Source organism: Jatropha curcas, unplaced genomic scaffold (genome assembly GCF_041381405.1).
Source record: "Jatropha curcas cultivar XTBG-Jc1 unplaced genomic scaffold, XTBG_Jcur_1.0 HiC_scaffold_102_pilon, whole genome shotgun sequence".
NCBI classification, from domain to species: domain Eukaryota; kingdom Viridiplantae; phylum Streptophyta; class Magnoliopsida; order Malpighiales; family Euphorbiaceae; genus Jatropha; species Jatropha curcas.
Window position 1 is genome coordinate 1 of NW_028322357.1, and position 61,607 is coordinate 61,607.

A 61,607-nucleotide genomic window follows, 5' to 3' on the forward strand; every position below is an offset into this window, starting at 1 on the left:
AGAGCACAGCACATCCCTGAAACCTCCAATTAACTATAAGCAATAAAGGACTCCAAATATCATTTTACAAGAAACTAAAGGAAAGTCTTAATCAGGATGCTGCATAGCACAACCATATCCTTAAAACACCAACTTTTATTTGATTACTAGAATATTAGGTTTTCTGTCACTCTACATATCCATGATCAGACTGAGCCTCTAAGTAGTGATACTTTTACCATAAACATATTTTTGAGACAGACCATATGAGTGAGTTACACATGATTGTAAATTCAACAGTACCAGGTGCGAACCTGCAATTCAACCCGATTAGCTTATTTCATTATACCAAATTTATCCTAAATGTTTAACTCTAAATTCGCTTCTGTTCAACAAAAATTTAAAATCCATCTTGTTTATTTGTCTATACCTACATCAGATGTCAATAAAAAAAATATATATAAAAAAAAAAAAAAAAAAAAAAAAACCCAGCTAAACACAGCGACATAAGTTCCTTATATAAGTAATAAACAAGCTCCAAATTCAAACAGACCATTCTTGAGTTATCAATATTCAGAAGAACTTGAAAGTGATTAATAAATAATCGCATTCAATAGAATCTTCACCCATTTGCAACCAAAACATATCATTGCTAATGCAACCTACACCACACATTCAAATTTTCTTATCATGGTCCCAGGATAATAAATATGATTTTGACTATGATTAGGCCCTAGATTACATCAGAGCTTGAACACTTAAAAACACCAGATATAGGTGCGTTAAAGCAACTAATGTGGCGTTTGGCATAACATATGATAAAGTGGCACATCTTACATCGTGGGGGATCTTACAATGGGAAACAAAAATAATAATAATGCATAGTGAATTGCATAATCAGCCCAACAGAATCAAAATATAAAGAAAGCGATATTTTACTGGTTTAATTGCGACTTGTACATCTTTGCCAGCACAGTTGGACATAAAACAAATATAAAATGTTTCACCAAGCAAACGCCATTTTCTCAAGCCTGGATATTCGGATGATAATAAAAATGCTCTACAGGAACATCAATACTAGTACAGGCATGAACGTTTTCAGAATTCTTTGGCAAGCACAAAAATATTCAGTTATTTTCCATTTTAAGCTTCATTGCAAAAAGCAAGTAAACTACTAACTCAAAATTAAAATTCACATCCGCATAAACCATAGATGCATGCTTTTAATAGCAATTGATAAAATTACCAAACAGAAAAACAATTAGAACGATTATTCCAGAATAAATAAATCAACTGATTTTGCCAAGATTATTAAAAAAAAGAGAAACTGAATTATTTTATTACTTAATAAAAAAAAGAAATAAATAGTGTTTTAAAAGATATCTACTAACTATGGTCTAGGAAAGATCCAAATAGGAGGAGGCTGACTCTTGCCCAGCTCAAAGGATAACCAGGTGAGATGCTATGATCTTCTAGACTAAAAACCCCAGTGTCACAACCCCCATAAGGCTTTCCAATATACCTATAGTAAGCGGGCGGATCATTACTGAAGTAGATACAATTTGGCCTCAATCCAGGATAGTCTTCAGCTGATACAGAAAATGACTCATTGGCGCCAAGAAAGACGACAGCATCACCTAAACAATCCACGGGTTCTAGAGTTTGCTTTTCAAAATCTATCTTTCCAAGATCAAACCATACAGTCTTCGAAGGAAAAGCGATCGCGGAGATCAAAAGATTCGGGAGAAAACAAGGACCCATCTTCTCGAATACTAGATTGATATCTAATCACTGTAAGAATATCTCCTTGTGGCAATTCAACCAAGTATCGGCAGCGAGAAAACTTCACTCTTGAAATTTCTTTCGGGGGCTCTAATGAACCTTGGCTGTAAGTATATTTGATTTCCTTACTTATTGGAAAAGATGGGTTTTTGAGATCCCATGCTTGAACATAGCCAACACCATTAATGGCGTAAAACAATTGATGTTTCTTAGAATATATAATATCGTCAGAAGATATAACAAATTGATTACCTAAACAAGTCCAAGAGGAGTCTCCAATTCTACAAAAGGCAAGTTCGTTATTATGATTACAGATAATCATAATGGTGCATTTGCCATCCTTAGAAGGCGATGAAATAGCCATCTTATGAACAACCAGTGGGATCTCAAGTTCTTTATCTGTATTAAAATGCTGCTTCAATTTTCTATTGAAATTTTGGTTCCATTTTCTGTTGAAAATAAACCTCTGGTAATGCTCCAACGTTTCGAAACGCATCAGACGTGGTTCCTTTCGGACAGATGGGAGTGGTACGATTTCAGGAACAACGTTGGAAGAGAGAATGTTGGCTAAAAAAAATTCAGGATACCTATGATTGTCAAAACCCAACCAGCTGCGGGAAGAAACTATACATCGCGCTTTAGAATTTCCTTTGGCAGCCTTCGTTTCATTGGCTTCAGAAATTTATTCTCCGCCGGATTAAAGAGAAGGAAAGTCACCGAATATTGATTTACAGCAGTGTCTCTTTTGACAGAATTCTCAGGAGTAAGCAGTAATAAAGGTGATGGCAACGAAATTTCTGAAGTTGAAAAGCTTCTGTATGCAAGTGGTGGTGGTGATTTTGGGTTTAAAAGGCAAGAAAAGTTTAAATCTTTTTTAAGGTTTCGAAGAATCATACTGATATGGACCGGTGAGAAAAGTGGCAGCATCATCTTGGCCGTTTTGGAAGAAAACAATGTGTTTGTTGGAAGAACGCAACCTTTTTAACTCTATGTGCGTAGAGAGACCAGTGAGAAAGTTTTAATCTTGTTTGTTATATAGGGCACGGAGAAACTCAGAACCCGTGATGGTTAGTAGTTGTATCATAAATTACAACATGTCCGAGTCCTAATAGGAGTACGACTAGTACTACTAATATCTATAAATTAACTCTATGATAAATTCCCTTCACTCCCTACTTTGCAAGGCAACTTATCGATCTCTTTAGCCCCAGTATATTTGACACAATCCTCGGCCTGCGACTGCAAATCAAACTCCATTGCTCTCTTCAATCCCTTGCATCCGGGCTTGACGCACTTGCGAGATCTTGGCCCGCAGCAGAACTCAACAAATAGCACAGAAAAGAGAAATAGAGCCAAGAAGCCGCAAATGTAGGAAATGGAAGGGACATTGATGGCAAGGTGAAAGGAAGAGTTAGAGAGGAGGATTGATAGGGAGCAAAAGATATAAGAAAAGTAAGAAGTTAGAAGAGATATCCCTGAGAAGAAGACGAGAATCAAGATTAGAATGTCAAGGGTGGCTGATGGAGAGTGTTTACAAAGAAGAGCAGAAGAAGAAGAAGAGGAAGAAGAAGAAGTTGGATTAGGGTTAGGGTTTGATGAAGAATAAGAAGATAACTTGAGGGGTTTTGAAGAGGAAGAGGGAGAGGGCATGGTGTAAAGGAGTTGGTGCATGTTAAACACAGAAATGATGGAAAAATAGGGAGGGTTTTTTTCACAGAGACTGCTCCTTATGCATATGTGTCTTTTTTTTTTTTTTTTTTTTGACCTTTTTCTATTTTTCATATTTTTCTCATGACAGGAAGAGCGTGGTGGTGGGATGAGGCGCATGGTGCCTGCGTCGGTGGGTGACTAACACGTGCTGAGGATGAGAGTGGAAAAGTGGAGGCTTTTCTTGAAGAAGATAGAATTACTTCCTTTGTTTAATGTAATAGACAAAGAAATGTTAGGTATACGATAAAAAAAAGAAATTTAAAGTTAGATTTTATTATTATTTTTGTAGTATTGAGATAGAAGAATTTTACTGCAAGATTGTGCTAAAATATTTATAATTTTATTTTAATCAACCAATTATGAAGCATCAATTTTGTAATATTAGAATAAATTTTCTGATGAGTTGGTCCAGCCTGAAAGAAGCATTGCAGAATACATGCTGGCCAAGGCAAATATCAGGTGAAAGAATGTATATGAATAACTCACAGGCCGTGCCTCTTTTTCCTTCTTATCTTTGCCTTCTTCCAACTGTTCTTCAAGAAGAGGTTTCTTTGCATCTGGAACAGAAGATTAGCAACATTTGGATTCAACTGCAAGGTTTAATTTTCTAAATATAGTAAAGAATATTTGCTTTGCAGATAAAGGAACCATATATTGACTTGGTGATGCTATATTCGAAGACATCTTTGGACCCGTTGAAGAAATAAAAAGCCTATAATTATTCACCAGACAACTCCAAATTTCGATGTGATCAATAGACAAATGGCTTTAACATTTCTATGGTGGCATCAGCAGAAGTAGGCAAGCTCCACAGTTTACTTTTGGGGTATTGAGCAAAAACTACAGGAGGCAGCAGGAAAAATCAATGGTGACAACTCATAGGCAGCATAGTTGCTTGCCTGGGGGCTAAGTCTGACTTCAAATCAAAGGAGGAATTTTTTTTTTAATACATTTTCTCATCATAGTGCATAAAAAAGGTTGCATCAAGGATTCTTTTCACCAGTTATAAAGATTACCAGATGACTTAGGTGAAGACGGTGGTGACAGAAATGCCGTTGAAGCCCAGCACGAACAGCAGAATATAGGACCGAGAGAATGTTGTAAGCATCCCAAGCACAAGCGTGCTTGTAGAGACTGCTTTTGTACTTTTGTGGAGACCATTGCATGCATAATCGCGTGGTTCACTAGACAGACCGGTATAGCAAACATAAGCACAACACACTGATATCACTGAAGCAGGTAATAGGCTTCCATTAACCTAATTGAAATTCCAGCCACAATGATATTGCAAGTTAAACAAATGTTACTTCCATAAATGTTAGAATGTAATGCAAATCAGATAGTTAAAGCCATAAGATAACACTTTTGTGGAAAATCAATGAAATATAGAAAAAATAATCTTATCCTCACCGTAGGATGTAATGCTATTATAGCAAATACAAATGCCAGAATCATGGTCATGACAATGAAGAAGACATTGAGGCCGCAGTCCTGGCCAGACGGCTTGAACCACAAAAATAAAATGCCAGAGAATGTGAATGCTGCAAGATAGCACACGATTGACACAACAGGTAACGCAATATACCTAAAAACAAGCAATTCAATTTCAAGGATTAGAAATAAAACAGTAATGATGAGAAAGAATACTTAGAAGACACATAAATTTGAGGGCAACCATTTCTGTTCATCTTTCTCAACCCATGCATCATTCCACAAGTGCGTAAAGTCTACCAATATAATCACTTGAAACAACAAAAATAGGCCTGCTCCAAATTTTGATGCAATTCCTGCTAGCAAGTTTCACATACATCGGTCAACTATGACGTTCAGCATCAAATATCAGGAAAGGTCAAAACAACAATTCATTACAAAATGTTACCAACAAAGGCAATACTATAGGCCAAGGGAAGTGTCATCATTGAAGGAAAGGGACATAAATGAACAAAAGATTATCTCAACTTTGAAAAAGCAATAGTCATTTTTCCGTGCTTTCATGCAGAGCTAACCAGATTTAAACTATGAAAGAACCCTTGGGGGGGGAGGTATTTGATAGAGGATTCCTGGAAAACCAATATATTCCCAAAGAAGTTGCACTTTGCACAGGCCATAAAGTTTAGGTCCATGTCAATAGAACTATTCTTGCGAACGAATGGATTGGATCGAATTGGAAAATGGAAATTCGAAGTATTAAGAAAACCATAAAATTCCTCGTTTAAATAGAAACTATTGTATCATTAGAAACAATAATATTCTTTTTAGACATACAATTATATCAATTCAAGGACCACACATTCCTCAGCTATCCCGGGTCTATGTTGCACGAAATGGAAACTCAGAAATGTGGAAACAATACAGGGAAATGAGTAATTTTACACAGGAGAACAATATTTTATACGGGAAAACACATGCAGAAACGTTTCCAGAACGCATATCCTAGTTGAGAGTTTCCTGCATCATAGTCCCCGGTTAAGGAAAATCAGCTAAATATGATGACTGTACTAAATAAATGTTCCAGGGAGCTTAACTGACCATCAATTGAGATGATAACATTGGGCATGAAGAACATGAGGTCGACAAGCAAAAGCCAGATCATCATCTTTGCAATCCTTCCACCATGATGCCATGAGTCAAGCTTATCATTTTCGTCTTTCACGCCAATCATAATTAGAGCAAATATTGCAAAGAACAAGAAATTCGCTAAGCTAACGTGAATTACTGCTTGTATTTGTAACCATTCCTCGGAGTGCGTATCAGAAGAGTTTATCCCTGAACCATGTATCATATGAGATTCTTATAACTGAATTATAAGTCTCGTTTCACTGATTTCAAAACATTATGTGTGTAACCAGAAATCATTGCGCTCCAGGAAAAACATCTCTCTCAGGCATCTCATTGAACAATTGCCTTGCCTGATCAATCGTGCGATTTCGTATAAATCCTGCAATAAGGGCATTCCAAGAAGCAACGTTGTCCTTGCTGCCAATTCCAAATTGCAAACAAGCCTCATTCATCCTACCACAAGCTGCATAAAAATGGATAAGTGTTGCCTGTATAAAGCCCTATGAATCAAAACTCATCTTTACAGCAATACTGTGAAATTGCTGACCCTAGCCTATTGTCATTGTTCTCCCACATGCAGAAATCAAATCGACCATCGTAACATCATTAGGTACCAACCCAATGGATACCACGGACCGATACATCATGAAAGCTTCATTTAACTTTTCTACTCTAACATAACCATCAATTATAGTACTCCATGAAACCACATCTTTAGATGGGATCTCCTCAAACACCTCTTTAGCCAAATCAATGAAACCTGCTTTCGCGTACCCATTTAACATTACATTCCATGAGACTATATTCCTCTCAGGCATCTCATCAAACAAAGATCTTGCCTCAACTAAACTTGAACAAACACAATACATATGCAACAAATTGGTTGAAATAAGAACAAACGCATCAAACGTCATCTTGATGGTCAGTCCATGAAGCATTCTACAACCCCAAATCCCTCCTAGATGAGAACAAGCAGAGATAACAGTTGCCAGAGTCACTTCATTAGGAGCCACACCTGCACTTCTCATCTCCTTAAAAAGCTCAATCGCATTACTCAAACAATCATTTTGGGCAAAACCCATGATTATAGTAGTATAGGACACACAACCTTTTGCAGGCATTACCTCAAACAACTTGCGGGCATCTTTTAAGTTTCCGGACTTGACATACCCAGCAATCATTATGTTATAAGACACAGGATCTGAACTGGGACATAAATCAAACATGGACTTAGCATCAGCTAAAAGCCCACATTTTGCGTACATGTTAATCAAGCTGTTGTGTATGAAAGTGTTCGAATCAAGGCCGGATTTGAAAACAACGCAATGAATTTGTTGGCCTTGACAGATAGCCGAATGGATTGAGCAAGATTTTAGAGCCGAGACCAAAGCCTGCCCGTAGTTGGAGTCCTTTTGGTCTGATCTGGGATTGACGAGATCGTGGAGATGGAGAAGTAGTTTTTCCTGTTGCTGGGTAAAATGAAGGTTTTTGAATGATTTGGTAGATACCCATTTGAAACTGAATACCGACGGGATTAAAGGAGAGGTGACAAATCGGAGAAGGAATTCGGATTTGGAAGACAGTATCATCAGACGAGACCATGAGAACCTTTTTGCAATTTCAAAGTGGAAAAACAGAGGCAACTGATTTTGGAGGGAACCACACGGCAGCGTTTGATAATATTATTATTCAAACAAAACGAAAAAAAAATATTAAGGATAGATGATAATAATATTGTTATTTTATTTATGACTTTTGAAACAATATTAATCGTATCCTTAATTTTATTAAATATTAAAAAAGAAACTGAATGATTTTATTCCTTAATAAAAAAAAGAAATAGATAGTGTTTAAAACATTAATGATTTTTGTAATATTAGTTAACACAGCACAACTAAACACTGGTTTTGTAATCAGACGAATGCAGCTCTGTTAATAGAAAAGAGAAAGCAGTGATTGTCTGTCTGGGGAAATTTTCGTAAAAAAGATTCATGGCATTGGCTACAAAATCAAATCATTCAATCAATATATATATATATATATATATATATGGTTGAGAGTTAAAAGATAACTACTAACTATTGTCTGGGAAAGACCCAAATAGGAGGAGACAGACTCTCGTGGAGCTCAAAAGGATGACCAGGCAAGATGCTATGATCTTTAGACTAAAAACAACAATGTCAAAACCCCCCATAAGGCTTTTCAATATACCTATAGGAAGCGGGCGGATCATTATTGAAGTAGATACAATTTGGTATTAATTCATGATAGTCTCTAGTTGATACAGAAAATGACTCGTTAGCGCCAAGGAAGACCACAGCATCACCTAAACAATCCACGGGTTCTAGAGGCTGCTTTTCAAAGTCTATCTTTCCAAGATCAAAACATACAGTCTTCGAAGGAAAGCGATCAAGGAGATTAAAAGATTCAGGAAAAAATAAGGATCTATCTTCTCGAATACTGGATTGATATCTAATCACTATAAGAATATCTCCTTGTGGCAATTCAACCAAGTATCGGCAGCGAGAAAACTTCACTCTTCAAATTTCTTTCGGGGGCTCTAATGAACATTGGCTGTAAGTATATTCGATTACCTTACTAATTGGAAAAGATTGGTTTTTGAGATCCCATGTTTGAACATAGCGAGCATCATTAATGGCGTAAACAATTGATGTTTCTTAGAATATATGATATCGGCAAAAGATATAACAAATTGATCACCTAAACAAGTCCAAGAGGAGTCTCCAATTCTACAAATGGCAAGTTCATTATCCTGATTATAGATAATCATAACGGTGCAATTGCCATCGTCGGGGGGCAATGAAATAGCAATCTCGTGCACAACGAGTGGGATCAGAAGTTCTTTTTATGCATTAAAATGCTGCTTCAATTTCCAATTGAAATATCGCTTCAATTTTCTGTTGAAAATAAACTTCCGATAATGCTCCGACGTTTCGAAATGCATCAGACGTGGTTCCTTTCGGATTTATTAAGATTTTAGGAATCTGCATTTATAAATTAGAGACCGAAGGATTAGGTTTAGAGATTGGGTTGAATTTTATTTTGACCACTTCATTATAAATAAAATAAAACTAAGTACATAAGTAGTATTATTACAAATAGCTTGTATGACAAAGTCTAATACAAATTAATCAACTGTATTTATTTTAATCTAAACAAAACTTATGTTTTAATATTATATAGATTAAAAAAAATTAAATGAGCAAATAGCATATTTAACGTGCGAGACACGTCATAAAAAAGACTAGTATATATATAAAAATACGAATGGGGAGAGGAACATTGGGTTCCTAAAATGCCCCTGCATACCCTAATTGATTAAAAATATTATTAAGGATAAAGGATAATTTAGTCCTATTGTATTAGAAAACTTTTAATTTTGTTGATATTTTATTGGTAATAAAGATAATTTAATCCTATTCTAGTTAGTAAACTTTTAATTTTATTATGATATCAATTTATTATATATCAATATTATAAATTCAATCTCATTCTAATTAAGAATTTGTCATGTCATATCAGTATATACATGTTTAGTTTTAATTGCTTTTGATTATCAAGAATTTATCGTTTTTTTACTATCAAAAATTATTACATCAAGCTTTTACTAATTTAAAATTATTGAGTTCGAAATCATGTTTTCTTCTTTCGGTAAATATAACATTAACTCACTTTATTTACAAATTAAAAAAATAGTTTTTATTTATATTTCTTATAATTAAGTAATCCCTTCAACCTCCTTGTTCGTGTTTAGATTTATAGATGTATAGATTAAATTTATAGATTCGTTGGTTGGGGTTTCATGAGAATTGCTTGAGAAATAGGTTCCACAATTGCTTTGTTTCGTTTCGGACGTTTTGGTGGTAGGCACAAATAGTCAATATCTTAGTATTATGTTTTTATTAATATTAATATTTCGGAGGCAATTATATAATAGTCAATCTCTTAAGCTATAGTAATAATAATAGCTTAATAATAGTTATATAGCTATTAATGTAATCATAATAATTCTTAATATATGAGTTATTGCAATATTTAATATATAATATTTATAATTTAAATTAAAAACATAACAAGTCAAGTTAGTTTTCATTTTGGAAAATTTTCCTTACGTTCTACTTTTATTTTTTCATTATTTATTTATTTATTTATTTTTTGGTATGATATTATTTCACATTAAAAATTACTAGGTATTGAGGTATTACTTTAAATCTTTTTGGTTATCAAAAGTTTATTTGCTTGACTATCAAAAGCTTGATACAATTTCATGTGTAGGTCTCTTTCTTAAACATCGAGGTATATGTTTCCTTAAATTAAGGTAAGTTGAAAAAATAAAAGTACCAAGATTTTAGTTCATCAAATTAGTATTAAATTAATTATAAAATATTTAATGTAAACTATAACATTTGATTATTAGATATCGCGAGTGAATTCAAAATTTATAGAGTTGGAGCTAAAGATTCAACACTAGAGAAGTATATGTTGTGTTAAAAAATATTATTATTATTGTATATGTTGTGTTAAAAAATAATTGTAAAATTTTTTATTGTTATAATAATTTGATCTTTTTAAAATTACTATATAATGTTAATATTGTCCATTAATATTCTAACATTTTTATAACTTTTAATTATAAAATAATTGGATGAATGAGAATATTCATAGTAAAAAGGCTAATATTTAAAGTCAGTTAGCAATCTTATCATTGAAAACAATGTAAATATTATCTATAACTTGCCTACTCAATTAAGAATTATAAAAATTAATATTTTAATATAATAATAATAAATAATTATTTGAACTCATATTAAATTTTCTCATTACGTTTTATTAGTATGAATAGATAATTAATATTTATTTACAACAACTTCTATCAAGAGTAAGTTAATAACATATTATTTTATAAACTATAAATTATATTTTTTATAATATTTTTTATTTTATTAATTCATGAAATCCTAGTTCATGATATTTGTTTCTCAATTGATTTTAGAGTAGGTGAAAACATCAAAGGAAAATGAAAATGATTTAGAGTAGTTCACTCACAATAATTTGCAGCTTATAAACATGCACGATTTGTTTAGATTTTTATTTTTTCATTCTATATAAAGGGCTTGAACCTAAAGCTTGCTCCCTTTATACTGCTCGTGTACTGTCATTATCAACAAAACAAAATGTTTAAAAAATTACTTTCTAGTCAAATTCCTCCACTTGCAAGGAGCTATGGTAGCCAACGCGCTGAATTTTTCAAAACTGAACAAATATATGCTAAGGGAAATGACTATTATCATACAGTTAGAGAATATGAAAAATACCAAAAAAACAAGATATCAAAGAAACAGTATGCCCAATCTCTTGACACTACAAGCATAAGAGAGTCTACAAAAATGTATTTTTGGAAAAATGGCAAAAATATTGCAGAACGAAAAGGTTTAACAGGTGAAGAACTTACGGAAAGTATAAATAAATACGTGGAGGAGATGTTGGCTAATTCCTACTTCAACAGGATTGATGAGTTTGAGGTATAACACTTTATTTTGTTGTTTTTCATATTATTAGATATTAAATTTTAACTAGCTCTTTTTTTTTTTTTTTTTTTTTTTTTTTTAAATGAACAGCGCGAAGAGGAGAGTAAAAAAAATAAACAGCGCGAAGAGGAGAGTAAAAAATGACGAAGACCGAACATATAGAGCAAAATAGTATTTTTAATATGAATTATGATTTGTTTCTGGTTTGCTATCAATAGGAAATATAAATAAATGCTAGTATCTATTATGTCATGTGTTGCTTCTTCCACTTATAGTTCTAGAAATATTATGTTATCTGTTACTTCTAGATGTTTTATGTAATTTTGGAATTTAAAGCTATGTTTTATGAAATTTCCGAATGAGTTTCATATTTCCCTGGATTTCATGCTATATTCTAATGTTTATTTTATTTGTTCCCAGTTTGTACTAAAAGAAAAGGAAAGAGATAAAAGATAACGTGGTATATAATCAACTCACCGATAACAAATAATTAAAAAAATAAATATAATTTTTAAGTGGGAAGTGAGAAGTGGAAGCAGTAGAAAAATTAAATTAATTAGATAAAGAGTAGAGTCTAAAACTCAATTCTGTCAGCAAAGATTAATATAAATTTTAGCTATACTCTAAGAGTGACTAATCATCTAAATAAAAAAAACAGGCTATTTTTGATTGATTTTGTAAATGATGATGTCTTGAGTCATCTTTAAGCCAACAGAATGATTTGGGAATCAAAGGACTCATCTGCTAAATTCACAGTACAAGTATCTTATGATTTGTGCAATGAAAGAAAGCGAACTACAATACAACAATTCTATTTACTAATTTTACTTCGACAAAAGCTAATAGGAAGTGAATGAAAGGCTGACTGACTGGCTGAGCAAATGCATAATGTACTTCCATGGCAAAAGACTAGTCCCAGGCATCCAAGAGACCAATACCAATATACCAAGAGCAGGGTAAAATAAACTCAAATATTAAAATGAAAAATATCTATTTGGCATGCATCATATATTCAAATATGTATGAATGTGTTTATTCCATTGAACTTGTATATTCTTCCAGAAATGAAATATTATCACTATTGAGTTTGTATATCTTTTCAGAAATGAAGATAATCTCCCAAGAAAAGCAGATACAGGAATCTTGAAGATGAGCCACCGCCAGATCATAGGATTAGAAATTGTGTTCTGACCAAGAGTGCAATCTTCTAGAGAAAATGAACAGTCAAAATCTGGAAGGCGAACACATACTAAAGAGGAGAAACATATAAAGGGGCCCTGACAATGAAACCATCACAATTAGCGATGATCTCCTCCTCCATTAGCAGCCACATTGGCCAAAGCCCTACAAGTGTCATAAGACTCGAGTTATGATCATAACAACAGAACACATGTTTGGACACATCATACACTCACCAATGTTGGTACTCTTAAAATAGTGTGAACATCCAATAAATGTAATTAAATAGACAGTCCCCAAAATTTTTGAACATGAAATAGACTTGGAAAATGCTTTGAACATGCAACGCTGTTAGAAAGATGAAAGGGAATCAAGGTGGATGGGTTGTTGTTTAATGACACCATAAAGAAAAATATGATTTACTTAAACTAACAGGGGGCATAACAAATGATAAGGACTGTAATCTTAAACCTAAGCACTTCCACAATCAGGACTTGCCGAATTCCTCCATTTCACTCGTTGACCGTCGAGCATAAGATTTACTCCGTTTCAAGTGCAAGGTGCAATATACCTTTTTAGTAGACAAGTTTGTCCTGAATCTGGCATCATAGTGCTGTTCTTAAGGACCATTACATTTTTCAATGTAGTTTTTTTTTTTTCTTTCTTTTTTGAGTGTTTGTGTGAACATTACGTTTTTTAGCTATCAAATTCTCCGATTTGAAGAAGAAGAATAAATGTACAAATTACAAGTTGATGAAGCCTAGAAACAAACATGACACCCATACAACGACCAAATCACAACCTGCATGATTCACACAAATCCATGAATGCATGCATATGTATATATTTGTTCAGTGTTTAAATTATTTGAACACGAAAATACAGTTAAAACATCCATTCTGCTACAAGTCTTCCCACATCCTCACATATTCAAGTGACATGCATGTTCACACAAACACAGTGAGAGCCACAAGAAACTAAGAAAAAGCAAAACTGGATTTATTTTTAATAGGGCAAGCATATTCCATGTGCCTTCTGAGCTGAATAGCTTTTAGTTGGTATCCTGCTACTGCTTCAACTAGAATTTCTGTTCAGAACAAAACTTTACATGTTATGTTATTTACGCAATAATTGTCTTCTGCATTGCTGAACATAACCGATGATATATCTCATTACAGAAAAGTTCAAAACACACAAAAGATTTCTTATGGTTAGGAAGACATTAAAATGAGAAAAGCCATGGCTAAAATACATTTTTCAGCAGACACATTTAAAGAAGTAGCAAAATCAGGCATAGCCTGCTCTCTCTTTACAGTCTGCTGGTTCAAACACAAGTTTACTAGAAAGCAGAAACTTCATCAGGCAAACTTATTAGGAGTCTCTAGAGCACAGCACATCCCTGAAACCTCCAATTAACTATAAGCAATAAAGGACTCCAAATATCATTTTACAAGAAACTAAAGGAAAGTCTTAATCAGGATGCTGCATAGCACAACCATATCCTTAAAACACCAACTTTTATTTGATTACTAGAATATTAGGTTTTCTGTCACTCTACATATCCATGATCAGACTGAGCCTCTAAGTAGTGATACTTTTACCATAAACATATTTTTGAGACAGACCATATGAGTGAGTTACACATGATTGTAAATTCAACAGTACCAGGTGCGAACCTGCAATTCAACCCGATTAGCTTATTTCATTATACCAAATTTATCCTAAATGTTTAACTCTAAATTCGCTTCTGTTCAACAAAAATTTAAAATCCATCTTGTTTATTTGTCTATACCTACATCAGATGTCAATAAAAAAAATATATATATAAAAAAAAAAAAAAAAAAAAAAAAAAACCCAGCTAAACACAGCGACATAAGTTCCTTATATAAGTAATAAACAAGCTCCAAATTCAAACAGACCATTCTTGAGTTATCAATATTCAGAAGAACTTGAAAGTGATTAATAAATAATCGCATTCAATAGAATCTCCACCCATTTGCAACCAAAACATATCATTGCTAATGCAACCTACACCACACATTCAAATTTTCTTATCATGGTCCCAGGATAATAAATATGATTTTGACTATGATTAGGCCCTAGATTACATCAGAGCTTGAACACTTAAAAACACCAGATATAGGTGCGTTAAAGCAACTAATGTGGCGTTTGGCATAACATATGATAAAGTGGCACATCTTACATCGTGGGGGATCTTACAATGGGAAACAAAAATAATAATAATGCATAGTGAATTGCATAATCAGCCCAACAGAATCAAAATATAAAGAAAGCGATATTTTACTGGTTTAATTGCGACTTGTACATCTTTGCCAGCACAGTTGGACATAAAACAAATATAAAATGTTTCACCAAGCAAACGCCATTTTCTCAAGCCTGGATATTCGGATGATAATAAAAATGCTCTACAGGAACATCAATACTAGTACAGGCATGAACGTTTCAGAATTCTTTGGCAAGCACAAAAATATTCAGTTATTTTCCATTTTAAGCTTCATTGCAAAAAGCAAGTAAACTACTAACTCAAAATTAAAATTCACATCCGCATAAACCATAGATGCATGCTTTTAATAGCAATTGATAAAATTACCAAACAGAAAAACAATTAGAACGATTATTCCAGAATAAATAAATCAACTGATTTTGCCAAGATTATTAAAAAAAAAGAGAAACTGAATTATTTTATTACTTAATAAAAAAAAGAAATAAATAGTGTTTTAAAAGATATCTACTAACTATGGTCTAGGAAAGATCCAAATAGGAGGAGGCTGACTCTTGCCCAGCTCAAAAGGATAACCAGGTGAGATGCTATGATCTTCTAGACTAAAAACCCCAGTGTCACAACCCCCATAAGGCTTTCCAATATACCTATAGTAAGCGGGCGGATCATTACTGAAGTAGATACAATTTGGCCTCAATCCAGGATAGTCTTCAGCTGATACAGAAAATGACTCATTGGCGCCAAGAAAGACGACAGCATCACCTAAACAATCCACGGGTTCTAGAGTTTGCTTTTCAAAATCTATCTTTCCAAGATCAAACCATACAGTCTTCGAAGGAAAGCGATCGCGGAGATCAAAAGATTCGGGAGAAAACAAGGACCCATCTTCTCGAATACTAGATTGATATCTAATCACTGTAAGAATATCTCCTTGTGGCAATTCAACCAAGTATCGGCAGCGAGAAAACTTCACTCTTGAAATTTCTTTCGGGGGCTCTAATGAACCTTGGCTGTAAGTATATTTGATTTCCTTACTTATTGGAAAAGATGGGTTTTTGAGATCCCATGCTTGAACATAGCCAACACCATTAATGGCGTAAAACAATTGATGTTTCTTAGAATATATAATATCGTCAGAAGATATAACAAATTGATTACCTAAACAAGTCCAAGAGGAGTCTCCAATTCTACAAAAGGCAAGTTCGTTATTATGATTACAGATAATCATAATGGTGCATTTGCCATCCTTAGAAGGCGATGAAATAGCCATCTTATGAACAACCAGTGGGATCTCAAGTTCTTTATCTGTATTAAAATGCTGCTTCAATTTTCTATTGAAATTTTGGTTCCATTTTCTGTTGAAAATAAACCTCTGGTAATGCTCCAACGTTTCGAAACGCATCAGACGTGGTTCCTTTCGGACAGATGGGAGTGGTACGATTTCAGGAACAACGTTGGAAGAGAGAATGTTGGCTAAAAAAAATTCAGGATACCTATGATTGTCAAAACCCAACCAGCTGCGGGAAGAAACTATACATCGCGCTTTAGAAATTTCCTTTGGCAGCCTTCGTTTCATTGGCTTCAGAAATTTATTCTCCGCCGGATTAAAGAGAAGGAAAGTCACCGAATATTGATTTACAGCAGTGTCTCTTTTGACAGAATTCTCAGGAGTAAGCAGTAATAAAGGTGATGGCAACGAAATTTCTGAAGTTGAAAAGCTTCTGTATGCAAGTGGTGGTGGTGATTTTGGGTTTAAAAGGCAAGAAAAGTTTAAATCTTTTTTAAGGTTTCGAAGAATCATACTGATATGGACCGGTGAGAAAAGTGGCAGCATCATCTTGGCCGTTTTGGAAGAAAACAATGTGTTTGTTGGAAGAACGCAACCTTTTTAACTCTATGTGCGTAGAGAGACCAGTGAGAAAGTTTTAATCTTGTTTGTTATATAGGGCACGGAGAAACTCAGAACCCGTGATGGTTAGTAGTTGTATCATAAATTACAACATGTCCGAGTCCTAATAGGAGTACGACTAGTACTACTAATATCTATAAATTAACTCTATGATAAATTCCCTTCACTCCCTACTTTGCAAGGCAACTTATCGATCTCTTTAGCCCCAGTATATTTGACACAATCCTCGGCCTGCGACTGCAAATCAAACTCCATTGCTCTCTTCAATCCCTTGCATCCGGGCTTGACGCACTTGCGAGATCTTGGCCCGCAGCAGAACTCAACAAATAGCACAGAAAAGAGAAATAGAGCCAAGAAGCCGCAAATGTAGGAAATGGAAGGGACATTGATGGCAAGGTGAAAGGAAGAGTTAGAGAGGAGGATTGATAGGGAGCAAAAGATATAAGAAAAGTAAGAAGTTAGAAGAGATATCCCTGAGAAGAAGACGAGAATCAAGATTAGAATGTCAAGGGTGGCTGATGGAGAGTGTTTACAAAGAAGAGCAGAAGAAGAAGAAGAGGAAGAAGAAGAAGTTGGATTAGGGTTAGGGTTTGATGAAGAATAAGAAGATAACTTGAGGGGTTTTGAAGAGGAAGAGGGAGAGGGCATGGTGTAAAGGAGTTGGTGCATGTTAAACACAGAAATGATGGAAAAATAGGGAGGGTTTTTTTCACAGAGACTGCTCCTTATGCATATGTGTCTTTTTTTTTTTTTTTTTTTTGACCTTTTTCTATTTTTCATATTTTTCTCATGACAGGAAGAGCGTGGTGGTGGGATGAGGCGCATGGTGCCTGCGTCGGTGGGTGACTAACACGTGCTGAGGATGAGAGTGGAAAAGTGGAGGCTTTTCTTGAAGAAGATAGAATTACTTCCTTTGTTTAATGTAATAGACAAAGAAATGTTAGGTATACGATAAAAAAAAGAAATTTAAAGTTAGATTTTATTATTATTTTTGTAGTATTGAGATAGAAGAATTTTACTGCAAGATTGTGCTAAAATATTTATAATTTTATTTTAATCAACCAATTATGAAGCATCAATTTTGTAATATTAGAATAAATTTTCTGATGAGTTGGTCCAGCCTGAAAGAAGCATTGCAGAATACATGCTGGCCAAGGCAAATATCAGGTGAAAGAATGTATATGAATAACTCACAGGCCGTGCCTCTTTTTCCTTCTTATCTTTGCCTTCTTCCAACTGTTCTTCAAGAAGAGGTTTCTTTGCATCTGGAACAGAAGATTAGCAACATTTGGATTCAACTGCAAGGTTTAATTTTCTAAATATAGTAAAGAATATTTGCTTTGCAGATAAAGGAACCATATATTGACTTGGTGATGCTATATTCGAAGACATCTTTGGACCCGTTGAAGAAATAAAAAGCCTATAATTATTCACCAGACAACTCCAAATTTCGATGTGATCAATAGACAAATGGCTTTAACATTTCTATGGTGGCATCAGCAGAAGTAGGCAAGCTCCACAGTTTACTTTTGGGGTATTGAGCAAAAACTACAGGAGGCAGCAGGAAAAATCAATGGTGACAACTCATAGGCAGCATAGTTGCTTGCCTGGGGGCTAAGTCTGACTTCAAATCAAAGGAGGAATTTTTTTTTTTAATACATTTTCTCATCATAGTGCATAAAAAAGGTTGCATCAAGGATTCTTTTCACCAGTTATAAAGATTACCAGATGACTTAGGTGAAGACGGTGGTGACAGAAATGCCGTTGAAGCCCAGCACGAACAGCAGAATATAGGACCGAGAGAATGTTGTAAGCATCCCAAGCACAAGCGTGCTTGTAGAGACTGCTTTTGTACTTTTGTGGAGACCATTGCATGCATAATCGCGTGGTTCACTAGACAGACCGGTATAGCAAACATAAGCACAACACACTGATATCACTGAAGCAGGTAATAGGCTTCCATTAACCTAATTGAAATTCCAGCCACAATGATATTGCAAGTTAAACAAATGTTACTTCCATAAATGTTAGAATGTAATGCAAATCAGATAGTTAAAGCCATAAGATAACACTTTTGTGGAAAATCAATGAAATATAGAAAAAATAATTTATCGTCACCGTAGGATGTAATGCTATTATAGCAAATACAAATGCCAGAATCATGGTCATGACAATGAAGAAGACATTGAGGCCGCAGTCCTGGCCAGACGGCTTGAACCACAAAAATAAAATGCCAGAGAATGTGAATGCTGCAAGATAGCACACGATTGACACAACAGGTAACGCAATATACCTAAAAACAAGCAATTCAATTTCAAGGATTAGAAATAAAACAGTAATGATGAGAAAGAATACTTAGAAGACACATAAATTTGAGGGCAACCATTTCTGTTCATCTTTCTCAACCCATGCATCATTCCACAAGTGCGTAAAGTCTACCAATATAATCACTTGAAACAACAAAAATAGGCCTGCTCCAAATTTTGATGCAATTCCTGCTAGCAAGTTTCACATACATCGGTCAACTATGACGTTCAGCATCAAATATCAGGAAAGGTCAAAACAACAATTCATTACAAAATGTTACCAACAAAGGCAATACTATAGGCCAAGGGAAGTGTCATCATTGAAGGAAAGGGACATAAATGAACAAAAGATTATCTCAACTTTGAAAAAGCAATAGTCATTTTTCCGTGCTTTCATGCAGAGCTAACCAGATTTAAACTATGAAAGAACCCTTGGGGGGGGGAGGTATTTGATAGAGGATTCCTGGAAAACCAATATATTCCCAAAGAAGTTGCACTTTGCACAGGCCATAAAGTTTAGGTCCATGTCAATAGAACTATTCTTGCGAACGAATGGATTGGATCGAATTGGAAAATGGAAATTCGAAGTATTAAGAAAACCATAAAATTCCTCGTTTAAATAGAAACTATTGTATCATTAGAAACAATAATATTCTTTTTAGACATACAATTATATCAATTCAAGGACCACACATTCCTCAGCTATCCCGGGTCTATGTTGCACGAAATGGAAACTCAGAAATGTGGAAACAATACAGGGAAATGAGTAATTTTACACAGGAGAACAATATTTTATACGGGAAAACACATGCAGAAACGTTTCCAGAACGCATATCCTAGTTGAGAGTTTCCTGCATCATAGTCCCCGGTTAAGGAAAATCAGCTAAATATGATGACTGTACTAAATAAATGTTCCAGGGAGCTTAACTGACCATCAATTGAGATGATAACATTGGGCATGAAGAACATGAGGTCGACAAGCAAAAGCCAGATCATCATCTTTGCAATCCTTCCACCATGATGCCATGAGTCAAGCTTATCATTTTCGTCTTTCACGCCAATCATAATTAGAGCAAATATTGCAAAGAACAAGAAATTCGCTAAGCTAACGTGAATTACTGCTTGTATTTGTAACCATTCCTCGGAGTGCGTATCAGAAGAGTTTATCCCTGAACCATGTATCATATGAGATTCTTATAACTGAATTATAAGTCTCGTTTCACTGATTTCAAAACATTATGTGTGTAACCAGAAATCATTGCGCTCCAGGAAAAAACATCTCTCTCAGGCATCTCATTGAACAATTGCCTTGCCTGATCAATCGTGCGATTTCGTATAAATCCTGCAATAAGGGCATTCCAAGAAGCAACGTTGTCCTTGCTGCCAATTCCAAATTGCAAACAAGCCTCATTCATCCTACCACAAGCTGCATAAAAATGGATAAGTGTTGCCTGTATAAAGCCCTATGAATCAAAACTCATCTTTACAGCAATACTGTGAAATTGCTGACCCTAGCCTATTGTCATTGTTCTCCCACATGCAGAAATCAAATCGACCATCGTAACATCATTAGGTACCAACCCAATGGATACCACGGACCGATACATCATGAAAGCTTCATTTAACTTTTCTACTCTAACATAACCATCAATTATAGTACTCCATGAAACCACATCTTTAGATGGGATCTCCTCAAACACCTCTTTAGCCAAATCAATGAAACCTGCTTTCGCGTACCCATTTAACATTACATTCCATGAGACTATATTCCTCTCAGGCATCTCATCAAACAAAGATCTTGCCTCAACTAAACTTGAACAAACACAATACATATGCAACAAATTGGTTGAAATAAGAACAAACGCATCAAACGTCATCTTGATGGTCAGTCCATGAAGCATTCTACAACCCCAAATCCCTCCTAGATGAGAACAAGCAGAGATAACAGTTGCCAGAGTCACTTCATTAGGAGCCACACCTGCACTTCTCATCTCCTTAAAAAGCTCAATCGCATTACTCAAACAATCATTTTGGGCAAAACCCATGATTATAGTAGTATAGGACACACAACCTTTTGCAGGCATTACCTCAAACAACTTGCGGGCATCTTTTAAGTTTCCGGACTTGACATACCCAGCAATCATTATGTTATAAGACACAGGATCTGAACTGGGACATAAATCAAACATGGACTTAGCATCAGCTAAAAGCCCACATTTTGCGTACATGTTAATCAAGCTGTTGTGTATGAAAGTGTTCGAATCAAGGCCGGATTTGAAAACAACGCAATGAATTTGTTGGCCTTGACAGATAGCCGAATGGATTGAGCAAGATTTTAGAGCCGAGACCAAAGCCTGCCCGTAGTTGGAGTCCTTTTGGTCTGATCTGGGATTGACGAGATCGTGGAGATGGAGAAGTAGTTTTTCCTGTTGCTGGGTAAAATGAAGGTTTTTGAATGATTTGGTAGATACCCATTTGAAACTGAATACCGACGGGATTAAAGGAGAAGAGGTGACAAATCGGAGAAGGAATTCGGATTTGGAAGACAGTATCATCAGACGAGACCATGAGAACCTTTTTGCAATTTCAAAGTGGAAAAACAGAGGCAACTGATTTTGGAGGGAACCACACGGCAGCGTTTGATAATATTATTATTCAAACAAAACGAAAAAAAAATATTAAGGATAGATGATAATAATATTGTTATTTTATTTATGACTTTTGAAACAATATTAATCGTATCCTTAATTTTATTAAATATTAAAAAAAGAAACTGAATGATTTTATTCCTTAATAAAAAAAAAGAAATAGATAGTGTTTAAAACATTAATGATTTTTGTAATATTAGTTAACACAGCACAACTAAACACTGGTTTTGTAATCAGACGAATGCAGCTCTGTTAATAGAAAAGAGAAAGCAGTGATTGTCTGTCTGGGGAAATTTTCGTAAAAAAGATTCATGGCATTGGCTACAAAATCAAATCATTCAATCAATATATATATATATATATATATATATATGGTTGAGAGTTAAAAGATAACTACTAACTATTGTCTGGGAAAGACCCAAATAGGAGGAGACAGACTCTCGTGGAGCTCAAAAGGATGACCAGGCAAGATGCTATGATCTTTAGACTAAAAACAACAATGTCAAAACCCCCCATAAGGCTTTTCAATATACCTATAGGAAGCGGGCGGATCATTATTGAAGTAGATACAATTTGGTATTAATTCATGATAGTCTCTAGTTGATACAGAAAATGACTCGTTAGCGCCAAGGAAGACCACAGCATCACCTAAACAATCCACGGGTTCTAGAGGCTGCTTTTCAAAGTCTATCTTTCCAAGATCAAAACATACAGTCTTCGAAGGAAAGCGATCAAGGAGATTAAAAGATTCAGGAAAAAACAAGGATCTATCTTCTCGAATACTGGATTGATATCTAATCACTATAAGAATATCTCCTTGTGGCAATTCAACCAAGTATCGGCAGCGAGAAAACTTCACTCTTCAAATTTCTTTCGGGGGCTCTAATGAACATTGGCTGTAAGTATATTCGATTACCTTACTAATTGGAAAAGATTGGTTTTTGAGATCCCATGTTTGAACATAGCGAGCATCATTAATGGCGTAAACAATTGATGTTTCTTAGAATATATGATATCGGCAAAAGATATAACAAATTGATCACCTAAACAAGTCCAAGAGGAGTCTCCAATTCTACAAATGGCAAGTTCATTATCCTGATTATAGATAATCATAACGGTGCAATTGCCATCGTCGGGGGGCAATGAAATAGCAATCTCGTGCACAACGAGTGGGATCAGAAGTTCTTTTTATGCATTAAAATGCTGCTTCAATTTCCAATTGAAATATCGCTTCAATTTTCTGTTGAAAATAAACTTCCGATAATGCTCCGACGTTTCGAAATGCATCAGACGTGGTTCCTTTCGGATTTATTAAGATTTTAGGAATCTGCATTTATAAATTAGAGACCGAAGGATTAGGTTTAGAGATTGGGTTGAATTTTATTTTGACCACTTCATTATAAATAAAATAAAACTAAGTACATAAGTAGTATTATTACAAATAGCTTGTATGACAAAGTCTAATACAAATTAATCAACTGTATTTATTTTAATCTAAACAAAACTTATGTTTTAATATTATATAGATTAAAAAAAATTAAATGAGCAAATAGCATATTTAACGTGCGAGACACGTCATAAAAAAGACTAGTATATATATAAAAATACGAATGGGGAGAGGAACATTGGGTTCCTAAAATGCCCCTGCATACCCTAATTGATTAAAAATATTATTAAGGATAAAGGATAATTTAGTCCTATTGTATTAGAAAACTTTTAATTTTGTTGATATTTTATTGGTAATAAAGATAATTTAATCCTATTCTAGTTAGTAAACTTTTAATTTTATTATGATATCAATTTATTATATATCAATATTATAAATTCAATCTCATTCTAATTAAGAATTTGTCATGTCATATCAGTATATACATGTTTAGTTTTAATTGCTTTTGATTATCAAGAATTTATCGTTTTTTTACTATCAAAAATTATTACATCAAGCTTTTACTAATTTAAAATTATTGAGTTCGAAATCATGTTTTCTTCTTTCGGTAAATATAACATTAACTCACTTTATTTACAAATTAAAAAAATAGTTTTTATTTATATTTCTTATAATTAAGTAATCCCTTCAACCTCCTTGTTCGTGTTTAGATTTATAGATGTATAGATTAAATTTATAGATTCGTTGGTTGGGGTTTCATGAGAATTGCTTGAGAAATAGGTTCCACAATTGCTTTGTTTCGTTTCGGACGTTTTGGTGGTAGGCACAAATAGTCAATATCTTAGTATTATGTTTTTATTAATATTAATATTTCGGAGGCAATTATATAATAGTCAATCTCTTAAGCTATAGTAATAATAATAGCTTAATAATAGTTATATAGCTATTAATGTAATCATAATAATTCTTAATATATGAGTTATTGCAATATTTAATATATAATATTTATAATTTAAATTAAAAACATAACAAGTCAAGTTAGTTTTCATTTTGGAAAATTTTCCTTACGTTCTACTTTTATTTTTTCATTATTTATTTATTTATTTATTTTTTGGTATGATATTATTTCACATTAAAAATTACTAGGTATTGAGGTATTACTTTAAATCTTTTTGGTTATCAAAAGTTTATTTGCTTGACTATCAAAAGCTTGATACAATTTCATGTGTAGGTCTCTTTCTTAAACATCGAGGTATATGTTTCCTTAAATTAAGGTAAGTTGAAAAAATAAAAGTACCAAGATTTTAGTTCATAAATTAGTATTAAATTAATTATAAAATATTTAATGTAAACTATAACATTTGATTATTAGATATCGCGAGTGAATTCAAAATTTATAGAGTTGGAGCTAAAGATTCAACACTAGAGAAGTATATGTTGTGTTAAAAAATATTATTATTATTGTATATGTTGTGTTAAAAAATAATTGTAAAATTTTTTATTGTTATAATAATTTGATCTTTTTAAAATTACTATATAATGTTAATATTGTCCATTAATATTCTAACATTTTTATAACTTTTAATTATAAAATAATTGGATGAATGAGAATATTCATAGTAAAAAGGCTAATATTTAAAGTCAGTTAGCAATCTTATCATTGAAAACAATGTAAATATTATCTATAACTTGCCTACTCAATTAAGAATTATAAAAATTAATATTTTAATATAATAATAATAAATAATTATTTGAACTCATATTAAATTTTCTCATTACGTTTTATTAGTATGAATAGATAATTAATATTTATTTACAACAACTTCTATCAAGAGTAAGTTAATAACATATTATTTTATAAACTATAAATTATATTTTTTATAATATTTTTTATTTTATTAATTCATGAAATCCTAGTTCATGATATTTGTTTCTCAATTGATTTTAGAGTAGGTGAAAACATCAAAGGAAAATGAAAATGATTTAGAGTAGTTCACTCACAATAATTTGCAGCTTATAAACATGCACGATTTGTTTAGATTTTTATTTTTTCATTCTATATAAAGGGCTTGAACCTAAAGCTTGCTCCCTTTATACTGCTCGTGTACTGTCATTATCAACAAAACAAAATGTTTAAAAAATTACTTTCTAGTCAAATTCCTCCACTTGCAAGGAGCTATGGTAGCCAACGCGCTGAATTTTTCAAAACTGAACAAATATATGCTAAGGGAAATGACTATTATCATACAGTTAGAGAATATGAAAAATACCAAAAAAACAAGATATCAAAGAAACAGTATGCCCAATCTCTTGACACTACAAGCATAAGAGAGTCTACAAAAATGTATTTTTGGAAAAATGGCAAAAATATTGCAGAACGAAAAGGTTTAACAGGTGAAGAACTTACGGAAAGTATAAATAAATACGTGGAGGAGATGTTGGCTAATTCCTACTTCAACAGGATTGATGAGTTTGAGGTATAACACTTTATTTTGTTGTTTTTCATATTATTAGATATTAAATTTTAACTAGCTCTTTTTTTTTTTTTTTTTTTTTTTTTTTTTTTTTTTTTAAATGAACAGCGCGAAGAGGAGAGTAAAAAAAATAAACAGCGCGAAGAGGAGAGTAAAAAATGACGAAGACCGAACATATAGAGCAAAATAGTATTTTTAATATGAATTATGATTTGTTTCTGGTTTGCTATCAATAGGAAATATAAATAAATGCTAGTATCTATTATGTCATGTGTTGCTTCTTCCACTTATAGTTCTAGAAATATTATGTTATCTGTTACTTCTAGATGTTTTATGTAATTTTGGAATTTAAAGCTATGTTTTATGAAATTTCCGAATGAGTTTCATATTTCCCTGGATTTCATGCTATATTCTAATGTTTATTTTATTTGTTCCCAGTTTGTACTAAAAGAAAAGGAAAGAGATAAAAGATAACGTGGTATATAATCAACTCACCGATAACAAATAATTAAAAAAATAAATATAATTTTTAAGTGGGAAGTGAGAAGTGGAAGCAGTAGAAAAATTAAATTAATTAGATAAAGAGTAGAGTCTAAAACTCAATTCTGTCAGCAAAGATTAATATAAATTTTAGCTATACTCTAAGAGTGACTAATCATCTAAATAAAAAAAACAGGCTATTTTTGATTGATTTTGTAAATGATGATGTCTTGAGTCATCTTTAAGCCAACAGAATGATTTGGGAATCAAAGGACTCATCTGCTAAATTCACAGTACAAGTATCTTATGATTTGTGCAATGAAAGAAAGCGAACTACAATACAACAATTCTATTTACTAATTTTACTTCGACAAAAGCTAATAGGAAGTGAATGAAAGGCTGACTGACTGGCTGAGCAAATGCATAATGTACTTCCATGGCAAAAGACTAGTCCCAGGCATCCAAGAGACCAATACCAATATACCAAGAGCAGGGTAAAATAAACTCAAATATTAAAATGAAAAATATCTATTTGGCATGCATCATATATTCAAATATGTATGAATGTGTTTATTCCATTGAACTTGTATATTCTTCCAGAAATGAAATATTATCACTATTGAGTTTGTATATCTTTTCAGAAATGAAGATAATCTCCCAAGAAAAGCAGATACAGGAATCTTGAAGATGAGCCACCGCCAGATCATAGGATTAGAAATTGTGTTCTGACCAAGAGTGCAATCTTCTAGAGAAAATGAACAGTCAAAATCTGGAAGGCGAACACATACTAAAGAGGAGAAACATATAAAGGGGCCCTGACAATGAAACCATCACAATTAGCGATGATCTCCTCCTCCATTAGCAGCCACATTGGCCAAAGCCCTACAAGTGTCATAAGACTCGAGTTATGATCATAACAACAGAACACATGTTTGGACACATCATACACTCACCAATGTTGGTACTCTTAAAATAGTGTGAACATCCAATAAATGTAATTAAATAGACAGTCCCCAAAATTTTTGAACATGAAATAGACTTGGAAAATGCTTTGAACATGCAACGCTGTTAGAAAGATGAAAGGGAATCAAGGTGGATGGGTTGTTGTTTAATGACACCATAAAGAAAAATATGATTTACTTAAACTAACAGGGGGCATAACAAATGATAAGGACTGTAATCTTAAACCTAAGCACTTCCACAATCAGGACTTGCCGAATTCCTCCATTTCACTCGTTGACCGTCGAGCATAAGATTTACTCCGTTTCAAGTGCAAGGTGCAATATACCTTTTTAGTAGACAAGTTTGTCCTGAATCTGGCATCATAGTGCTGTTCTTAAGGACCATTACATTTTTCAATGTAGTTTTTTTTTTTCTTTCTTTTTTGAGTGTTTGTGTGAACATTACGTTTTTTAGCTATCAAATTCTCCGATTTGAAGAAGAAGAATAAATGTACAAATTACAAGTTGATGAAGCCTAGAAACAAACATGACACCCATACAACGACCAAATCACAACCTGCATGATTCACACAAATCCATGAATGCATGCATATGTATATATTTGTTCAGTGTTTAAATTATTTGAACACGAAAATACAGTTAAAACATCCATTCTGCTACAAGTCTTCCCACATCCTCACATATTCAAGTGACATGCATGTTCACACAAACACAGTGAGAGCCACAAGAAACTAAGAAAAAGCAAAACTGGATTTATTTTTAATAGGGCAAGCATATTCCATGTGCCTTCTGAGCTGAATAGCTTTTAGTTGGTATCCTGCTACTGCTTCAACTAGAATTTCTGTTCAGAACAAAACTTTACATGTTATGTTATTTACGCAATAATTGTCTTCTGCATTGCTGAACATAACCGATGATATATCTCATTACAGAAAAGTTCAAAACACACAAAAGATTTCTTATGGTTAGGAAGACATTAAAATGAGAAAAGCCATGGCTAAAATACATTTTTCAGCAGACACATTTAAAGAAGTAGCAAAATCAGGCATAGCCTGCTCTCTCTTTACAGTCTGCTGGTTCAAACACAAGTTTACTAGAAAGCAGAAACTTCATCAGGCAAACTTATTAGGAGTCTCTAGAGCACAGCACATCCCTGAAACCTCCAATTAACTATAAGCAATAAAGGACTCCAAATATCATTTTACAAGAAACTAAAGGAAAGTCTTAATCAGGATGCTGCATAGCACAACCATATCCTTAAAACACCAACTTTTATTTGATTACTAGAATATTAGGTTTTCTGTCACTCTACATATCCATGATCAGACTGAGCCTCTAAGTAGTGATACTTTTACCATAAACATATTTTTGAGACAGACCATATGAGTGAGTTACACATGATTGTAAATTCAACAGTACCAGGTGCGAACCTGCAATTCAACCCGATTAGCTTATTTCATTATACCAAATTTATCCTAAATGTTTAACTCTAAATTCGCTTCTGTTCAACAAAAATTTAAAATCCATCTTGTTTATTTGTCTATACCTACATCAGATGTCAATAAAAAAAATATATATATAAAAAAAAAAAAAAAAAAAAAAAAACCCAGCTAAACACAGCGACATAAGTTCCTTATATAAGTAATAAACAAGCTCCAAATTCAAACAGACCATTCTTGAGTTATCAATATTCAGAAGAACTTGAAAGTGATTAATAAATAATCGCATTCAATAGAATCTCCACCCATTTGCAACCAAAACATATCATTGCTAATGCAACCTACACCACACATTCAAATTTTCTTATCATGGTCCCAGGATAATAAATATGATTTTGACTATGATTAGGCCCTAGATTACATCAGAGCTTGAACACTTAAAAACACCAGATATAGGTGCGTTAAAGCAACTAATGTGGCGTTTGGCATAACATATGATAAAGTGGCACATCTTACATCGTGGGGGATCTTACAATGGGAAACAAAAATAATAATAATGCATAGTGAATTGCATAATCAGCCCAACAGAATCAAAATATAAAGAAAGCGATATTTTACTGGTTTAATTGCGACTTGTACATCTTTGCCAGCACAGTTGGACATAAAACAAATATAAAATGTTTCACCAAGCAAACGCCATTTTCTCAAGCCTGGATATTCGGATGATAATAAAAATGCTCTACAGGAACATCAATACTAGTACAGGCATGAACGTTTCAGAATTCTTTGGCAAGCACAAAAATATTCAGTTATTTTCCATTTTAAGCTTCATTGCAAAAAGCAAGTAAACTACTAACTCAAAATTAAAATTCACATCCGCATAAACCATAGATGCATGCTTTTAATAGCAATTGATAAAATTACCAAACAGAAAAACAATTAGAACGATTATTCCAGAATAAATAAATCAACTGATTTTGCCAAGATTATTAAAAAAAAAGAGAAACTGAATTATTTTATTACTTAATAAAAAAAAAGAAATAAATAGTGTTTTAAAAGATATCTACTAACTATGGTCTAGGAAAGATCCAAATAGGAGGAGGCTGACTCTTGCCCAGCTCAAAAGGATAACCAGGTGAGATGCTATGATCTTCTAGACTAAAAACCCCAGTGTCACAACCCCCATAAGGCTTTCCAATATACCTATAGTAAGCGGGCGGATCATTACTGAAGTAGATACAATTTGGCCTCAATCCAGGATAGTCTTCAGCTGATACAGAAAATGACTCATTGGCGCCAAGAAAGACGACAGCATCACCTAAACAATCCACGGGTTCTAGAGTTTGCTTTTCAAAATCTATCTTTCCAAGATCAAACCATACAGTCTTCGAAGGAAAGCGATCGCGGAGATCAAAAGATTCGGGAGAAAACAAGGACCCATCTTCTCGAATACTAGATTGATATCTAATCACTGTAAGAATATCTCCTTGTGGCAATTCAACCAAGTATCGGCAGCGAGAAAACTTCACTCTTGAAATTTCTTTCGGGGGCTCTAATGAACCTTGGCTGTAAGTATATTTGATTTCCTTACTTATTGGAAAAGATGGGTTTTTGAGATCCCATGCTTGAACATAGCCAACACCATTAATGGCGTAAAACAATTGATGTTTCTTAGAATATATAATATCGTCAGAAGATATAACAAATTGATTACCTAAACAAGTCCAAGAGGAGTCTCCAATTCTACAAAAGGCAAGTTCGTTATTATGATTACAGATAATCATAATGGTGCATTTGCCATCCTTAGAAGGCGATGAAATAGCCATCTTATGAACAACCAGTGGGATCTCAAGTTCTTTATCTGTATTAAAATGCTGCTTCAATTTTCTATTGAAATTTTGGTTCCATTTTCTGTTGAAAATAAACCTCTGGTAATGCTCCAACGTTTCGAAACGCATCAGACGTGGTTCCTTTCGGACAGATGGGAGTGGTACGATTTCAGGAACAACGTTGGAAGAGAGAATGTTGGCTAAAAAAAATTCAGGATACCTATGATTGTCAAAACCCAACCAGCTGCGGGAAGAAACTATACATCGCGCTTTAGAAATTTCCTTTGGCAGCCTTCGTTTCATTGGCTTCAGAAATTTATTCTCCGCCGGATTAAAGAGAAGGAAAGTCACCGAATATTGATTTACAGCAGTGTCTCTTTTGACAGAATTCTCAGGAGTAAGCAGTAATAAAGGTGATGGCAACGAAATTTCTGAAGTTGAAAAGCTTCTGTATGCAAGTGGTGGTGGTGATTTTGGGTTTAAAAGGCAAGAAAAGTTTAAATCTTTTTTAAGGTTTCGAAGAATCATACTGATATGGACCGGTGAGAAAAGTGGCAGCATCATCTTGGCCGTTTTGGAAGAAAACAATGTGTTTGTTGGAAGAACGCAACCTTTTTAACTCTATGTGCGTAGAGAGACCAGTGAGAAAGTTTTAATCTTGTTTGTTATATAGGGCACGGAGAAACTCAGAACCCGTGATGGTTAGTAGTTGTATCATAAATTACAACATGTCCGAGTCCTAATAGGAGTACGACTAGTACTACTAATATCTATAAATTAACTCTATGATAAATTCCCTTCACTCCCTACTTTGCAAGGCAACTTATCGATCTCTTTAGCCCCAGTATATTTGACACAATCCTCGGCCTGCGACTGCAAATCAAACTCCATTGCTCTCTTCAATCCCTTGCATCCGGGCTTGACGCACTTGCGAGATCTTGGCCCGCAGCAGAACTCAACAAATAGCACAGAAAAGAGAAATAGAGCCAAGAAGCCGCAAATGTAGGAAATGGAAGGGACATTGATGGCAAGGTGAAAGGAAGAGTTAGAGAGGAGGATTGATAGGGAGCAAAAGATATAAGAAAAGTAAGAAGTTAGAAGAGATATCCCTGAGAAGAAGACGAGAATCAAGATTAGAATGTCAAGGGTGGCTGATGGAGAGTGTTTACAAAGAAGAGCAGAAGAAGAAGAAGAGGAAGAAGAAGAAGTTGGATTAGGGTTAGGGTTTGATGAAGAATAAGAAGATAACTTGAGGGGTTTTGAAGAGGAAGAGGGAGAGGGCATGGTGTAAAGGAGTTGGTGCATGTTAAACACAGAAATGATGGAAAAATAGGGAGGGTTTTTTTCACAGGGACTGCTCCTTATGCATATGTGTCTTTTTTTTTTTTTTTTTTTTTGACCTTTTTCTATTTTTCATATTTTTCTCATGACAGGAAGAGCGTGGTGGTGGGATGAGGCGCATGGTGCCTGCGTCGGTGGGTGACTAACACGTGCTGAGGATGAGAGTGGAAAAGTGGAGGCTTTTCTTGAAGAAGATAGAATTACTTCCTTTGTTTAATGTAATAGACAAAGAAATGTTAGGTATACGATAAAAAAAAGAAATTTAAAGTTAGATTTTATTATTATTTTTGTAGTATTGAGATAGAAGAATTTTACTGCAAGATTGTGCTAAAATATTTATAATTTTATTTTAATCAACCAATTATGAAGCATCAATTTTGTAATATTAGAATAAATTTTCTGATGAGTTGGTCCAGCCTGAAAGAAGCATTGCAGAATACATGCTGGCCAAGGCAAATATCAGGTGAAAGAATGTATATGAATAACTCACAGGCCGTGCCTCTTTTTCCTTCTTATCTTTGCCTTCTTCCAACTGTTCTTCAAGAAGAGGTTTCTTTGCATCTGGAACAGAAGATTAGCAACATTTGGATTCAACTGCAAGGTTTAATTTTCTAAATATAGTAAAGAATATTTGCTTTGCAGATAAAGGAACCATATATTGACTTGGTGATGCTATATTCGAAGACATCTTTGGACCAGTTGAAGAAATAAAAAGCCTATAATTATTCACCAGACAACTCCAAATTTCGATGTGATCAATAGACAAATGGCTTTAACATTTCTATGGTGGCATCAGCAGAAGTAGGCAAGCTCCACAGTTTACTTTTGGGGTATTGAGCAAAAACTACAGGAGGCAGCAGGAAAAATCAATGGTGACAACTCATAGGCAGCATAGTTGCTTGCCTGGGGGCTAAGTCTGACTTCAAATCAAAGGAGGAATTTTTTTTTTTTAATACATTTTCTCATCATAGTGCATAAAAAAGGTTGCATCAAGGATTCTTTTCACCAGTTATAAAGATTACCAGATGACTTAGGTGAAGACGGTGGTGACAGAAATGCCGTTGAAGCCCAGCACGAACAGCAGAATATAGGACCGAGAGAATGTTGTAAGCATCCCAAGCACAAGCGTGCTTGTAGAGACTGCTTTTGTACTTTTGTGGAGACCATTGCATGCATAATCGCGTGGTTCACTAGACAGACCGGTATAGCAAACATAAGCACAACACACTGATATCACTGAAGCAGGTAATAGGCTTCCATTAACCTAATTGAAATTCCAGCCACAATGATATTGCAAGTTAAACAAATGTTACTTCCATAAATGTTAGAATGTAATGCAAATCAGATAGTTAAAGCCATAAGATAACACTTTTGTGGAAAATCAATGAAATATAGAAAAAATAATTTATCGTCACCGTAGGATGTAATGCTATTATAGCAAATACAAATGCCAGAATCATGGTCATGACAATGAAGAAGACATTGAGGCCGCAGTCCTGGCCAGACGGCTTGAACCACAAAAATAAAATGCCAGAGAATGTGAATGCTGCAAGATAGCACACGATTGACACAACAGGTAACGCAATATACCTAAAAACAAGCAATTCAATTTCAAGGATTAGAAATAAAACAGTAATGATGAGAAAGAATACTTAGAAGACACATAAATTTGAGGGCAACCATTTCTGTTCATCTTTCTCAACCCATGCATCATTCCACAAGTGCGTAAAGTCTACCAATATAATCACTTGAAACAACAAAAATAGGCCTGCTCCAAATTTTGATGCAATTCCTGCTAGCAAGTTTCACATACATCGGTCAACTATGACGTTCAGCATCAAATATCAGGAAAGGTCAAAACAACAATTCATTACAAAATGTTACCAACAAAGGCAATACTATAGGCCAAGGGAAGTGTCATCATTGAAGGAAAGGGACATAAATGAACAAAAGATTATCTCAACTTTGAAAAAGCAATAGTCATTTTTCCGTGCTTTCATGCAGAGCTAACCAGATTTAAACTATGAAAGAACCCTTGGGGGGGGGGGGAGGTATTTGATAGAGGATTCCTGGAAAACCAATATATTCCCAAAGAAGTTGCACTTTGCACAGGCCATAAAGTTTAGGTCCATGTCAATAGAACTATTCTTGCGAACGAATGGATTGGATCGAATTGGAAAATGGAAATTCGAAGTATTAAGAAAACCATAAAATTCCTCGTTTAAATAGAAACTATTGTATCATTAGAAACAATAATATTCTTTTTAGACATACAATTATATCAATTCAAGGACCACACATTCCTCAGCTATCCCGGGTCTATGTTGCACGAAATGGAAACTCAGAAATGTGGAAACAATACAGGGAAATGAGTAATTTTACACAGGAGAACAATATTTTATACGGGAAAACACATGCAGAAACGTTTCCAGAACGCATATCCTAGTTGAGAGTTTCCTGCATCATAGTCCCTGGTTAAGGAAAATCAGCTAAATATAATGACTGTACTAAATAAATGTTCCAGGGAGCTTAACTGACCATCAATTGAGATGATAACATTGGGCATGAAGAACATGAGGTCGACAAGCAAAAGCCAGATCATCATCTTTGCAATCCTTCCACCATGATGCCATGAGTCAAGCTTATCATTTTCGTCTTTCACGCCAATCATAATTAGAGCAAATATTGCAAAGAACAAGAAATTCGCTAAGCTAACGTGAATTACTGCTTGTATTTGTAACCATTCCTCGGAGTGCGTATCAGAAGAGTTTATCCCTGAACCATGTATCATATGAGATTCTTATAACTGAATTATAAGTCTCGTTTCACTGATTTCAAAACATTATGTGTGTAACCAGAAATCATTGCGCTCCAGGAAAAAACATCTCTCTCAGGCATCTCATTGAACAATTGCCTTGCCTGATCAATCGTGCGATTTCGTATAAATCCTGCAATAAGGGCATTCCAAGAAGCAACGTTGTCCTTGCTGCCAATTCCAAATTGCAAACAAGCCTCATTCATCCTACCACAAGCTGCATAAAAATGGATAAGTGTTGCCTGTATAAAGCCCTATGAATCAAAACTCATCTTTACAGCAATACTGTGAAATTGCTGACCCTAGCCTATTGTCATTGTTCTCCCACATGCAGAAATCAAATCGACCATCGTAACATCATTAGGTACCAACCCAATGGATACCACGGACCGATACATCATGAAAGCTTCATTTAACTTTTCTACTCTAACATAACCATCAATTATAGTACTCCATGAAACCACATCTTTAGATGGGATCTCCTCAAACACCTCTTTAGCCAAATCAATGAAACCTGCTTTCGCGTACCCATTTAACATTACATTCCATGAGACTATATTCCTCTCAGGCATCTCATCAAACAAAGATCTTGCCTCAACTAAACTTGAACAAACACAATACATATGCAACAAATTGGTTGAAATAAGAACAAACGCATCAAACGTCATCTTGATGGTCAGTCCATGAAGCATTCTACAACCCCAAATCCCTCCTAGATGAGAACAAGCAGAGATAACAGTTGCCAGAGTCACTTCATTAGGAGCCACACCTGCACTTCTCATCTCCTTAAAAAGCTCAATCGCATTACTCAAACAATCATTTTGGGCAAAACCCATGATTATAGTAGTATAGGACACACAACCTTTTGCAGGCATTACCTCAAACAACTTGCGGGCATCTTTTAAGTTTCCGGACTTGACATACCCAGCAATCATTATGTTATAAGACACAGGATCTGAACTGGGACATAAATCAAACATGGACTTAGCATCAGCTAAAAGCCCACATTTTGCGTACATGTTAATCAAGCTGTTGTGTATGAAAGTGTTCGAATCAAGGCCGGATTTGAAAACAACGCAATGAATTTGTTGGCCTTGACAGATAGCCGAATGGATTGAGCAAGATTTTAGAGCCGAGACCAAAGCCTGCCCGTAGTTGGAGTCCTTTTGGTCTGATCTGGGATTGACGAGATCGTGGAGATGGAGAAGTAGTTTTTCCTGTTGCTGGGTAAAATGAAGGTTTTTGAATGATTTGGTAGATACCCATTTGAAACTGAATACCGACGGGATTAAAGGAGAAGAGGTGACAAATCGGAGAAGGAATTCGGATTTGGAAGACAGTATCATCAGACGAGACCATGAGAACCTTTTTGCAATTTCAAAGTGGAAAAACAGAGGCAACTGATTTTGGAGGGAACCACACGGCAGCGTTTGATAATATTATTATTCAAACAAAACGAAAAAAAAATATTAAGGATAGATGATAATAATATTGTTATTTTATTTATGACTTTTGAAACAATATTAATCGTATCCTTAATTTTATTAAATATTAAAAAAAGAAACTGAATGATTTTATTCCTTAATAAAAAAAAAGAAATAGATAGTGTTTAAAACATTAATGATTTTTGTAATATTAGTTAACACAGCACAACTAAACACTGGTTTTGTAATCAGACGAATGCAGCTCTGTTAATAGAAAAGAGAAAGCAGTGATTGTCTGTCTGGGGAAATTTTCGTAAAAAAGATTCATGGCATTGGCTACAAAATCAAATCATTCAATCAATATATATATATATATATATATGGTTGAGAGTTAAAAGATAACTACTAACTATTGTCTGGGAAAGACCCAAATAGGAGGAGACAGACTCTCGTGGAGCTCAAAAGGATGACCAGGCAAGATGCTATGATCTTTAGACTAAAAACAACAATGTCAAAACCCCCCATAAGGCTTTTCAATATACCTATAGGAAGCGGGCGGATCATTATTGAAGTAGATACAATTTGGTATTAATTCATGATAGTCTCTAGTTGATACAGAAAATGACTCGTTAGCGCCAAGGAAGACCACAGCATCACCTAAACAATCCACGGGTTCTAGAGGCTGCTTTTCAAAGTCTATCTTTCCAAGATCAAAACATACAGTCTTCGAAGGAAAGCGATCAAGGAGATTAAAAGATTCAGGAAAAAACAAGGATCTATCTTCTCGAATACTGGATTGATATCTAATCACTATAAGAATATCTCCTTGTGGCAATTCAACCAAGTATCGGCAGCGAGAAAACTTCACTCTTCAAATTTCTTTCGGGGGCTCTAATGAACATTGGCTGTAAGTATATTCGATTACCTTACTAATTGGAAAAGATTGGTTTTTGAGATCCCATGTTTGAACATAGCGAGCATCATTAATGGCGTAAACAATTGATGTTTCTTAGAATATATGATATCGGCAAAAGATATAACAAATTGATCACCTAAACAAGTCCAAGAGGAGTCTCCAATTCTACAAATGGCAAGTTCATTATCCTGATTATAGATAATCATAACGGTGCAATTGCCATCGTCGGGGGGCAATGAAATAGCAATCTCGTGCACAACGAGTGGGATCAGAAGTTCTTTTTATGCATTAAAATGCTGCTTCAATTTCCAATTGAAATATCGCTTCAATTTTCTGTTGAAAATAAACTTCCGATAATGCTCCGACGTTTCGAAATGCATCAGACGTGGTTCCTTTCGGATTTATTAAGATTTTAGGAATCTGCATTTATAAATTAGAGACCGAAGGATTAGGTTTAGAGATTGGGTTGAATTTTATTTTGACCACTTCATTATAAATAAAATAAAACTAAGTACATAAGTAGTATTATTACAAATAGATTGTATGACAAAGTCTAATACAAATTAATCAACTGTATTTATTTTAATCTAAACAAAACTTATGTTTTAATATTATATAGATTAAAAAAAATTAAATGAGCAAATAGCATATTTAACGTGCGAGACACGTCATAAAAAAGACTAGTATATATATAAAAATACGAATGGGGAGAGGAACATTGGGTTCCTAAAATGCCCCTGCATACCCTAATTGATTAAAAATATTATTAAGGATAAAGGATAATTTAGTCCTATTGTATTAGAAAACTTTTAATTTTGTTGATATTTTATTGGTAATAAAGATAATTTAATCCTATTCTAGTTAGTAAACTTTTAATTTTATTATGATATCAATTTATTATATATCAATATTATAAATTCAATCTCATTCTAATTAAGAATTTGTCATGTCATATCAGTATATACATGTTTAGTTTTAATTGCTTTTGATTATCAAGAATTTATCGTTTTTTTACTATCAAAAATTATTACATCAAGCTTTTACTAATTTAAAATTATTGAGTTCGAAATCATGTTTTCTTCTTTCGGTAAATATAACATTAACTCACTTTATTTACAAATTAAAAAATAGTTTTTATTTATATTTCTTATAATTAAGTAATCCCTTCAACCTCCTTGTTCGTGTTTAGATTTATAGATGTATAGATTAAATTTATAGATTCGTTGGTTGGGGTTTCATGAGAATTGCTTGAGAAATAGGTTCCACAATTGCTTTGTTTCGTTTCGGACGTTTTGGTGGTAGGCACAAATAGTCAATATCTTAGTATTATGTTTTTATTAATATTAATATTTCGGAGGCAATTATATAATAGTCAATCTCTTAAGCTATAGTAATAATAATAGCTTAATAATAGTTATATAGCTATTAATGTAATCATAATAATTCTTAATATATGAGTTATTGCAATATTTAATATATAATATTTATAATTTAAATTAAAAACATAACAAGTCAAGTTAGTTTTCATTTTGGAAAATTTTCCTTACGTTCTACTTTTATTTTTTCATTATTTATTTATTTATTTATTTTTTGGTATGATATTATTTCACATTAAAAATTACTAGGTATTGAGGTATTACTTTAAATCTTTTTGGTTATCAAAAGTTTATTTGCTTGACTATCAAAAGCTTGATACAATTTCATGTGTAGGTCTCTTTCTTAAACATCGAGGTATATGTTTCCTTAAATTAAGGTAAGTTGAAAAAATAAAAGTACCAAGATTTTAGTTCATTAAATTAGTATTAAATTAATTATAAAATATTTAATGTAAACTATAACATTTGATTATTAGATATCGCGAGTGAATTCAAAATTTATAGAGTTGGAGCTAAAGATTCAACACTAGAGAAGTATATGTTGTGTTAAAAAATATTATTATTATTGTATATGTTGTGTTAAAAAATAATTGTAAAATTTTTTATTGTTATAATAATTTGATCTTTTTAAAATTACTATATAATGTTAATATTGTCCATTAATATTCTAACATTTTTATAACTTTTAATTATAAAATAATTGGATGAATGAGAATATTCATAGTAAAAAGGCTAATATTTAAAGTCAGTTAGCAATCTTATCATTGAAAACAATGTAAATATTATCTATAACTTGCCTACTCAATTAAGAATTATAAAAATTAATATTTTAATATAATAATAATAAATAATTATTTGAACTCATATTAAATTTTCTCATTACGTTTTATTAGTATGAATAGATAATTAATATTTATTTACAACAACTTCTATCAAGAGTAAGTTAATAACATATTATTTTATAAACTATAAATTATATTTTTTATAATATTTTTTATTTTATTAATTCATGAAATCCTAGTTCATGATATTTGTTTCTCAATTGATTTTAGAGTAGGTGAAAACATCAAAGGAAAATGAAAATGATTTAGAGTAGTTCACTCACAATAATTTGCAGCTTATAAACATGCACGATTTGTTTAGATTTTTATTTTTTCATTCTATATAAAGGGCTTGAACCTAAAGCTTGCTCCCTTTATACTGCTCGTGTACTGTCATTATCAACAAAACAAAATGTTTAAAAAATTACTTTCTAGTCAAATTCCTCCACTTGCAAGGAGCTATGGTAGCCAACGCGCTGAATTTTTCAAAACTGAACAAATATATGCTAAGGGAAATGACTATTATCATACAGTTAGAGAATATGAAAAATACCAAAAAAACAAGATATCAAAGAAACAGTATGCCCAATCTCTTGACACTACAAGCATAAGAGAGTCTACAAAAATGTATTTTTGGAAAAATGGCAAAAATATTGCAGAACGAAAAGGTTTAACAGGTGAAGAACTTACGGAAAGTATAAATAAATACGTGGAGGAGATGTTGGCTAATTCCTACTTCAACAGGATTGATGAGTTTGAGGTATAACACTTTATTTTGTTGTTTTTCATATTATTAGATATTAAATTTTAACTAGCTCTTTTTTTTTTTTTTTTTTTTTTTTTTTTTTAAATGAACAGCGCGAAGAGGAGAGTAAAAAAAATAAACAGCGCGAAGAGGAGAGTAAAAAATGACGAAGACCGAACATATAGAGCAAAATAGTATTTTTAATATGAATTATGATTTGTTTCTGGTTTGCTATCAATAGGAAATATAAATAAATGCTAGTATCTATTATGTCATGTGTTGCTTCTTCCACTTATAGTTCTAGAAATATTATGTTATCTGTTACTTCTAGATGTTTTATGTAATTTTGGAATTTAAAGCTATGTTTTATGAAATTTCCGAATGAGTTTCATATTTCCCTGGATTTCATGCTATATTCTAATGTTTATTTTATTTGTTCCCAGTTTGTACTAAAAGAAAAGGAAAGAGATAAAAGATAACGTGGTATATAATCAACTCACCGATAACAAATAATTAAAAAAATAAATATAATTTTTAAGTGGGAAGTGAGAAGTGGAAGCAGTAGAAAAATTAAATTAATTAGATAAAGAGTAGAGTCTAAAACTCAATTCTGTCAGCAAAGATTAATATAAATTTTAGCTATACTCTAAGAGTGACTAATCATCTAAATAAAAAAAACAGGCTATTTTTGATTGATTTTGTAAATGATGATGTCTTGAGTCATCTTTAAGCCAACAGAATGATTTGGGAATCAAAGGACTCATCTGCTAAATTCACAGTACAAGTATCTTATGATTTGTGCAATGAAAGAAAGCGAACTACAATACAACAATTCTATTTACTAATTTTACTTCGACAAAAGCTAATAGGAAGTGAATGAAAGGCTGACTGACTGGCTGAGCAAATGCATAATGTACTTCCATGGCAAAAGACTAGTCCCAGGCATCCAAGAGACCAATACCAATATACCAAGAGCAGGGTAAAATAAACTCAAATATTAAAATGAAAAATATCTATTTGGCATGCATCATATATTCAAATATGTATGAATGTGTTTATTCCATTGAACTTGTATATTCTTCCAGAAATGAAATATTATCACTATTGAGTTTGTATATCTTTTCAGAAATGAAGATAATCTCCCAAGAAAAGCAGATACAGGAATCTTGAAGATGAGCCACCGCCAGATCATAGGATTAGAAATTGTGTTCTGACCAAGAGTGCAATCTTCTAGAGAAAATGAACAGTCAAAATCTGGAAGGCGAACACATACTAAAGAGGAGAAACATATAAAGGGGCCCTGACAATGAAACCATCACAATTAGCGATGATCTCCTCCTCCATTAGCAGCCACATTGGCCAAAGCCCTACAAGTGTCATAAGACTCGAGTTATGATCATAACAACAGAACACATGTTTGGACACATCATACACTCACCAATGTTGGTACTCTTAAAATAGTGTGAACATCCAATAAATGTAATTAAATAGACAGTCCCCAAAATTTTTGAACATGAAATAGACTTGGAAAATGCTTTGAACATGCAACGCTGTTCAATGACACCATAAAGAAAAATATGATTTACTTAAACTAACAGGGGGCATAACAAATGATAAGGACTGTAATCTTAAACCTAAGCACTTCCACAATCAGGACTTGCCGAATTCCTCCATTTCACTCGTTGACCGTCGAGCATAAGATTTACTCCGTTTCAAGTGCAAGATGCAATATACCTTTTTAGTAGACAAGTTTGTTCTGAATCTGGCATCATAGTGCTGAACACTTAAAAACACCAGATATAGGTGCGTTAAAGCAACTAATGTGGCGTTTGGCTAACATATGATAAAGTGGCACATCTTACATCGTGGGGGATCTTACAATGGGAAACAATAATAATAATAATAATGCATAGTGAATTGCATAATCAGCCCAACGGAATCAAAATATAAAGAAAGCGATATTTTACTGGTTTAATTGCGACTTGTACATCTTTGCCAGCACAGTTGCACATAAAACAAATATAAAATGTTTCACCAAGCAAACGCCATTTTCTGAAGCCTGGATATTCGGATGATAATAAAAATGCTCTACAGGAACATCAATACTAGTACAGGCATGTACGTTTCAGAATTCTTTGGCGAGCACAAAAATATTCATTCATTTTCCATTTTGAGTTTCATTGCAAAAAGCAAATAAACTACTAACTCAAAATTAAAATTCACATCCGCATAAAACCATAGATGCATGCTTTTAATAGCAATAAAAATTACCAAACACAAAAACAATTAGAACGATTATTCCAGAATAAATAAATCAACTGATTTTGCCAAGATTATTAAAAAAAAAAAAAAAGAAACTGAATTATTTTATTACTTAATAAAAAAAAGAAATAAATAGTGTTTTAAAAGATAACTACTAACTATGGTCTGGAAAAGACCCAAATAGGAGGAGGTTGACTCTCGCCGAGCTCAAAAGGATAACCATGTGAGATGCTATGATCTTCTAGACTAAAAACCCCAGTGTCACAACCCCCATAAGGCTTTCCAGTATACCTATAGTAAGCGGGCGGATCATTACTGAAGTAGATACAATTTGGCCTCAATCCAGGATAGTCACTAGCTGATACAGAAAATGACTCGTTGGCGCCAAGGAAAACGACAGCATCACCTAAACAATCCACGGGTTCTAGAGTCTGCTTTTCAAAATCTATCTTTCCAAGATCAAACCATACCGTCTTCGAAGGAAAGCGATCGAGGAGATCAAAAGATTCAGGACAAAACAAGGACCCATCTTCTCGAATACTGGATTGATATCTAATCACAATAAGAATATCTCCTTGGGGCAATTCAACCAAGTATCGGCAGCGAGAAAACTTCACTTTTGAAATTTCTTTCGGGGGCTTTAATGAACCTTGGCTGTAAGTATATTTGATTACCTTACTTACTGGAAAAGATGGGTTTTTGAGATCCCAAGCTTGAACATAGCCAACACCATTAATGGCGTAAAACAATTGATGTTTCTTAGAATATATAATATCGTCAAAAGGTACAACAAATTGATTACCTAAACAAGTCCAAGAGGAGTCTCCAATTCTACAAAAGGCAAGTTCATTGTCATGATTATAGATAATCATAATGGTGCAACTGCCATCCTTAGGAGGCGATGAAATAGCGATCTTATGCACAACCAGTGGGATCACAAGTTCTTTATCTGTATTAAAATGCTGCTTCAATTTTCTATTGAAATTTTGGTTCCATTTTCTGTTGAAAATAAACCTCCGGTAATGCTCCAACGTTTCGAAACGCATCAGACGTGGTTCCTTTCGGACAGATGGAAGTGATAAGATTTCAGTAAAAACGTTGGAAGAGAGAATGTTGGCTAAAAAAAATCCAGGATACCTATGATTGTCAAAACCCAACCAGCCGCGGGAAGAAACTATACATCGCGCTTTAGAAATCTCCTTTGGCAGCCTACGGTTCATTGGCTTCAGAAATTTATTCTCCGCCGGATTAAAGAGAAGGAAAGTCACCGAATATTGATTTACAGCAGTGTCTCTTTTGACAGAATTCTCAGGAGGAAGCAGTAATAAAGGTAATGGCAAGGAAATTTCTGAAGTAGAAAAGCTTCTGTATACAAGTGGTGGTGGTGATTTTGGGTTTAAAAGGCAAGAAAAGTTTAAATCTTTTTTAAGGTTTCGAAGAATCATACTGATATGGGCCGGTGAGAAAAGTGGCAGCATCATCTTGGCCGTCTTTGGAAGAAAGCAATGTGTTTGTTGGAAGAACGCAACCTTTTTAACTCTATGTGCGTAGAGAGACCAGACCTTTTTAACTTTATGTGCGTAGTGAGAAAGTTTTAATCTTGTTTGTTATATAGGGCACGGAGAAACTCAGAACCCGTGATGGTTTGTAGTTGTATCATAAATTACTACATGTCCGAATCCTAATAGGAGTAGGACTAGTACTACTAATATCTATAAATTAACTCTATGATAATTTACCTTCACTCCCTCCTTTCCAAGGCAACTTATCGATCTCTTTAGCCCCAGTATATTTGACACAATCCTCGGCCTGCGACTGCAAATCAAACTCCATTGCTTTCTTCAATCCCTTGCATCCGGGCTTGACGCACTTGCGAGATCTTGGCCCGCAGCAGAACTCAACAAATAGTACAGAAAAGAGAAATAGAGCCAAGAAGCCGCAAATGTAGGAAATGGAAGGGACATTGATGGCAAGGTGAAAGGAAGAGTTAGAGAGGAGGATTTATAGGGAGCAAAAGATATAAGAAAAGTAAGAAGGTAGAAGAAATATCCCTGAGAAGAGGACGAGAATCAAGATTAGAATGTCAAGGGTGGCTGATGGAGAGTGTTTACAAAGAAGAGCAGAAGAAGAAGAAGAAGAAGAAGAAGAAGAAGTTGGATTAGGGTTAGGGTTTGATGAAGAATAAGAAGATAATTTGAGGGGTTTTGAAGAGGAAGAGCGAGAGGGCATGGTGTAAAGGAGTCGGTGCATGTTAAACACAGAAATGATGGAAAAATAGGGAGGGTTTTTTAACAGAGACTGCTCCTTGTGCATATGTTTTTTTTTTTTTTTTTTAACCTTTTTCTATTTTTCATATTTTTCTCATGACAGGAAGAGCGTGGTGGTGGGAGGAGGCGCATGGTGGCGGCGTCGGTGGGTGACTAGCACGTGCCGAGGATGAGAATGGAAAAGTGAAGGCTTTTCTTGAAAAAGATAAAATTACTTCCTTGGTTTAATGTAATAAACAAAGAAATGTCTTTAGGTATACGATAAAAAAAAGAAATTTAAAGTTAGATTTAATTATTATTTTTGTAGTACTGAGATAGAAGAATTTTACTGCAAGATTGTGCTAAAATATGTATAATTTTATTTTAATCAACCAATTATGAAGCATCAATTTTGTAATATTAGAATAAATTTTCTGATGAGTTGGTCCAGCCTGAAAGAAGCATTGCAGAATACATGCTGGCCAAGGCAAATATCAGGTGAAAGAATGTATATGAATAACTCACAGGCCGTGCCTCTTTTTCCTTCTTATCTTTTCCTTCTTCCAACTGTTCTTCAAGAAGAGGTTTCTTTGCATCTGGAACAAAAGATTAGCAACATTTGCATTCAACTGCAAGGTTTAATTTTCCAAATATAGTAAAGAATATTTGCTTTGCAGATACAGGAACCATATATTGACTTGGTGATGCTATATTCGAAGACATCTTTGGACCCGTTGAAGAAATAAAAAGCCTATAATTATTCACCAGACAACTCCAAATTTCGATGTGATCAATAGACAAATAGCTTTAACATTTCTATGGTGGCATCAGCAGAAGTAGGCAAGGTCCACAGTTTACTTTTGGGGTATTGAGCAAAAACTACAGGAGGCAGCAGGAAAAATCAATGGTGACAACTCATAGGCAGCATAGTTGCTTGCCTCGGGACTAAGTCTGACTTCAAATCAAACAAGGATTTTTTTTTTTTTTTTTTAATACATTTTCTCATCATAGTGCATAAAAAAGGTTGCATCAAGAATTCTTTTCCCCAGTTATAAAGATTACCAGATGACTTAGTTATAAAGATTACCAGATGACTTAGGTGAAGACGGTGGTGACAGAAATGTCGTTGAAGTCCCAGCACGAACAGCAGAGTGTAGGACTGAGAGAACTGTTGTAAGCATCCCAAGCACAAGTGTGCTTGTAGAGACTGCTTTTGTACTTTTGTGGAGACCATTGCATGCATAATCGCGTGGTTCACTAGATAGACCGGTATGGCAAACATAAGCACAATACACTGATATCACTGAAGCAGGTAATAGGCTTCCATTAGCCTAATTGAAATTCCAGCCACAATGATATTGCAAGTTAAACAACTGTTACTTCCATAAATGTTAGAATGTAATGCAAATCAGATAGTTAAAGCCATAGGATAACACTTTTGTGGAAAATCAATGAAATATATAAAAAATAATCTTATCCTCACCGTAGGATGTAATGCTATTATAGCAAATACAAATGCCAGAATCATGATCATGACAATGAAGAAGACATTGAGGCCACAGTCCTGGCCAGACGGCTTGAACCACAAAAATAAAATGCCAGAGAATGTGAATGCTGCAAGATAGCACACGATTGACACAACAGGTAACGCAATATACCTAAAAACAAGCAATTCAAGGATTAGAAATAAAACAGTAATGATGAGAAAGAATACTTAGAAGACACATAAATTTGAGGGCAACCATTTCTGTTCATCTTTCTCAACCCATGCATCATTCCACGAGTGCGTAAAGTCTAGCAATATAATCACTTGAAACAACAAAAATAGGCCTGCTCCAAATTTTGATGCAATTCCTGCTAGTAAGTTTCACATGCATTGGTCAACTATGACGTTCAGCATCAAATATCAGGGAAGGTTAAAACAACAATTCATTACAAATTGTTACCAACAAAGGCAATATTATAGGCCAAGGGAAGTGTAATCATTGAAGGAAAAGGAAATAAATGAACAAAAGATTATCTCAACTTTGAAAAGCAATAGTCATTTTTCCGTGCTTTCATGCAAAGCTAATCGGGGGGGGGGGGGGGGGAGAGATTTGATAGAGGATTCCTGGAAAACAAATATATTCCCAAAGAAGTTGCACTTTGCACAGGCCATAAAGTTTAGGTCCATGTCAATAGAACTATTCTTGCGAACGAATGGATTGGATCGAATTGGAAAATGGAAATTCCAAGTATTAAGAAAACCATAAAATTCCTCGTTTAAATAGAAACTATTGTATCATTAAAAACAATAATATCCTTATTAGACATACAATTATATCAATTCAAGGACCACACATTCCTCAGCTATCCCGGGTCTATGTTGCACGAAATGGAAACTCAGAAATGTGGAAACAATACAGGTAAATGAGTAATTTTACACAGGAGAACAATTTTTTATACGGGAAAGCACATGCAGAAACGTTTCCAAAACGCATATCCTAGTTGAGAGTTTCCTGCATCATAGTCCCCGGTTAAGGAAAATCAGCTAAATATGATGACTGTACTAAATAAATGTTCCAGGGAGCTTAACTGACCATCAATTGAGATGATAACATTGGGCATGAAGAACATGAGGTCGACAAGCAAAAGCCAGATCATCATCTTTGCAATCCTTCCACCATGATGCCATGAGTCAAGCTTATCATTTTCGTCTTTCACGCCAATCATAATTAGAGCAAATATTGCAAAGAACAAGAAATTCGCTAAGCTAACGTGAATTACTGCTTGTATTTGTAACCATTCCTCGGAGTGCGTATCAGAAGAGTTTATCCCTGAACCATGTATCATATGAGATTCTTATAACTGAATTATAAGTCTCGTTTCACTGATTTCAAAACATTATGTGTGTAACCAGAAATCATTGCGCTCCAGGAAAAAACATCTCTCTCAGGCATCTCATTGAACAATTGCCTTGCCTGATCAATCGTGTGATTTCGTATAAATCCTGCAATAAGGGCATTCCAAGAAGCAACGTTGTCCTTGCTGCCAATTCCAAATTGCAAACAAGCCTCATTCATCCTACCACAAGCTGCATAAAAATGGATAAGTGTTGCCTGTATAAAGCCCTATGAATCAAAACTCATCTTTACAGCAATACTGTGAAATTGCTGACCCTAGCCTATTGTCATTGTTCTCCCACATGCAGAAATCAAATCGACCATCGTAACATCATTAGGTACCAACCCAATGGATACCACGGACCGATACATCATGAAAGCTTCATTTAACTTTTCTACTCTAACATAACCATCAATTATAGTACTCCATGAAACCACATCTTTAGACGGGATCTCCTCAAACACCTCTTTAGCCAAATCAATGAAACCTGCTTTCGCGTACCCATTTAACATTACATTCCATGAGACTATATTCCTCTCAGGCATCTCATCAAACAAAGATCTTGCCTCAACTAAACTTGAACAAACACAATACATATGCAACAAATTGGTTGAAATAAGAACAAACGCATCAAACGTCATCTTGATGGTCAGTCCATGAAGCATTCTACAACCCCAAATCCCTCCTAGATGAGAACAAGCAGAGATAACAGTTGCCAGAGTCACTTCATTAGGAGCCACACCTGCACTTCTCATCTCCTTAAAAAGCTCAATCGCATTACTCAAACAATCATTTTGGGCAAAACCCATGATTATAGTAGTATAGGACACACAACCTTTTGCAGGCATTACCTCAAACAACTTGCGGGCATCTTTTAAGTTTCCGGACTTGACATACCCAGCAATCATTATGTTATAAGACACAGGATCTGAACTGGGACATAAATCAAACATGGACTTAGCATCAGCTAAAAGCCCACATTTTGCGTACATGTTAATCAAGCTGTTGTGTATGAAAGTGTTCGAATCAAGGCCGGATTTGAAAACAACGCAATGAATTTGTTGGCCTTGACAGATAGCCGAATGGATTGAGCAAGATTTTAGAGCCGAGACCAAAGCCTGCCCGTAGTTGGAGTCCTTTTGGTCTGATCTGGGATTGACGAGATCGTGGAGATGGAGAAGTAGTTTTTCCTGTTGCTGGGTAAAATGAAGGTTTTTGAATGATTTGGTAGATACCCATTTGAAACTGAATACCGACGGGATTAAAGGAGAAGAGGTGACAAATCGGAGAAGGAATTCGGATTTGGAAGACAGTATCATCAGACGAGACCATGAGAACCTTTTTGCAATTTCAAAGTGGAAAAACAGAGGCAACTGATTTTGGAGGGAACCACACGGCAGCGTTTGATAATATTATTATTCAAACAAAACGAAAAAAAAATATTAAGGATAGATGATAATAATATTGTTATTTTATTTATGACTTTTGAAACAATATTAATCGTATCCTTAATTTTATTAAATATTAAAAAAAGAAACTGAATGATTTTATTCCTTAATAAAAAAAAGAAATAGATAGTGTTTAAAACATTAATGATTTTTGTAATATTAGTTAACACAGCACAACTAAACACTGGTTTTGTAATCAGACGAATGCAGCTCTGTTAATAGAAAAGAGAAAGCAGTGATTGTCTGTCTGGGGAAATTTTCGTAAAAAAGATTCATGGCATTGGCTACAAAATCAAATCATTCAATCAATATATATATATATATATATGGTTGAGAGTTAAAAGATAACTACTAACTATTGTCTGGGAAAGACCCAAATAGGAGGAGACAGACTCTCGTGGAGCTCAAAAGGATGACCAGGCAAGATGCTATGATCTTTAGACTAAAAACAACAATGTCAAAACCCCCCATAAGGCTTTTCAATATACCTATAGGAAGCGGGCGGATCATTATTGAAGTAGATACAATTTGGTATTAATTCATGATAGTCTCTAGTTGATACAGAAAATGACTCGTTAGCGCCAAGGAAGACCACAGCATCACCTAAACAATCCACGGGTTCTAGAGGCTGCTTTTCAAAGTCTATCTTTCCAAGATCAAAACATACAGTCTTCGAAGGAAAGCGATCAAGGAGATTAAAAGATTCAGGAAAAAACAAGGATCTATCTTCTCGAATACTGGATTGATATCTAATCACTATAAGAATATCTCCTTGTGGCAATTCAACCAAGTATCGGCAGCGAGAAAACTTCACTCTTCAAATTTCTTTCGGGGGCTCTAATGAACATTGGCTGTAAGTATATTCGATTACCTTACTAATTGGAAAAGATTGGTTTTTGAGATCCCATGTTTGAACATAGCGAGCATCATTAATGGCGTAAACAATTGATGTTTCTTAGAATATATGATATCGGCAAAAGATATAACAAATTGATCACCTAAACAAGTCCAAGAGGAGTCTCCAATTCTACAAATGGCAAGTTCATTATCCTGATTATAGATAATCATAACGGTGCAATTGCCATCGTCGGGGGGCAATGAAATAGCAATCTCGTGCACAACGAGTGGGATCAGAAGTTCTTTTTATGCATTAAAATGCTGCTTCAATTTCCAATTGAAATATCGCTTCAATTTTCTGTTGAAAATAAACTTCCGATAATGCTCCGACGTTTCGAAATGCATCAGACGTGGTTCCTTTCGGATTTATTAAGATTTTAGGAATCTGCATTTATAAATTAGAGACCGAAGGATTAGGTTTAGAGATTGGGTTGAATTTTATTTTGACCACTTCATTATAAATAAAATAAAACTAAGTACATAAGTAGTATTATTGCAAATAGCTTGTATGACAAAGTCTAATACAAATTAATCAACTGTATTTATTTTAATCTAAACAAAACTTATGTTTTAATATTATATAGATTAAAAAAAATTAAATGAGCAAATAGCATATTTAACGTGTGAGACACGTCATAAAAAAGACTAGTATATATATAAAAATACGAATGGGGAGAGGAACATTGGGTTCCTAAAATGCCCCTGCATACCCTAATTGATTAAAAATATTATTAAGGATAAAGGATAATTTAGTCCTATTGTATTAGAAAACTTTTAATTTTGTTGATATTGATGGGAGCGGGTATAAAGCGGAAACAACCCTCATCGAAACTATATGAGGCAAACTAAAAACATTATCGAACAAATCAATAAACTGACCTCTTGAAGTGCAGAATCGCTCACCGGTCTTCTTTCCAGAGATCTTGGAGTCACCCACGATCTTCTGCAGTAATCCCTAACTATCTCTCTTTTGGAACTCTCTGAGTGGCAGAGAATAGAATAACGTGCGTTTTTTTTATTCTTAGGGTTTTCCAATCTTATATTAAAAAACCTCTCTTCGATAGGAAGATATTTTTTAATATAAAATAAATTAAATAAAAAATTATTTAATTAAAATAAAATCAATTATTTTAAAACTAAATAATTTATCTATTATTTAATACACCCTTAACTTTCCAAATAATTAGGGCACTACAGGGACCGCAGGAATAAAATAAATCAGGCTACTAATTATAATAAGAACCTATGTAGACCAACATATTCTTATTATAATTAATCATGAATTATTCCACTAAAAACTCATGACTGAACTCCTTATTTATTTTACTATTCCACAACATAATAAAATAATGTTCCCCATGTTAAGATTACAGATGCTGTCATTTAAATAACTTACTGACAATTTATTTAAATCACAATATAACTTTAAGATTGTCGCTCAACTTATTTCATGTGTCGGATTTAAAATCCACCTGCAGGGTTTACACAATGAAACCTTATAAGCTTACTTAAAGTGCATCATCAATCTCTAAACCGAGACATGGATTCTATCATTAATTAATATTTCACAAACATAAAAAATCTTTGCCCAATTCACCGAGAATATTATTCCAATAATGAAACTCACCCTTTAATGAATCAAAGCACAAGACAATCAATGTTTGCTCATATTAAAATAAATCAAGATTAAGAACAATAAATATTATTTCTAATGTCCTAGAGAATATGTTTAACAGTCAGTACTAAACATCCATTCTCTACTTGGTCCAATTAAATACATACAAAATGTACTAATCACAATTATTGTTCATATGCTAATAACATTTATTTAATGCAAATTTCTAATTAAATACAAAGAAATAATTGTCAATAGAAAATCATTCATAGCTATACTATTACATATGCATGGTTAATAGTATATCTCTATCAATCTCCCACTTAGACTCATAACCATGCATCTATAACTTTAACTCCCATTCCTTCTACATGACTGTCAAAAGTCTTTGCTGGTAAGCTTTTTGTAAAAGGATCTGCCAGGTTGTTTTCCGATGCAATCTTTGTCACTACCACATCTCCCCTTTGAACTATGTCTCGTATCAAATGATACTTCCTCTCAATGTGTTTTGCCCTTTTATGGCTCCGTGGCTCCTTCGAGTTTGCAACTGCCCCACTATTATCACAATAAAGTGTAATAGGCAATTGCACTGAAGAAACTACGCCTAGATCCATAAGGAAGTTCCTAAGCCATACAGCTTCCTTTGCAGCTTCAGAAGCTGCCACATATTCAGCTTCCATGGTGGAGTCAGCAACACAAGTTTGCTTAATACTCCTCCAACTTATGGCTCCACCTCCCAAGACAAAAACATTACCAGAGGTTGACTTCCGAGAGTCCTTATCAGTCTGAAAATCCGAATCTGTATACCCAATGGGTACAAGATCGTCAGACTGATAAACTAACATATAATCCCTAGTCCTTTTCAAGTACTTGATTATATGCTTGACTGCAGTCCAGTGTTCTCGCCCAGGATTAGATTGAAATCTGCTAACCATGCCAACAGCAAAACAGATATCAGGTCTGGTACACAACATTGCATACATAAGGCTTCCAACTGCAGAAGCATATGGAACTGCCTTCATGTTCTCTATCTCCTCAGGTGTCTTAGGACATTGGTCCTTAGATAGAGTGATTCCATGTCTGAAGGGAAGAAAACCCTTCTTGGAATCCTGCATGCTAAAACGAGCAAGAATGGTATCAATATAAAGTGCTTGAGATAAGCCAATCATCCTTTTCTTGCGATCTCGCATAAGCTTAATCCCAAGAATATGAGCAGCCTCTCCCAAATCCTTCATATCAAAACGTTGGGATAGCCAATCTTTGACAGAATTCAACATACCTACACAATTCCCTATAAGCAGAATATCATCCACATATAGTACTAGAAAAACAACCTTACTACCATTCCATTTCTTATACACACAAGACTCATCATGACACTGATCAAAGCCAAAACTTTTAATCGCCTGGTCAAAACAAGTATTCCATGACCTAGATGCTTGTTTAAGCCCATAAATGGACCTATTCAATTTGCAAAGCAAATTTTCTTGGCCATTGTTTATGAAACCTTCTGGTTGCTTCATATAAATGCATTCATCAAGACTTCCATTTAGGAAAGCTGTCTTGACATCCATTTGCCAAATCTCATAATCATAATGAGCTGCAATGGATAGAAGAGTTCTAATAGACTTTAGCATGGCTACCGGCGAAAAAGTTTCCTCATAATCGATCCCTTCTTTCTGAGTAAACCCTTTCGCAACAAGCCTTGCCTTATAAGTTTGCACTTTACCGTCTATACCCCTCTTTTTCTTATAGATCCACTTGCATCCGATGGGTTTAATCCCTTCAGGTGGTTCTACAAGTTCCCAGACTTGATTAGAGTACATGGACTCCATCTCAGATTTCATAGCTACAAGCCACTTATCAGCATCTTTATCTTGTAGTGCTTCATCGTAACAGACAGGTTCAATATTCACTTCTTCAGGGATTCTATCAAAAGCTTCTCCCAAAAGTGTATATCGAACCGGTGGTCGTCTAATTCTCCCACTACGACGAAGTACTACAGGTTCTACAATCACACCTTCATCTTGCTGTGGCTGTAAAGCCGGCAAGTCCATGACTGGTGGGACTACATTTTGATCATGTTCTGGAACTTCAACATGTCTGTCATCACCAGGAGGCAATGAAATGTTAGAAGCCCCAACATTGTGCTCCTGTATATTTGGATCAACAGCTGCCACTTCAGTTTCTACATAACTCCCACTACTTTCAGGTGGTAGTGAAATGTTAGGTACTGAATGTTCAGGCTGATGTTGATTTACTGGTCGACTAACATTTCTTCCACTGCGACTAGGCAATGGAATGTCAGCTCCAACCAGTGATGGTTTAGGTTGTTGTTCTATTGGAAAGGTTCTAGTTGGTATATTTTCTCCTCTCAATTCATACAAGGCTAATTGACTTTTGGGAATATGGTTTTTAATATAGTCTTCCTCAAGATAATGTGCATTGGTGCTAACAATGACCTTTTTATCTTGAGAACTATAAAATAAACCACCTTTCGTTCCTCTAGGATATCCAATAAAGAAGCATAAGTCTGTTTTTGATTCCAACTTATCTGCTTTCCCTTTCAGCACATGGGCTGGACAACCCCACATCCGAACATGTCTTAGACTTGGCTTTCGCCCAGTCCACAGTTCTGTAGGAGTTTTAGGTACTGACTTAGATGGAACCAAATTCAGAATATATGCTGCTGTTTCTATGGCATACCCCCAAAACGAAATGGGCAAATCTGAATAACTCATCATTGATCTAACCATTTCCATAAGCGTCCTATTTCTTCTTTCTGCTACACCATTCTGTTGTGGCATACCAGGTGCAGACAACTGTGAAGTAATTCCTTGTTCTGATAAATAAGTAATGAATTCCCTAGAGAGGTATTCGCCACCACGGTCAGACCGTAACGACTTGATATATTTTCCATGTCGTTTCTCCGTTTCTGCCTTGAACTCTTTGAATTTCTCAAAGCATTCAGACTTACGGCGCAACAGGTAAATGTATCCATATCTTGAGTAATCATCTGTGAAAGTCACAAAATACTCAAAACCACCCCTAGCTTGGACACTCATTGGACCACACAAATCAGAATGAATTAATTCAAGTACATCATTAGTTCTATTACCCTTTATAGGAAAAGGCCTCTTAGTCATTTTACCTTCTAAACAAGATTCACAGGTTGGTAGTGCCTCCACTTTCAATGAACTCAATGGTCCATCCTTGACCAACCTAGAAATCCTATCTAAATTAATATGACCAAGCCTTAAATGCCACAAATAGGTATGACTAAATTCAATAGGACGTTTTCTTTTCAATGGAACAATGACATCAAAGTTATTAACTTCAGAATTGGGAATTTGCAGTTCAGGTGAAACTTTGAGAATAAAAAGATCATCAATCATTGAGCCAGAACATATCATTTGTTTTCTAAATTTAATAACGACAGAATCATCATAAAATTCATTAAAACAAACCGAATATCCATTCTTGCTCAAACTAGAAACTGAAATTAAATTCCTTCTAATTGAAGGTACATATAAAACATCCTTCAAAAACAATGTTCTATTATTCTCAAAATTCAAAGAAACATTTCCTATAGCTAGAACTGCAACTTCTGTGCCATCTCCCAGAAAAATGCTTACATCTCCTTTATTTAGCTGACGAGTTACCTGAAACCCCTGCAATGAATTGCAGACATGATTAGTGGCTCCAGAATCTACACACCATTGGAGTGTAGTCAACACCGCTAAACAGGTTTCAACTATCAGCATATAAAACAGAGACATACCTTGCTTCTTCTTGGCTAACCATGTTGGACATTGTGACTTCCAGTGCCCAGGTTGCTTGCAGTGAAAACACTTACCCTTAGGCTTTTTCACAGCAACACTTGCACTAGTAGATGCACCACTCGTTTTAGGCTTAGCCTTGTGAGCATTTTTCTTCTTCTTACCCTTGTTCTGGGCAGAAGAAGAACCTCGCTCAACATTAAGCACAACAGGTGTAGCTCCTTGCTTAATGATAGTCTCAGCAGCCACCAGCTCATTCAGCAACTTAGACAGAGTGAAATCCATCTTATTCATGTTATAGTTCAAACGAAACTGCTGAAAACTGGTTGGCAAAGTGTTCAAGATCATTTCTACCTGTGTAGCATTGTCAACCTCAGCACCAAGAACCTCCATGTCATTCAGAAGACTCATCATCTTCAAGACATGAGTTCTAACTGGAGTTCCCTCCTCCATTTTGGAAGTAAGAATCTCCCTCAGTGCATTTTGCCTTGCTGCACTAGTTTGATCTCCAAACATCTCCTTGAGATTTTCGAGCATGTCAAAAGCTGTGTCCATCTTCTGATGCTGATGTTGCAAAACATTTGACACAGAAGCCAAAATGTAACATCGCGCCATCTCATCAGCTTTAACCCATTTCTGGTAAGCTCTGGTGACCTCTTCAGAGGCACCCTCACCGGGTTTTTCAGGACAAACTTCAGTAAGCACAAACTTATACTCCTCAGCAGTAAGCAAAATGTCCAAATTCCTCTTCCAGTCAACATAGTTTGGACCCTCAAGTTTGTTTTGGGTTAAGATGTTTGCAAGGGGACTGAATGATGCCATTTCTATTTCATGCATTAAACAAAAAAGCATATCAATAATAAACATTGAATAAATCAAATTGCAAATATACAACTTTGATATCACAATTCAAAAAAAAATACACATTCACAACATTCATGAATAGCAACCTCGATGGGAGAATTCAACCAATCACATGTTTTGCATATTATAATTAGATAAGACCGGCACATACTACTCGATGGGAGATAACATGCCTCTTAAATTAACATTAATGTGTGAGAAAATATTACATCTGATTCATGTCACTAATTAATTTACTCAGATGGAGAGTTAAATCAATACAGACAAATTAGACTAGCTCAGTAATTATATTAAAACATGACATCTTCCGATGGGGAAGAAATGCAAATAATTACAACTAGAAAGTAACAAAAAACCACTCACAAATTAATTCATATAATTAAAATAAATTAATTATAATCAAAATTGCAAAATAATATATTTTTAAGACAATTTTGCAAATAAAATTAACATTTTTGGTTGAAAATGTTAAAATTTAGTGTTCTGGTCTATTTATGCAAATAAATTAAAACATTCTGGGTTTATTTTACAAAAACAGAAACATTCTGGGCCATTTCGTAAATTTCAGAACTTGTTTGGACTATTTTGCATAAAACAGAAACTATTGGGCCAAAATTGCAAAAATCGGAAAAAGTCTAGGCAATTTTAATAATACCAGAAACAATCAGGGTCACTTTATAATTTAAATAACTCCAGGGGGCCAAAACAGAATAACTGATACTTTCTGGGTCAAAATATAAAAAATTAAAGTTCAGGGGTTAAAATATAATAAACAGAAGATCCAATGTCAAAAAATAAAAACTTAAAGATCAGGGGTCAAAATATAAAATTTAACAAATTGAGGGATTTGCCTAAGGTGTGCTGGCCTTGCCACATACACCCCCCCTTGGGGGTGGTTCCAGAACATGGTTGAGGCCTTTTGGGCGGGTTGCAAAGCCTGCCTGAAAACAAAACCATGAGGGGGTACTCGTACGGGCTGGAGCCCCAAAGCGGACAATATTGACCATGGGCTGGGCTACATCCGATATTTTATTGGTAATAAAGATAATTTAATCCTATTCTAGTTAGTAAACTTTTAATTTTATTATGATATCAATTTATTATATATCAATATTATAAATTCAATCTCATTCTAATTAAGAATTTGTCATGTCATATCAGTATATACATGTTTAGTTTTAATTGCTTTTGATTATCAAGAATTTATCGTTTTTTTACTATCAAAAATTATTACATCAAGCTTTTACTAATTTAAAATTATTGAGTTCGAAATCATGTTTTCTTCTTTCGGTAAATATAACATTAACTCACTTTATTTACAAATTAAAAAAATAGTTTTTATTTATATTTCTTATAATTAAGTAATCCCTTCAACCTCCTTGTTCGTGTTTAGATTTATAGATGTATAGATTAAATTTATAGATTCGTTGGTTGGGGTTTCATGAGAATTGCTTGAGAAATAGGTTCCACAATTGCTTTGTTTCGTTTCGGACGTTTTGGTGGTAGGCACAAATAGTCAATATCTTAGTATTATGTTTTTATTAATATTAATATTTCGGAGGCAATTATATAATAGCCAATCTCTTAAGCTATAGTAATAATAATAGCTTAATAATAGTTATATAGCTATTAATGTAATCATAATAATTCTTAATATATGAGTTATTGCAATATTTAATATATAATATTTATAATTTAAATTAAAAACATAACAAGTCAAGTTAGTTTTCATTTTGGAAAATTTTCCTTACGTTCTACTTTTATTTTTTCATTATTTATTTATTTATTTATTTTTTGGTATGATATTATTTCACATTAAAAATTACTAGGTATTGAGGTATTACTTTAAATCTTTTTGGTTATCAAAAGTTTATTTGCTTGACTATCAAAAGCTTGATACAATTTCATGTGTAGGTCTCTTTCTTAAACATCGAGGTATATGTTTCCTTAAATTAAGGTAAGTTGAAAAAATAAAAGTACCAAGATTTTAGTTCATCAAATTAGTATTAAATTAATTATAAAATATTTAATGTAAACTATAACATTTGATTATTAGATATCGCGAGTGAATTCAAAATTTATAGAGTTGGAGCTAAAGATTCAACACTAGAGAAGTATATGTTGTGTTAAAAAATATTATTATTATTGTATATGTTGTGTTAAAAAATAATTGTAAAATTTTTTATTGTTATAATAATTTGATCTTTTTAAAATTACTATATAATGTTAATATTGTCCATTAATATTCTAACATTTTTATAACTTTTAATTATAAAATAATTGGATGAATGAGAATATTCATAGTAAAAAGGCTAATATTTAAAGTCAGTTAGCAATCTTATCATTGAAAACAATGTAAATATTATCTATAACTTGCCTACTCAATTAAGAATTATAAAAATTAATATTTTAATATAATAATAATAAATAATTATTTGAACTCATATTAAATTTTCTCATTACGTTTTATTAGTATGAATAGATAATTAATATTTATTTACAACAACTTCTATCAAGAGTAAGTTAATAACATATTATTTTATAAACTATAAATTATATTTTTTATAATATTTTTTATTTTATTAATTCATGAAATCCTAGTTCATGATATTTGTTTCTCAATTGATTTTAGAGTAGGTGAAAACATCAAAGGAAAATGAAAATGATTTAGAGTAGTTCACTCACAATAATTTGCAGCTTATAAACATGCACGATTTGTTTAGATTTTTATTTTTTCATTCTATATAAAGGGCTTGAACCTAAAGCTTGCTCCCTTTATACTGCTCGTGTACTGTCATTATCAACAAAACAAAATGTTTAAAAAATTACTTTCTAGTCAAATTCCTCCACTTGCAAGGAGCTATGGTAGCCAACGCGCTGAATTTTTCAAAACTGAACAAATATATGCTAAGGGAAATGACTATTATCATACAGTTAGAGAATATGAAAAATACCAAAAAAACAAGATATCAAAGAAACAGTATGCCCAATCTCTTGACACTACAAGCATAAGAGAGTCTACAAAAATGTATTTTTGGAAAAATGGCAAAAATATTGCAGAACGAAAAGGTTTAACAGGTGAAGAACTTACGGAAAGTATAAATAAATACGTGGAGGAGATGTTGGCTAATTCCTACTTCAACAGGATTGATGAGTTTGAGGTATAACACTTTATTTTGTTGTTTTTCATATTATTAGATATTAAATTTTAACTAGCTCTTTTTTTTTTTTTTTTTTTTTTTTTTTTAAATGAACAGCGCGAAGAGGAGAGTAAAAAAATAAACAGCGCGAAGAGGAGAGTAAAAAATGACGAAGACCGAACATATAGAGCAAAATAGTATTTTTAATATGAATTATGATTTGTTTCTGGTTTGCTATCAATAGGAAATATAAATAAATGCTAGTATCTATTATGTCATGTGTTGCTTCTTCCACTTATAGTTCTAGAAATATTATGTTATCTGTTACTTCTAGATGTTTTATGTAATTTTGGAATTTAAAGCTATGTTTTATGAAATTTCCGAATGAGTTTCATATTTCCCTGGATTTCATGCTATATTCTAATGTTTATTTTATTTGTTCCCAGTTTGTACTAAAAGAAAAGGAAAGAGATAAAAGATAACGTGGTATATAATCAACTCACCGATAACAAATAATTAAAAAAATAAATATAATTTTTAAGTGGGAAGTGAGAAGTGGAAGCAGTAGAAAAATTAAATTAATTAGATAAAGAGTAGAGTCTAAAACTCAATTCTGTCAGCAAAGATTAATATAAATTTTAGCTATACTCTAAGAGTGACTAATCATCTAAATAAAAAAAACAGGCTATTTTTGATTGATTTTGTAAATGATGATGTCTTGAGTCATCTTTAAGCCAACAGAATGATTTGGGAATCAAAGGACTCATCTGCTAAATTCACAGTACAAGTATCTTATGATTTGTGCAATGAAAGAAAGCGAACTACAATACAACAATTCTATTTACTAATTTTACTTCGACAAAAGCTAATAGGAAGTGAATGAAAGGCTGACTGACTGGCTGAGCAAATGCATAATGTACTTCCATGGCAAAAGACTAGTCCCAGGCATCCAAGAGACCAATACCAATATACCAAGAGCAGGGTAAAATAAACTCAAATATTAAAATGAAAAATATCTATTTGGCATGCATCATATATTCAAATATGTATGAATGTGTTTATTCCATTGAACTTGTATATTCTTCCAGAAATGAAATATTATCACTATTGAGTTTGTATATCTTTTCAGAAATGAAGATAATCTCCCAAGAAAAGCAGATACAGGAATCTTGAAGATGAGCCACCGCCAGATCATAGGATTAGAAATTGTGTTCTGACCAAGAGTGCAATCTTCTAGAGAAAATGAACAGTCAAAATCTGGAAGGCGAACACATACTAAAGAGGAGAAACATATAAAGGGGCCCTGACAATGAAACCATCACAATTAGCGATGATCTCCTCCTCCATTAGCAGCCACATTGGCCAAAGCCCTACAAGTGTCATAAGACTCGAGTTATGATCATAACAACAGAACACATGTTTGGACACATCATACACTCACCAATGTTGGTACTCTTAAAATAGTGTGAACATCCAATAAATGTAATTAAATAGACAGTCCCCAAAATTTTTGAACATGAAATAGACTTGGAAAATGCTTTGAACATGCAACGCTGTTAGAAAGATGAAAGGGAATCAAGGTGGATGGGTTGTTGTTTAATGACACCATAAAGAAAAATATGATTTACTTAAACTAACAGGGGGCATAACAAATGATAAGGACTGTAATCTTAAACCTAAGCACTTCCACAATCAGGACTTGCCGAATTCCTCCATTTCACTCGTTGACCGTCGAGCATAAGATTTACTCCGTTTCAAGTGCAAGGTGCAATATACCTTTTTAGTAGACAAGTTTGTCCTGAATCTGGCATCATAGTGCTGTTCTTAAGGACCATTACATTTTTCAATGTAGTTTTTTTTTTTTCTTTCTTTTTTGAGTGTTTGTGTGAACATTACGTTTTTTAGCTATCAAATTCTCCGATTTGAAGAAGAAGAATAAATGTACAAATTACAAGTTGATGAAGCCTAGAAACAAACATGACACCCATACAACGACCAAATCACAACCTGCATGATTCACACAAATCCATGAATGCATGCATATGTATATATTTGTTCAGTGTTTAAATTATTTGAACACGAAAATACAGTTAAAACATCCATTCTGCTACAAGTCTTCCCACATCCTCACATATTCAAGTGACATGCATGTTCACACAAACACAGTGAGAGCCACAAGAAACTAAGAAAAAGCAAAACTGGATTTATTTTTAATAGGGCAAGCATATTCCATTGCCTTCTGAGCTGAATAGCTTTTAAGTTGGTATCCATGCTACTCCTTCAACTAGAATTTCTGTTTAGAACAAAACTTACATGTTATTTAGACAATAATTGTCTTCTGCATTACTGAACATGATTTGTTAACTACACCGATGATATATCTCATTACGGAAAAATAAAAACACACAAAAGATTTCTTATCGTTAGGAAGACATTAAACGAGGAAAAGCCATGGCTAAAATACATATTCAGCAGATACGTTTAAAGAAGTAGCAAATCAGGCATAGCCTGCTCTCTCTGCTCAGCTTCTTTACAGTCTGCTGGTTCAAAACAAGTTTACTAGAAAGCAGAAACTTCATCAGGCAAAATTTAGGAGTCTCG

The 61,607-nt window shown here is 33.8% G+C and overlaps 5 protein-coding genes and 8 pseudogenes across 8 annotated transcripts; all 13 read right to left on the minus strand.

Moving 5' to 3' along the window:
• Nucleotides 1-1,407: 1,407 nt before the first annotated feature.
• On the minus strand, nucleotides 1,408-2,125 carry LOC149492130 (uncharacterized; the record flags this gene model as incomplete). The annotated part of the gene is made up of 2 exons (XM_089716854.1): nucleotides 1,681-2,125; nucleotides 1,408-1,616 (listed from the first exon to the last, which is right to left on the minus strand). Coding segments are annotated over exons 1-2 (654 nt in total), but the record flags the coding sequence as incomplete, so codon positions are not given.
• LOC149492131 (uncharacterized protein At5g19025-like) lies at nucleotides 1,428-3,781 on the minus strand. Its single transcript, XM_089716855.1, has one exon. It carries the CDS (start codon nucleotides 3,586-3,588, stop codon nucleotides 2,911-2,913), a length of 678 nt encoding a protein of 225 aa, XP_089572981.1. The 5' UTR covers nucleotides 3,589-3,781; the 3' UTR covers nucleotides 1,428-2,910.
• Nucleotides 3,782-3,828: 47 nt separating this feature from the next.
• On the minus strand, nucleotides 3,829-6,258 carry LOC149492132 (uncharacterized; annotated as a pseudogene). The gene is made up of 5 exons (XR_016319122.1): nucleotides 6,001-6,258; nucleotides 5,147-5,258; nucleotides 4,882-5,056; nucleotides 4,488-4,729; nucleotides 3,829-4,028 (listed from the first exon to the last, which is right to left on the minus strand). The product of XR_016319122.1 is annotated as an uncharacterized LOC149492132 (transcript).
• Nucleotides 6,259-6,370: 112 nt separating this feature from the next.
• On the minus strand, nucleotides 6,371-7,568 carry LOC149492133 (pentatricopeptide repeat-containing protein At5g19020, mitochondrial pseudogene; annotated as a pseudogene).
• A 4,985-nt stretch (nucleotides 7,569-12,553) lies between these two features.
• LOC149492134 (uncharacterized) lies at nucleotides 12,554-20,400 on the minus strand (annotated as a pseudogene). The gene is made up of 6 exons (XR_016319121.1): nucleotides 20,148-20,400; nucleotides 19,293-19,404; nucleotides 19,028-19,202; nucleotides 18,635-18,876; nucleotides 18,104-18,174; nucleotides 12,554-12,923 (listed from the first exon to the last, which is right to left on the minus strand). The product of XR_016319121.1 is annotated as an uncharacterized LOC149492134 (transcript).
• LOC149492135 (uncharacterized protein At5g19025-like) lies at nucleotides 16,124-18,077 on the minus strand. Its single transcript, XM_089716853.1, has one exon. It carries the CDS (start codon nucleotides 17,732-17,734, stop codon nucleotides 17,057-17,059), a length of 678 nt encoding a protein of 225 aa, XP_089572979.1. The 5' UTR covers nucleotides 17,735-18,077; the 3' UTR covers nucleotides 16,124-17,056.
• Nucleotides 20,401-20,417: 17 nt separating the features above from the next.
• Nucleotides 20,418-21,867, minus strand: LOC149492136 (pentatricopeptide repeat-containing protein At5g19020, mitochondrial pseudogene; annotated as a pseudogene).
• A 4,849-nt stretch (nucleotides 21,868-26,716) lies between these two features.
• Nucleotides 26,717-32,238, minus strand: LOC149492138 (uncharacterized protein At5g19025 pseudogene; annotated as a pseudogene).
• Nucleotides 26,717-34,566, minus strand: LOC149492137 (uncharacterized; annotated as a pseudogene). Its single transcript, XR_016319123.1, has 6 exons — nucleotides 34,314-34,566; nucleotides 33,456-33,567; nucleotides 33,191-33,365; nucleotides 32,798-33,039; nucleotides 32,266-32,336; nucleotides 26,717-27,086 (listed from the first exon to the last, which is right to left on the minus strand). The product of XR_016319123.1 is annotated as an uncharacterized LOC149492137 (transcript).
• A 17-nt stretch (nucleotides 34,567-34,583) lies between these two features.
• Nucleotides 34,584-36,033, minus strand: LOC149492139 (pentatricopeptide repeat-containing protein At5g19020, mitochondrial pseudogene; annotated as a pseudogene).
• A 4,836-nt stretch (nucleotides 36,034-40,869) lies between these two features.
• Nucleotides 40,870-44,660, minus strand: LOC105631907 (uncharacterized). Its single transcript, XM_089716857.1, is given in 2 exon segments — nucleotides 40,870-41,239; nucleotides 43,874-44,660. Coding segments are annotated over 2 exon segments (669 nt in total). The 5' UTR covers nucleotides 44,448-44,660; the 3' UTR covers nucleotides 40,870-41,144.
• Nucleotides 40,870-47,331, minus strand: LOC149492140 (uncharacterized). Its single transcript, XM_089716856.1, has 6 exons — nucleotides 46,960-47,331; nucleotides 46,123-46,234; nucleotides 45,864-46,038; nucleotides 45,468-45,711; nucleotides 44,906-44,976; nucleotides 40,870-41,239 (listed from the first exon to the last, which is right to left on the minus strand). Exons 1-6 carry the CDS (start codon nucleotides 47,210-47,212, stop codon nucleotides 41,216-41,218), a joined length of 879 nt encoding a protein of 292 aa, XP_089572982.1. The 5' UTR covers nucleotides 47,213-47,331; the 3' UTR covers nucleotides 40,870-41,215.
• A 143-nt stretch (nucleotides 47,332-47,474) lies between these two features.
• On the minus strand, nucleotides 47,475-48,582 carry LOC149492141 (pentatricopeptide repeat-containing protein At5g19020, mitochondrial pseudogene; annotated as a pseudogene).
• Between the last annotated feature and the right edge of the window lie 13,025 nt (nucleotides 48,583-61,607).

What these genes read in the sequence shown, in the direction of transcription:
- LOC149492131 (XM_089716855.1), bottom strand. Translation starts at nt 3,588, where the DNA reads ATGCGCCTCATCCCACCACCACGCTCTTCCTGTCATGAGAAAAATATG.
- LOC149492140 (XM_089716856.1), bottom strand. Translation starts at nt 47,212, where the DNA reads ATGATACATGGTTCAGGGATAAACTCTTCTGATACGCACTCCGAGGAA. An exon ending in GAGAAAGATGAACAGAAATG is followed by an intron (nt 46,039 to 46,122) that starts GTTGCCCTCAAA and finishes GCTTGTTTTTAG; the next exon opens with GTATATTGCGTTACCTGTTG. An exon ending in GTCTTCACCTAAGTCATCTG is followed by an intron (nt 44,977 to 45,467) that starts GTAATCTTTATA and finishes CTTTTGTTCCAG; the next exon opens with ATGCAAAGAAACCTCTTCTT.
- LOC149492135 (XM_089716853.1), bottom strand. Translation starts at nt 17,734, where the DNA reads ATGCGCCTCATCCCACCACCACGCTCTTCCTGTCATGAGAAAAATATG.